General features: G+C 43.6%; 3 protein-coding genes across 3 annotated transcripts in view; 1 reads left to right on the forward strand and 2 right to left on the reverse strand.

Moving 5' to 3' along the window:
• Positions 1-17,445: 17,445 nt before the first annotated feature.
• LOC142076508 (butyrophilin subfamily 2 member A2-like) lies at positions 17,446-36,595 on the reverse strand. Its single transcript, XM_075138791.1, has 14 exons — positions 36,490-36,595; positions 35,436-35,777; positions 34,841-35,104; positions 33,935-34,195; positions 32,314-32,367; positions 32,145-32,165; positions 29,189-29,209; positions 28,318-28,335; positions 25,272-25,292; positions 24,401-24,418; positions 21,355-21,375; positions 20,738-20,758; positions 20,314-20,334; positions 17,446-17,972 (listed from the first exon to the last, which is right to left on the reverse strand). Exons 1-14 carry the CDS (start codon positions 36,593-36,595, stop codon positions 17,446-17,448), a joined length of 1,716 nt encoding a protein of 571 aa, XP_074994892.1.
• Positions 36,596-42,083: 5,488 nt separating this feature from the next.
• On the reverse strand, positions 42,084-53,799 carry LOC142076509 (butyrophilin subfamily 2 member A1-like). Its single transcript, XM_075138792.1, has 9 exons — positions 53,727-53,799; positions 51,407-51,757; positions 49,918-50,202; positions 48,516-48,614; positions 48,090-48,116; positions 44,162-44,188; positions 43,902-43,922; positions 43,692-43,718; positions 42,084-43,197 (listed from the first exon to the last, which is right to left on the reverse strand). The coding sequence occupies exons 1-9, from the start codon at positions 53,797-53,799 to the stop codon at positions 42,659-42,661; spliced, it is 1,449 nt and encodes a 482-aa protein (XP_074994893.1). The 3' UTR covers positions 42,084-42,658.
• An 8,076-nt stretch (positions 53,800-61,875) lies between these two features.
• LOC142076510 (butyrophilin subfamily 3 member A2-like) overlaps positions 61,876-71,609 on the forward strand; it is a 10,780-nt gene continuing 1,046 nt past the window's right edge. Inside the window, exons 1-8 of the mRNA XM_075138793.1 lie at positions 61,876-61,948; positions 63,657-64,013; positions 64,748-65,032; positions 66,491-66,589; positions 67,007-67,033; positions 68,973-68,999; positions 71,096-71,116; positions 71,299-71,325. Of these exons, the coding sequence (XP_074994894.1) occupies positions 61,876-61,948; positions 63,657-64,013; positions 64,748-65,032; positions 66,491-66,589; positions 67,007-67,033; positions 68,973-68,999; positions 71,096-71,116; positions 71,299-71,325 (916 nt within the window). The remainder of the gene's footprint in view (positions 61,949-63,656; positions 64,014-64,747; positions 65,033-66,490; positions 66,590-67,006; positions 67,034-68,972; positions 69,000-71,095; positions 71,117-71,298; positions 71,326-71,609) is intronic.

Below are 71,609 nucleotides of genomic sequence, written 5' to 3' on the forward strand. Positions count from 1 at the left end.
GCTGCAGGGGAATCTCTGCTTCAGTGAGTGGAACATCTCCTTCCCCTCCTTCTTCACTGACCTTGGTGTCTGCAGGGTTGTTTCTCACTCTCTCTCCCAGCTGCTGTTGCACAGCACTTTAAAAAATCTTTCTTAAATGTTATCACAGAGGCGCTACCAACCTCGCTGATGGGCTCAGCTTTGGCCAGCAGTGGGTCTATTTAGGAGCTGGCTGGAACTGCCTCTGTTGGACATGGGGGGCAACTTCTGGCATGTTCTCATAGAAGCCACCCCTGTAGCCCCCCCCCCCCGCTACCAAACGCTTGCCACATAAACCCAATACAGGCTCCTAGAATTAAGTGACTTAATGTGCAAGCTGAATATCACCTGTAATTCAGGGTGAGCTGAAGCCACCATTAAAAATGAAGTTAGCTGAATCCCACCGCTTTAGCTGAGTTTAAAACTCTCATGAATAAAAATTGCTTAAATAACTGAAAGAACAATCAGGGCACTGGCTTAATGCCATGAAATGTGTCAATTACTCAAAGTGACCAATACCTTGAAAAATGAGCAACCGTGAAGAGATATATTAAAGCAAAGGGAGGGGACCAACCTGTGAATGTGTTATCTTCTAACCTGCCTTTGAGGAGTGTGGTGCTTTGCAGTACTAGGCTTATATTGTCTCCCTCTTGTACTCTATGCATTCAGAGTAAATACTGTATCCTTTCAAGTCATGGCATAATCCATAATGGCTCATTTACAATGGTAATACTCTGTCTGTTAACCCAGGTGACCCAAGGTGTTCTGCATTTCGTAGATAACTGCCACTGAGCAAGAAAAGTGTGTGTACATTACGAGGTGTGTGTGTTCATTAAGAGAGGATGAGGGGACAAGATTGTTGGGGATAAGGTAGATTGCAGATGCAAGGTAATGGTGCAAAGACACAATTTTGGAAATGGGGCCATAAAAGTACGGTGGTACATGCCAGGACACAAAGGTCTGGATTTAACACAGCCATGGGAAATGCTATAACAGAAGGAAGACAATGGCTGGGGACAGTAAGTCATGACTGCACAGAGGAGGTGCAGTGCTGCCAATCTGTGGGATACATTGCTTCTCTGAAGTCTCCTGAGACAGGACCCTGGGAATGTTTCCAGGGATATCTCCAGGGTGGCAGAATGGGCAATCATCCCTCTCCATCACTTTTCCATGAAGCAGATTAAAAGGATCATTTAATAACTGCTTGCTAGCCCTGTCATCCTCCTCATCCCTTTGGGGGCCACAGTTTCCTGAGATCAGTTCTCCACTGTGGCAGCAGCTGAAAAATCAGCTCTTTTCCCAATGTACTTTTGCTGTGGGTCGACATGTTTCCATGCTTGTTGCAGTCCAAAGGATGGGGGTTGGGAATGGGAGAGCACTTACAAATTCATTGGCTACAGACAGCTAGTTCAAACTTTAGATGAGTACTTTTTAGAGAGAAAGGAAGCTTGGTCTTTACCTTCACTCACAGACACCTGAAACCCTGGTCTGTGAGTAAAAGGTGGTCATTAACTTTCACTATGAACTTCTAACTCATTTGTGTATCCAGACTCTTGGTTGCAATCTGGTTTAACTTCTCTGAAACTTTCTCTGCCAGCAAAGGTGATGTTGGAGAAAAAGCTAAGAATTTCAATGATGATTAAAAGTCTTAAAAAAAAACCACCAACCTTTATTTTTCTGCGTTTGTTTTCTTCAGTCATGAAGCCCAATTTCCCAATTTTTTTTAATAAAAGTGAATTTCTGTGGACAAATCAGGGGTAGACTGCAATAGTCAATTAACTACATCCATAGCAAATTTTCTCTAAAAATCTTCCAGTTAAAAACTGATTCACAAACCTGCTCCTATGGGCAGAAAGTGCTATTAATTGAATGATCTTACTCTTTATATAAAGGAGATGGATCTGAGAGGTGGAGATGGAAAATCTCAAAAGAATTTATTGAGATTACTTCTTAGCAACCTAGCTCAAAGGGGAGAGACAGCAACTCACCCTGGAAGGCTGTTTAGAGGGAAATTCAGCTTTGGATTATGACCCTTCAGCAATTGTCTGTGAGGGCATCTCTATTTGAGTGAGGTGTTTACCCTGTCACTGGAGTCAGTATGGATATTATAAGAATCCACCACAAAAAAAATGAGACTGCAGGTGTCTAATGAACAGGACCTAATTGGAGAAGTGCTACCCTGTGAGCTGCTCTGAAGTTGTGACCACAAAGCAATTAGATTTAATGTTGTAGTTGAAAAGCAAGTCAGGTAAGTTCAGCACATAGATATTCCATTTGAAGGAGGGGAACTATGTAAAAGTGAGTCATATGTCTTGAAAAAACCAAGCAAATAAACCATTAAAGGTACAGGGCAGAAAGGAAGGAGCCCACAAGCTGCCCAGAGACTCTAAGAGATACATTGCTTTGGAAGCTCTTGTAAAGTGTGTGCCTCAACTCAGACAGAAAGAAACCTTGTCTAAAAAAAGTCCCTGATTCAGTAGGAAAATTAAGAGCATGTCACACAGAAAAGATCAGCATAACAGAAATGGAAAATCAGAATAAGTGGAAAGTCCGCAAGGTCAAATATATATTAAAAATTTGACATCCAAAAAACCAGTAATATCAAGATAATCTTGCAAAGGATGTTCAAGAATATAGTGAAAATTCCATCAGCTGGGAATGGACTGGGGCAAATAACATGTCAGTAAGTCACTAGAATTATATGGTATCACACACAAGTCCTGAAGGAAATTGCAGAATTGCCAGCCAAGCGTCTACTTAATGACCATGCACTGGAGCACTGGTGGGCTGTCTATATAATTTCTGTTTATAAATAAGGCTCTGGATAGGGTATTGGAAACTACGGAGCCGTCTGACTCTCACCTCAATGAAGTTATAGAGGCTGTTTTAAAAACAAGAACTCTTGGCACAGGGACAAACGCAATCTGTTGGAGAAGAGTTACTCATCTCCTGTAAAAGGAAATCATACCTCTCTGCACTGCCCGGAGTTTCCTGAAGCTGTTAATAAGCATGTAGATAAAAGGAATCCAGTGGGTAGAATGCACCTGGCTTTAAAAAAAACCCAACACACCCAGCCTTTGACAAGGTTCACACCACAGTCTGGCATAGATTGTCTCAGAACTGGGGAAAAGGTCCTTCTAGGGCCTGAAAACTTCCCACCCCTTTTGGCAGTGATCCTACACTTTTCTGAGTCTTCCTTTTGCTGCCAAGGTACCTTGTTCTTCACCAGTTTTAACTTCAGGTGAGTTCTGACCTTCCTAATTTCATCTGTGCAAGCCCAGACAATGCTGCTTTATTCTCCTGGTTTGCCTGACCATTCTCCACCTGCCATGCGCTTCTTCATTTTGTTCAAACTGAGTCAGGAGTTCCCTGTTCAGCCTGCTGGGATGAATCATGCTCTGGAGATGCCTGTTGTTCTCCATCAGCTCCAGAGGGAAACAAGACACTTAGCTCTTCCACACAACACTTCACAGTAAGAAAGTAATAAAGGCGGGGACCTGGGGAAACTGGGCTTGTAGGTTTAGCACGGAAAGAAGGGGATATAAAATTCATCCCCCTTATCAGTGTCCTTTGTCCTTTGTTTCAAAGAACCAAGAAAAATTCCTTCTGCTATTTGAAAATCATCAAAAACATGGGCATGAGTTGACGATGACACACTTTTAGGTAGACAGTAGCTCAACAGTCAAGACATACACCTTGGACAGGGGAGATGAAGTTCAGTTCTCCCTCCAACCAACAAATTCAAAGTCATATTTTTGTGCTTGCCTTTTATAACATGCCTTTCACACAAAGTGTGGTATTGTTTGCTCTGGTTGAAGCCACATGTTCATTCAGCAACTAATCCATGTACCGGGGAAGACCATCATATGAAAGGATGCAATTGTGTTACCTTGTAGCTTGAGATTTCAACTGGGATGAACAGAGCCCTGTGTCATGGTTGTGACAACAAAGGTATGGCTTTTATTGGAGTAATATCTGTTTACCCAAGTCCCTGGTTAATAAACGACTCTATGACTGTGCAAGGTATAAAAGCAAAATAAGCAAATTAGTAATAATGTCAATGTATTTCTCAGTACAAAAGTCCAGTTCTCCCAAACCCAAGGAAAGCTTGTGATGGCTGTTTTCCTTCCTGCTGTCCAGGTAAGAAACCATCTTCAAGCTAAGAAATGCAAATGATCATATTTTCAGCAAGATATGAACAGATCTCTGGTCTGCAAGTACGATAATTTTATATGATTCTGCCTTATCTGAAATAGAACAAGGGAGAAATTCCGTCCTTTGTTCTGCTATACCAATGTTGCCTTGAAACAGTTTTGAGTTTATAGCACACAGAAAGAGATGTTGTCTTCTCTCAAAAGGCCATGCCTTCAGTAGAAAAGTGAAAAAATGAGGTTTTCCGCTAGCTGAGAGCATGTTTTGTATTAATGGTTGTCTTTAAACATCCAAAAGTCATAGCTATGCACATTTGCTCCTTGGCAACACTAATGGCATTATGCCTATTTAACGTACTGCCCTGAGTTGAATTGCTCCTGTTTTATCAATAATATTGACCATTAAAAAAAAATGCTCACAGAAAGAATTCTTTCTTTTTAGAAAAAGGAAAATGCTCACTATAATGCAAGAGTAAGATGTGGAAATGCTTCCTCACTATGTTAAGGTATCAGTATCAATCTCCAGAAATGGCCAGATCCGTCTCATGCGTGCTACCAGCTCTTAATGTAACTTTCCTGTCTGAAGATTCTTAAGTTTAAGTGAGGCTTCAGAATCAGTATGGCTGGAAACTGCAGACCATGGAGGGAAATATGTACCCAATTGTGAGCTGCAGAGATGTTTTGTGTCCTTGAAAGCTGTTATAGCAACAGAGCTGGTGTAGAGAAGAACCTCTGGCAAGGTTTTGCAATGCCCATGGGGAGTTTTTGGTTTTGGAGAAGTTGTCTGCTCATCATCATCAGGGAATCAGAGCTGGGTTTGGACTTCCCAGAACTCTGGAAAGAAGGTAAAGCACAAGTTGTTTCCTGACACCAGTGCCCACCTGGGACCAGGGATGGAGGATTCATCTTCCCTATTTTAGACATGCACAACGATGGGGAGTAATTTTGCTTTTCTTTACAGTGAATGGCAAGAAAAAAAGTACTTACACAATAGCATGCATCGCATTTTCTGAAACAGGTCCAGTGAAATCCACCCGAGGTCTTCGCAGAACCTGTTTCCTGAAGGGTCATATCATGCAAAAGTGGTTCCGTTGCTTCTGATCCCAGTCAGTGCCTGAAAACCTTATTGCTATTCCTGAGCTACTAAAACTTTCCAGCCTGTGCTGGCTTGTAGCCATGAGGCCAACTTGTTTTCTCTGCATATGTGATGTGGTAAACACAAACCAGCAAGATGTAACAGCTTTGAGTGGGGAACACAGAGTTTTCTGATTCAAAAGACTCAGGTAATCTAAAATAATTGTTTGGGTTTTTTTTTCTTTTCTTTTTTTTTTCTTTTCTTTATTTTTCCCTCTTTTTTCCATCTGCCAATAATTTGGGGAATGTAAGTATTAGGAATATGTATTCCATTTTATTCTTACTGTTTCACTGCTATCTTGTAGTTTAAATGCCATGGATAGCTATTCAAATATTTGTGAGATAAAAGCTCTCAGTGATAGTAATTCCTGTTTCTTTTTTCACCATGATGTGAGTATTTATGCATATTTGAAAAATTAATTGCCTTATAGCCTCCTTTTCTCTAGCTCATGCATGCAGGGGTCTGCTACTCTTAAATGAACTCTCTACCATGGAAAAACAGACGCCTGTGGGACCTCAACAAACCCTAGGAATGGGTGTGATATACTCATGCCTGAAAGAGCTGAGCTTTTTGTTAAACATCCTGTTCCATGAAACTGTGTCCTGAGTTAATGCCATTGTACTTTGAACAAATCACTTCCCTTCCCCCATCCTTGTCTCCCTGGAAAATTATTTATAAGTCTCCCTGGTGGACATTAGATAAAAGCAAACGTATGTAAAGATTTTCAAAAGTGCAACACTTTAGGGGAAAAGATATGCAACACCAGGATTGATTTGCAAGTAATTTAACTCACTGAATGGGTTCATATCCCGAGGCATTTAGGTGGTTTAAGTAGCATTAATGCTAATTGACTGGAAGTTAGCTCTGCTACACATAGTGAGTAGTCCTGTAAAGGCATAGCTTGTTTCTGGTCTCTGGTGGTGTAACATTTCAGATAACACTTTTTCAAAGTTACCTTTGTGTTCTTCCTAATAAGCTAAGCTAATGTCTAAACTTCCTGCTTTCACCTTCAGCTTTTCATTTAGGAAAGTCCTTTGAGGTCTTTGCCTGGCTGTTGTGCAGTTGTCTGCAGAGTCTAAATGTCTGCCTGAGCAGTCTGAACTCTGAACTCCTGAACAATGGCTTTCCTCTTCATGTGGCACACAATGATACCTATCCTGATTGTTCTGCAAATACTTCAGAAGATTAGTGGTAAGCAGAATTTATGCCATACAATTATAAAAAACAAGTAATCAGCAAATATTTTTGTTTTTTGATGTGCATATAGATGCATATAAATATACACAGCAAAAATTGTAGACTTCCAAATTCTGGAAAATATAGCTTAGTGTATGGAAGTTACCTGCCTCATTAAGCTCAGAAGTAAGTTTACTGATGAAGTCTATATGGAAGACTTCTACTACATTCCATATTCTATATTCCTTACCATAGGGTGAGATGTGTCACTTGAAGTACTTGCATTGATTAGGTGGACTTGATGAAGACACCTACCTAGACACTATTTCTGTTTGAGAAAGCCTAGAAAATTTCATGCATCATCAGAGGACAGGCATAGACAACCCAGGCCCTGAGGAAGACCTTTGGGAGTCCTCTGAAAAGAAGTATGCCCTAGACTAGCTCACATTGTAATGGGTAAAACTAAATTTAGTCAAGTAAGCGTCTAAGGTATCTAAGCTCCCTGACTCCCTTTGGTATGCTCCCCTTACAGCAAAAAGAGAAGGGATTTAGTTCCTAATGTTGTTATCTAGAGCCACCCCAAAAGTCTCAGGAGATCATAACTGGCCTCCAGCTGCCTTTTCATAAAGGCAAGAGTATTCCATATGTTCTGTTGCTGGCCCCCTATGGATATCTCACATTCCCTTGGGCATCTTGAATGGCAGGAGGTTTCTGTGGTACAGCTACTGAATTGTACTCTAGATCTCCAGTGTTTATAATTTCAACTTAACCTAACCGATTAGTTCAGATGGAGACACTTGCATGCAAGCACCTACTGGTAGAGATCTTAATCTTTGAGTTAAATCTCTGCCTAAGTGTAGGATTCGTTTGCCTGAGGACACGTCCGACACCATTTGAGTGAGATGCTCTGGGCTATGTAAGGCATCCATATGGAAATATTCACATAGATTTATATACATACATCTATGTATTTGTTAAAAATTGTTATTTATTTGTCATTAAATTACCCAAAGATATCCCTTTGTCCAGACAAACCCCAATCAAACCAAAAAGCCCTGAATCTGACTTTTAGTATATCCAGGAGTTGAACACATATGGCCAAATGGGAGGTGTCCACAGCTGGTGAGCACAGACCATGTTGGATTTCCCGTGCATCTGTAGTAAGAATGGGAAGAGTGTATGCAGTAAGCTTGACATAATTTCACCTAAAATTAAAATACCTAAGTACAGATGCCTATACATGCCTAAGTATAGAATAGAATAGAATAGAATAGAATAGAATAGAATAGAATAGAATAGAATAGAATAGAATAGAATAGAATAGAATAGAATAAAATAAAATAGAATAGATGTGGTGGATTGACCTTGGCTAGGTGCCAGGTGCCCGCCAAAGCCACTCCCCCTCTTCAGCAGGATGGCGGGGGGGAGAAAAATATAACAAAAGGCTTGTGGGTCAAGATAAGGACAGGGAAATCACTCACCAATTACCATCATGGGCAAAACAGACTTGACTTGGGGAATTAATTTAATTTATCACCAATCAAATCAGAGTAGGATAATGAGAAATAAAACCAAATCTTAAAACACCTTCCCCCCCCGCCTTGTTCCCAGGCTCAATTTCACTCCTGGCACTCCTGGTTTCTCTACCTCCTCCCCCGGAGTGGCGCAGGGGGATGGGGACTGGGGGTTGTGGTCAGTTCATCATGCATTGTCTCTGCTGCTCCTTCCTCCTCACACTCTTCCTCTGGTCCAGCATGGGGTTCCACCCATGGGAGACAGTCCTCCATGAACTTCTCCAACGTGGGTCCTTCTCCTTCCCAAGGGCTACAGTTCTTCACAAACTGCTCCAGCATAGGTCCTTTCCCTGGAGTGCAGTCCTTCAGGAATGGATTGACCCCAGGGTCCCCCACGGGGTCACAAGTCCTGCCAGCAAATCTGCTCCAGCATGGGCTCCTTTCTACAGGTCCTGCCAGGAGCCTGCTCTAGCATGGGCTCTCCATGGGGTCACAGCTTCTTTTGGGCACATCCACGTGCTCCAGCGTGGAGCCCTCCATGGGCTGGAGGTGGATATCTGCCCCACCGTGGACCTCCATGGGCTGCAGGGGGACAGTCTGTCTCACCATGGTCTTCACCATGGGCTGCAGGGGAATCTCTGCTTCAGTGAGTGGAACATCTCCTTCCCCTCCTTCTTCACTGATCTTGGTGTCTGCAGAGTTGTTTCTCTCACATTTTCTCACTCCTCTCTCCCAGCTGCTGTTGTGCAGCGTTTTTTTCCCCTTCTTAAATATGTTATCACAGAGGCACTACCACCATCACTGATTGGCTCAGCCTTGGCCAGCGGTGGATCTGTCTTGGAGCCTGGAATTCACTCTATCGGACATAGGGGAAGCTTCTAGCAGCTTCTCACAGAAGCCACCCCTGTAGCCCCCCCACTAACAAAACCTTGCCACACAAACTAAATAGAATAGAATAGAACGGAATAGAATAGAATAGATGTAAAGTAGAGTAGAGCAGAGTAGTTCCATTTGGAAGGGACCTACAACGATCATTTAGTCCAACTGCCTGACCGCTTCAGGGCTGACCAAAAGTAAAAGCATACTGTTAAGGGTATTGTCCAAATGCCTCTTCAACACTGACAGGCATGGAATATCGACCACCTCTCTAGGAAGCCTGTTCCAGTGTTTGCCACCTCTTGGTAAAGAAATGTTTCCTAATGTCAAATCTGAACCTCCCCTGATGCAGATTTGAACCATTCCCACATGTCCTGTCACTGAACACCAGGGAGAAGAGACCAGCACCTCCCTCTTCACTTCCCCTCCTTAGGAAGCTGTAGAGAGCAATGAGGTCACCCCTCAGCCTCCTTTTCTCCAAACTAGACAAACCCAGTGTCCTCAGCCACTCCTCATAGGAGCAGTATGTCATTGGAGATCTCATTTCGGCTGGACAGGGTGCTGGATCATCTTGTCTAGACCATGCTTTTGCCAAGAGAGGTTGCACCAGATGATCCCTGAGGTCCCGTCCAACCTGGTATTCTATGATCCTATGATTCTATGATTCATCAACAAAGATCTATTTACATCACACTAATGTAGATGTTCAGGGTCTTATTCAGTTATCCAAAGATAGATATCTGGTGCCACTTAAGATGGCCTAAGGTATCCAGTCTGGTCTCCGTGTAGTTCTTTGAAAGGTCTCCCATTTGTGCTGTATCATCTCCTGCAGCTCCATGTGGATGTTGTGGTTCTACTAGGATGCCTCCAGTGATACCAGATGCCTAAGCTTAGGAAATGTGTTCTAGTTCCCAGTGCACGTGTAGCCCTCTGCATACGCAGACCCAAGCTCAGGTGTCTGAATTTGGAGGTAATCTCACCTAAGTGCATGCGTCTTTCTGGTGAACAGTTCATGTGCCACTATCCTGGATGTATCACAAAGTACGTGCTCTGGCTCCTTGTCTAAGGTGTTCACTGCAGAAATAGTGGAAGCTCTGTTTAAAAATGCTTCTCTTTTGAAACCATTTCCCACACTGAGTCAGCACGAACTCATACTATGTGCATATCTGTTTTTCTCAGGTCAGTTTACAGTTCATTCCCCTAACAATGTTGTCATCCAAGCTGTTGGAGAAGATGCCATCCTGCCTTGCTACATCTCTGCCCCTAGCATCCCTGTCAGCCTCACTGTCCAATGGATCCTTGTTAGAGCTCTGAAGAGAATAGAAATTATTTCCTTCAATGGAAGACGTGAGGTGGAAAGGCAGGGGAAGAGCTACGAGGGTCGAACTGCATTTTTCACATCCCAGGTGAGGAGGGGAAACCTCTCCTTGAAACTTAGCAACATCAAAGTCTCTGACAAAGGGAAATACACCTGCAAGGTTGCCTATTCCAATTGGTACAGGGAGACCTACGTGGAACTGGATGTGACAGGTCAGTGCCTGGGTATCATTGCTTGTAAGAAAGATGAAAGTAGTCTCTGCATGCCATGATAAGGTGAATTCCAGACAGATCCATTATCTTCCAAGATGCTTCTTTTCACTCCAACAGGGATGGGAAAATGAGTTGACTGGAACATTATTTCAGGCAGTAGACTAAGTGCCCATGTGAAATGCAACCAGATTTTGAAAATTGATCAAACAAATACGATAAAGAAAATATTCCAGGTAGGATGGTTGGGCAGCTAAGCTATGAACCAGGTAATCCCCAGCTCCTTGTATCTCCGTCTTAGGAATGCACATGGAGAAGAACTTACCAAAAGAATAATTTGTTCCTAAGGAAGGGCAAAGCCAAATGGGGTTTATGAACATCAGCACCCGGGTGAGCTGTGCAGTGGGCGATTCATCTGACATTTCACACTTTGTGATCAGTGGAGATGCAACCAATAAAATCACCAGAGACAAAGAAGGATTCCTTTTATCCTAAACAAGGGTGAGATTTGGCTACAGTTTAAGCAAAATTTAAGCAAACAGCGTCCAGGCTCCCATGGTAGCTGACAGAAGTCTAGTCTATACAGACAGTTGAGCCTTAAGTTCTGTTCAGAGCACACCTAAGAGTCATTTCAGTTGTCCGTAGATAAAGGTCTGCCTCTAAGGCCACTTCAGGTGTTTTATGGGATGCAGACTTGTTCAGGGGCTGGTGACTATGACACTGTACTTGTTATGCTCCATAAAAGTGCTTATCTCTGTCTTTCCACTGAATCCTGATCTCCTAAGCATATAAATACATTTTCTCTGTGTCTTGGCAGCTCCATACAGAAGCCTGCCTTTGAGATCTCCTGTTACTGGAGTAATTGGAAGAGATATTCTCTTGCCCTGCCTGTTCTCCACTAATTTTACTGGAAATTTTGTAGTGCAGTGGAATTTGCTTCGCTCTTCAGAATTAATCCACAAAGTTTTCTGTAATGGGAGAATCAAGTCAGAAATAAGAGGTGGGAGGTATAACGGCCGAACAGAACTGTCTCCTGTTGAACTGAATCATGGGAACTTGTCTCTAGTGCTGAAAAATGTCACGTACGCTGACAAAGGAGAATATGTCTGCAGCCTGGACTCTGAGAGCTGGCGTGATGAAACTGTGGTGGAGCTGGATGTGACAGGTCAGTGAAATGTTTTCTGAGTTCATGTGAACTGTGTCTTGCCTGAGTGTGGGACCCTTGAAGGACGAGACACAAGGCAAACAACACTAGAACCGCTGGGAGCAGAACAGTTAGAAAAAAGAATTAATTTTGTACTGGTCTGGGACATAACACCTTCAGCTACTCAGTGCCTACAAACATCCATGAAGGCTGATTTGCAGAGTAGGTTTACATGTCATCGCTGCATTCACCTGCTACTCATTACTGAACTGTTTTTGGTCTGATCAGCCTTGTCTCACTGTATAGCTCAGTGGATCAGGCTCAGTATTTCTGCACTTAGCTCCGCTGCAGAGTATAGACATGCCTTGTGCCTGTTTTTTGAGCCCGCTCATTGTCCCTATCTTGTCAAACACAGACATTTCTAAAGGCTACAGCCCAGAAGCCTCCAGCTTTTGGAGGTCACTTAGGGAAGAAAGTCCTCTCCCCAGACTAAGTGCCTCAGATGCCCTCTCCAGCCTTTTTGAACAGCTCGTCTAAATGTTGCTGTCTTCAAACAGGCCAGTTCCACATCCTTCCTCCGAACAACCCAATCATCAGCTTCATTGGGGAAGATGTCATTCTGCCTTGCCGATTGTCACTCACTGTTTTTCCCAAGAGCATCACGGTTCAGTGGGTTGCTCTACAGCCTTTCAGGACACCGAAGGAGATGTCCTATAATGAAGCAGTCAAAGATAGCTGGCTAGAGGAGCGAAGCTGGGGAGGCACAGAGCTCTTCCTCAGCCAGTGGAGCACAGGCAACTTGTCCCTGAAACTGAAGAACGTCCAGGTCCCTGACAAAGGGAAATACATTTGCAGTGTAACAGCAGGAACATGGCATGATCAGGTGGCCATTGAACTGGAAGTGACAGGTCAGTGTCATCTCTTCTTTCATCAGGAGTGCAAGGGTTGGTAGAGAGGCCCACGGCTGATGGACTGGCAGTGGGAAGGGATTTTGAGGGGGAAAAGGTATCACTCAAAGATGCTGCTTACCAAGTTAGACACTTTAAGGCAAGTGTGTTGCTATGACATGGCTGAGAGAACAATTATCTCTGCACATTCAGAGCTACATTGGCCTTGGTTACACACTGGTTAAGAATGATAGCTGCAAATAGGATGAGGATACCAACATGGAGGAGTAGGAAAGCCAGGGTACTTAACTACATATACTATACCAGTCTTGTAGTAAGAGCATGCCCACAGGCAGTTTCCATGAACCAGCTGTCAGGAAGTGTAAATTTAGTTAAACAACTTTGTTACCTGAAGGAATATAACTACATGGTATTGGCCAAGATACAAAACCACATATTGGATTGGCAAGGGAGACAACTGAGGTCTCTTTGACTAGAATCCAAGTCCTGACAATAATCAAAGCCCTGCAAGGTGACATTGCCACTTCTCTTGTGGTAATGTGTTTGTACTGTCAGAACCTGAGAGTTTTCTAAGCATGAAATAAATTCATTCCCCATACAGCTTCATGTATTCCTCAGGATCACTGTGGCTTGACATGTCTCATTTTATATTTTGTGTGCAGTTGCTATTCCAAGCATTCTCACTTCCACATATGTTGTTGGAGCTGTTGGAAATGATGTGCTCTTGGACTGCAGGCTGCCAGCCACTGGCGTTCTAGCAAATATTTCTACTGAATGGTTTTTTTCCAGACCCTCAGAACTGATACAGATCATCTCCTACAATAGAAGCACTGGGAAAAAGATTCAAAACAAAAGGTACTGGGATCAAAAAGAGCTTCTTCAATGGGTACCAAGCAGAGGGGTCTTTTCTTTACTGCTAAAAGACATCCAAGTCTCTGATGCTGGAATTTATATCTGTCTGGTGTCTTCTGGGAAAAGACGACATGAGGAAGCCTTTGAACTGGATGTGATATGAAGTTGTCTTGTTTATTTCTCATTGCTTAGTTCTTCCATTTCAAATAAACTTTCATGTTCCTCATCTGCAGAAAATAGAAGATGTAAAGGCTGTTGCTTGCTTCTGCCTGATCTCTAGCTAGCCACAGAGCCAACAGTTAACTTTCCTGTTTGTTTTGCATGGAAAACAAACCTCCTTTGAAATACCAAGTTATTTGCTATAGCTTAATACCTTCAGAGGCAGCTCAGTTAAGATCAACACCTTGCTGTTCTAAGTGTTGATTTCAATTTGGTACATCCTGTTTTTCTTTTCCAAGCAGATACCACTTTATCCCTGCCCGTGACAGGTGGGATTGGAAATAGACAGTCTTCAAGGTCCCTTCCAACTCAAACCATTCTATGTTCTATATGTTCTGTGTTCTATGTTCTAAGATGAGATATCTTCAGCTTTCCTAGATTTGAATGCACAGAAGAAGCACTCTCAAGTTAGGATATGTAAGTAAATCAGTTTTGAGGGTCATTGCCACCTTCCTTATGGTTACAGGAAAGGCCCATTGAACAGTAAAAAAACCTCTGAAAAGTAGAGAACAGCCAAGACCACAAGTAAATATCCACCAAGAGAAGAAGAGTGTTGAGGAAGAGGAGAAAAGGTTTTCTTTAGGGATGCCTGCAGTGTGAATCAAACTAGAAATTCTCTGCACAAGCTCACTTGTTGATACCCTGAGCTGAGTAAAATGTATCCATATCAACATTAAACAATATCTGAGCACAGTCAACATGAGAGTTCACTGAAAGGTCTGTTTAGATTAACTTTGTGGGTGGTGACTGCTTTAAGTCATTCATTATTTTGCTTACATGCTATTGGGACAATGGACAGAGCTGAAGTGGTCTGCAAAGTCATGGGAACCCATGTTAACAGGGCTACGTAGCTCTTGTGCACAGGTATGATTTGTGGCTTCTCCATTTCCAGTGTCTCTGTTCACTCAGTGCCCTTGTTTTGGCTGGGACATGCTCAGCATATAAATCTGGGGAAGAAGAAGGAAGGGGGGGACGTTGGGAGTGATGGCGTTTGTCTTCCCAAGTTACCGTTACACTTGATGGAGCCCTGCTTTCCTGGAGATGGCTGAACACCTGTCTGCCGATGGGAAGTAATGAATTCATTCCTTATTTTGCTTTGCTTGTGTGTGGCTTTTGTTTTGCCTATTAAACTCTTTATCTCAACCCATGAGTTTTCTCACTTTTACCCTTCCAATTCTCTCTCCCATCCCTCTGTGGAGGAGTGAGCAAGTGGCTGTGTGGTGCTGAACTACCTACTGGAGTTAAACCATGACACTCAGCTACCTCATTAATATTTTTTATTGAAACATCTGGATATAACAGGGAGGGACAGAATGTTTTTTTAATATGCTTCTGAAGAGAGAGGAGCCTTTCCAAGGGACAATTGATAGTGTTAGGCTATTCGCTTGTTCTGAATGACCCCTGGAAATCTATGTGTAGATTTCAGGAACATATAACATTAAGGAGCTGAGGAAGATTGGTTTTATCAGGCTATGATGAGGCTGCTATCTCCCTCTGTTATCTCAGGCTGCTGTGTCCCTCTTTGGGATGAGATAAGGCACCATATGTGATCTCAAACACAAGAATTTAATGCCTCAGTTTAGGCAGATAAAGTCAGTCAGGAATCACTCCCTACTCTCAGTTGACTGTGTTGAGCATGAGCAGAATTTAGCTGCCTAACCTACAGGCATTTCAGATGTCCTAGAGAGCTGGAAATGCCTGTTCAGGCCTGACATATGATACAGGACCAATGGAGACCTCTCCACTTCTGGCATGGCAGCTGCAGGCCAGCCAGATGTACAACAGCACCTACAAAATCACCGAATACTTCATGGGGGCTTACTAGAAGGGCAGTTCAGAGGACTCAGATTTGCTACTAGTTCAGTACAGCCCCTGAGCAATCTGGTCTGTCTTTGTGTGGGGGACTGGAGCAGAGTGCTCCAGAGATCTCTGCTAAGCTCATTTACTCTGTGACTCCATGAATTAGGTAGCTTTGTTTTTACCAGAATCTGGCCTACTGTATTTGCTGTTTCTGAGATGGATTAAGATACATTGTCATGGGAAGAAGAGCAGTGTAACCTGTCACTACAGACGACTACATCACTGGAGAAGTGGCAGGCTGCCATTGTAAATCTTATTTGTAAAAAAGGATTCTAGAAAGGATCTTGGAAACTACAGCTGTGTCTGACTCCCATCCCTAATAATATCATGGAGTTTATGATAAAAAATAAGAAGTTGGAGGCATTCTCATAACTAGAGAGTTGAGTGAAGACTCAGCCTAGCTAGGCTATCAGGTTGCTTTTCCTCTGTTATGCCATGGGTTTTGAGTGATTTGTCTGTTGGTTCAAGGGCATTAGCATGTTCTGTGTTCCTTAGATAATAATCTCCATATTGGTCATCTGGATTTTAAGTCCAATGGGTATTTTGTGTGTCAAAGCTCAGTTCTGCTCAGGAGGAACAAAACTACAAACTTACTTCAGCTAAAAACAGATTTGCAGGAAAAAATGCCAGAGGGACCCAAAAGGACATGGGTCTTCCATGAGTCTTGTGTCACCTCTGCCAGTCTCAGATATATTGACAGGTCTGAACTGGCACTAGACATCTATGTTTAGGCAACTTAATTGCAACTTAGAACTCCATTAACTATAATTAAACATAGATACCTAGTTCATATGTGGACACCTATATTCAGATCTTTGTCTCAGACTGAATCTCACGTGATGAAAAGACTGTAGACTTGTATCATGAGACATTTGTGTAACAAGACAGTGGAGATGTAATATTAATGCGATTCAAATCCTGGTTAAAAATTGACTCAAAATTTACCAGTGACGCTCATTAGAAGATGAGATGGGTATTGAATCAGACTCCACTGAGGTCTACGCCTTCTGAATGTAGCTATAACCCTGAGATCACTGATGCAAAAACGAAGGAATAAATTATCTTCCACCCCCATGATGCACAGGACAAAAGCTGGTAAGCTTAAATTCCATGGAAAAAAGGACTGTTCACAGAAAATAACCATGACAGCCTGGAAACAAGGATTCTTCAGCATCCGCTGTCATTTCTGTCTCAGAAGGTCTCCAGCTGCCACTTCAGAAAGGTGTACGTCTCCCACAAGCCTTGTGCTGTATGACCAGCCCCATGTGTTGGATGCCCTAAAGAATCTTAAAGAGAAATGGGTGTCTATATTCAGGCAACTAAATAGCATTTTACCTGGCAAAAGGTTAGGATTCAGAAGATCCTGAGGAGCAGACGGCTCTGTCAGGGCTATTTATGCACTAGAAGAGCATATTACTCTACCACAAGGGTTCAAAGCCTGACAGAGAGATGTAGCACTGCGTTAAGTCAATTTATGTTGCCTCTCAGACTCTTCTTCAAGCACAGATGGCATGTTCTCCACCCAAGAAGTGAAGTGTAGACACATTACTGTATTTTAAATAAACATTACTATGTTTTAAAACTTTTTTTTTCTTTTCCTCCAAGATTCTGAGAATTCCATCCTTTACGGGGTGCTGTGCATTTGTTGGGGTGTGTGTATTTGAATGCATGATGTGAAATTGGGTGTTGTGCGTAAGTACAAAGTACACAGTGCAGCAGTCCAGAACAAAACGCCAGAGAAAGATGATCAATGAAATGCATTGTAAGGACTGAAATTATTTTCAGAAAAAAGACTCTACAGAAATTGTTCTTGAGATAATCATATCATTTATCAAATCATGGCATGGGTCAGCTCACTTCTGCATGCATGCTGCAAATATTGAACAAAATGCATACAGAAAAGGCTGGGGGAAAAGAAAATATTTTAAGCTAAGGTATTAAACTATGCATAATACAGAATGTGATCAAGAATGTGTAATACATAACTTGCAATTAAGAATTAAATTTGTCTAAGAAAATAATATGATCTTGCATGTCACAACAAAATTACCATATTAAAAAAACCTTATTCCTCTCTAACTAAGCAAATTCCCATGGTTGATTCTTTGTGTGAATTTTTAAAGAATGGATAAACTTCTTCTGAGAATGCACAGTCTTTAAATGTGAACATCACAGACATGTCAGTAACATTGAAAAAAGTCAAAATTTTCTCTTCACAATTAAGGTACACTCCGACTTTCATGGGATTTTTCTGCACCGCTAACCGTGTCCATGGATCAATTCTTGCCCAGTAATCTTTAAAACTTAAGCCCAGAGCCCAGAATCCTTCTTTAGGTGACAGAGATATTATTCCTTTCCTTGGAGCGGATTTTCTGGCTACTCCCAGGTCCCAGTCATCGCTTTTTTCAACGTCCACCTCCCAGTAATGCTTCCCAGAGGAGAAACCTTCTGAGCCCAGCACACAGACAGATGAATCAAAACTCCCTTCATTTTGAGTGACTTTCTGGGCCTGTGATTTATGCGTAAAACTCTTCTTGTCCTCAGCAATAGACAAGTTTGGATGGGCTGTGTCCCCATCAACCTTGATGTCATCTACAACAAATAGATATTTAGGGCTTTATAAACACTCCTCTAAAGCAAATATGCAAGAAAAGAAGGAAACTGTACTGTACTGCATTTCATTCTGAAAATCTCCCTACAACTAGTCTAGAAAGATCTCTAAGCATGGAGTGAAGAAGGACTGCACTCAGACATATAAATTATGCTTTGACTTTCAAATATTTCATTGCCAAGTGAAATATCTCTGTATCAGTGGAATAAAAAGCATTTGTAGACTCACAATCCAGTCCATGCTCAGCACCACTTCTGTAGTATTCACAGATTTCAAGCCATTGAGTACAGATATAAGTAAATACATTATTTTACCTGCATTGCGACGAGCCCTTCTGAATTCTGAAAGCAAATAAGGGGAAAAAAAGAAAAAAAAGAAAAAAAAAGGTAAGAAAAACCAAACTACGAACATTGACTGAAAAAATTTTCCAACTCCAAGTTGGGAAATCTCAGACTGAGTCTAAGGTTAAACTATGCAGGGCAACGGATACTCAAATTCCCTCTTGCTCTCTCAAGCTCTGTGATTATTTGTGAGGTCTGAAGAAGGATCTGAAGCTGGGCTGAGTTTCCTGCTTGGGAACTACTTTCTCTCTCAGGTCCCAATTTGCTGCCTTGCCAGCGTTTTACATGGATGTCCCACCAGCCACACTCCACATTTCAAACCATGTGAGATTCCTGGTAAGCACTCCAGCATTTCCAGGGACACGGGAAGAGACAGTCCTCTTTGTGACTGTCAGGGAAATAAATTTCCGCCACATTTCGTGAATTTCTCAGGCAGGGGTGGATACAAAGGAACAGGTTGGGTGAATTTTCCCTAATTCTCTGAAGGGAGGAGGGAGCGCACTTTCCGATGAGTTTCTGGTTCCATGCAACCGTGACAGCTTTGTGCAATAGTGGCTGGGCAGGAAGGATAGTGGAGAGGCAGGCAGAGAGTCTACTATACAAACCAAGCTGCTGAGAAGTCAGATCAGACAAGTCAATATTAAATATTTGCCAGGGCAGAATCAGCTGACCTTGTGCTTTTATGTGTGAGAGATGAAAATACGACCCAGCAGGGTAGGATCATGAAGTCCTGAGATGTGAGCTTAAGGGATTAGCTCAAAGGGAGGCACCTGTATATGAAAAATGTCAAGTTTTGGATGAATGTCTGAGCACGTGAACAGACAGGTGTGAGATGTGCACCTGAAACTGCATGCAGGAAAGGCTTTGAAGCCCCAGGAGTTCAAGTTACAATCTCTAAATTCATTGTCCTGTCCCTTCCTCTCTTCAGACTTTCCCTTTTGCTAGGTTTAAGGGACTTAAGAGACAATAAAGACTTTACCAATTTCTTTCCTCTAATCCACTGCAAACAAGGTAAATGCAGAGAAAGAAAATGTTACTATGGATTAGACATCAGTACTTGGTAGCACTACAGGATGACTCTGGATATAGATAACTCTATTAATACCAAAGTTCAGCTGCATCCTGAAATGCCATATTTTAACCCACTATCTGAAGTCACCATAGGTTTCCATGCAATAAGATCTACATGACATTCACAGTCATTCCTAAACGGGCTCTTGTTCTTCCTATGCATACAAGGAGGACCTTTTCCAACTAGAAAGGCTGAAAGGCACAAGTGATATGAGGTAATCTTTTACACATCAGAGGGCAACAGATAGAAAAGTATAGCCAGGTCATTAAAGTGGAGGTGACTAAAGAACGTGAGAAGAATACAGCATTTATAACGAGGACCATTTGAGCTATTGTGAGTTATTCCCATGGATTAGGTTTGGCTTCATAATGGAAACAGCTTCCTGAAGATTCAGGTGACATATTTCCATGGAACTTGGACAGCAAAGTATTTACAACTTTCAATGACAATAGACATGAAAGCATGTAGGCAACCAGAAAGACTCACATCCTTTGCACGCAGTTTCTCTGCCAAGTCACCGAGGGTAGCAAGAGAAGAAGACACCAAATCAGGGCAAGAACAACAACTTACAAACCAGTCCACTCTGGGAATTCTGCCCAAGGAGGCGACAAAAAAACTGGCATGGTGGATGAGTCATCTTCCTTGGAACTGCATCTCACACGCTGCTGACTCTGGCAGGGAGCTCTTCAATGCCCCATCATCACCCACTTTCCCACCAGGCCCCAGGGCTGGTTGGTGGCCCAGCCTCTCCAGCCCCATCACGGCCTTCCCTCAGCATACCCTTCCTTCATTCTTCTACCATCACCAAAGCCTCCACTAGCCAGAACACCACAAGCAACACCCTATGAAGACCCCTAAACCTCACAAGTAGCTGGCACGCACAGCCTCCAGGGAGACAGTGACACTCACCAATCTCCTGCTTCTGGTTCTCTGCAAGAGAGGGGGAACACCTTGCTTAGCACCCTGACTCAAAGGAACACGGGAGCACCCCAGTCACAAGAACATCCCACCAGCCCTTCCAAATGCATGCTGGGTGAGCAGAACAGCCAAGGACCCCAGGAATAGTCACCCTGGCAAAGTCAACTCTCCATTATTGAGCTCACACCAGGGGCAGGCAAGTACTCTAACCCAGAACATCCACACTTACAAATCTGCCGCCAAAAGCCAGTCCATTCTGGCATTGCCCTCCCCAGGGAGGGATGAAAAACTCTGGCACGGCGGATGGCTCATGCTCTTGTGGGGTGAGGAGTGACTTGTCCTCCACTGTCCCACCCTGGCACTGCATCCCATGATCGGCTTGCACACATGGCCCCAGGGAGACAGCGACACTCACCAATCTCCTTCTTCTGGTTCTCTGCAATAAGAGAGGGGGAAGGGAGAACACCTTGCTTAGTACCCCGATGACTCCAAGGAAGACAGGGCGAAAAGCCTGGGTCTCATTTGGCAAGGCAGACTCATCCCCCATCAGCACCCGCCCCCAGCCAGGGCTCCCCCAAGCACAGAGCCATGGTGTCAGCACACTGCACACAGTTCCCCTTCTCAGCACCCCTTCCTGCCCCACCTTGTGGCTGGAGCTCCTCTGCAAATGAGAGGTGTGGAGAAGGGGGAGCAATCAGGGCTACCCAGGCTAGGAGCTGCCAGCAGTGGGGACAGGGGCTCCCTTGGCTCTGGGCACAGCTACATCCAGCCCCTCTGCTAGGTTGAGACCCACTGTGGTCCCACCCACTCCTCATGTTTCATGTCAATGCCCCCGCCTTGCACACACAACCTGCATGGCTGCCACCTCCGGTAGCATCACAACCACATGCCCTCATTGGCATGTCAGGTGCTGAGAGACACGGCGCCTCCCCGTCGACCAGCAAGCCAGAAGCTGGAGTTCCCCCACCATAAGCTCCCTGTGCCTTCTTTCTGGCTCACACGGGGAATTAAGCCTGGCAGTTTCCTACTCACCAATCTCCTTCTTCTGGTTCTCTGCAATGAGAGGGGGAAGGGAGAACACCTTGCTTAGTACCCCGATGACTCCAAGGAAGACAGGGCGAAAAGCCTGGGTCTCATTTGGCAAGGCAGACTCATCCCCCATCAGCACCCGCCCCCAGCCAGGGCTCCCCCAAGCACAGAGCCATGGTGTCAGCACACTGCACACAGTTCCCCTTCTCAGCACCCCTTCCTGCCCCACCTTGTGGCTGGAGCTCCTCTGCAAATGAGAGGTGTGGAGAAGGGGGAGCAATCAAGGCTGCCCAGGCAGGAGCTGCTGCCAGCAGTGGGGACAGGGGCTCCCTTGGCTCTGGGCACGGCTACATCCAGCCCCTCTGCTAGGTTGAGACCCACTGTGGTCCCACCCACTCCTCATGTTTCATGTCAATGCCCCCGCCTTGCACACACAACCTGCATGGCTGCCACCTCCGGTAGCATCACAACCACATGCCCTCATTGGCATGTCAGGTGCTGAGAGACACGGCACCTCCCCGTCGACCAGCAAGCCAGAAACTGGAGTTCCCCCACCACAACCTCCCTGCCCTCCCTTTCTGGCTCACAAAGGGAATTAAGTCTGGCAGGTTGTGGCGGTGCATTCCTCACACCCCCCCCCGGGCCGCTCCACGATCTCAGAAACTCCCGTTAAACCTTGGCTTTGGTGTAATGAGTCAGGCGGTGAAGCGTCCCTTTACCGTATCAGGAACTCTTGCATAGCAGAGGTTGGGGAATGTACTGACCGTACCAGAAACTTCCACTGCCTTGCCCAAGTGGAGGACGAGAGCGGGGATAATTGTCATCCCTTGATACCCTTAACTGAGTCGTAGCTCAAGTGGAATGATACCATTGTTACTGAAACCTTGAGAGTTTTGACGGATGACTAAAGTCAATCATCTTGCGACCCTATAAGCAGTGGTCCGAAGTGAAGCCCTTTGAGCTCTGCTGGACCGCAGTGGGCTGCGCTCAGCATCTCCCTCTGGGTGGAACGCTTCTCAGAGTTCGTGAACTCTCAAGTCTGTGATATTCGGAGGACCGTCGCCGACTGGCACGGGACCTGGGCTGCAACACTCCTTGGCCAAAACACTCCTCAAGGCTCTACCCTTCGCCCGTTGAGAAATGCCAAGACATTTGATGTGAGTATTTCACTGAACTAGAGGGGAATTTTTAACAGGTATACCTTTGTATATTTATCTATTTTTTGTGTCTCTGTGTGTGCGTGTGTGAATTGATGGAGGTACCCCCTAGCAAATATGGTCTGCTAAAACCTTACGATCTATCTTAAGATTGGGAATGAACCTTAGACTACTGCTAAATACATATAATCCTTTAGATATGAACCGTTGACCACGTCTGGGTCTAGGGGTGGATCCAGCCGGCTCTTCTCTGAACCTCGTGGCTCAACGGGAGGGTCTCCCTTAATGTTTTCATCCTCGGCCTCTGTATAAATCATTCCAACTCATTTCTAACACGATAGCCTCGTTTCGGCTAAGATAGAGATAATTTTCTTCCTAGTAGCTGGTATAGTGCTGTGTTTTGGATTTAGTATGAGAATAAGGTTGATAACACACTGGTGTTTTAGTTGTTGCTAAGTAGTGTTTACCCTAGCCAAGGACTTTTCAGCTTCCCGTGTTCTTTTCCTTTGTGTGCTTCATCCACGTAGTAAGTGATAGAGTGAACCTTGCCATCGAACTCTGTTAAGTTGCGCTTTTATAAATTCCTGTCAAAATCACTTTCTGCTAATACCTTCAACAGTGATTTTTTAAGTGGCCTTTAAACCATTCATTTGTGACACAGTTTTCTACTTGCCATCCCTTTCCCCGGGGATGGATTCTCTCTCTTGGGCCACCACTTCTCCCCTTGACTGCATAGCAAAGAACACAGAGCCTTCACAATGGAGCCCAGTCAGCAACAGGGCCCCCCAGTCACGAGAACATCCCACCAGCCCTGCCAAATGCACACTGGGCTAGGAGAACAGCCAGGGACCCCAGGAATAGGACTACCCTGGCACAGTCAACTCTTCACTAATGAGCTCGCACCACGGGCAGGCAAGGACACTGAACCCAAACATCCACACCTACCATTTTGCCTCTGAAAGGATGCTGAATGGCAAAGACACCATAAACAGTAACTCCACAGCAGCTATTGGGCAACCTCCCCCACAAAAAGGAAGAGTCAAAACCAAGCCCACAACTGGCCATGGGGCACTGCCTTGGCAAAGCCCAAGCCAGGGAGCACCAGCTGCCATGTTGAGCCTTGGGCACTGGCAGGGTCTCTTGACGTGGCACTCGGGGAGCAGTTGGCACTGCTGGAGCATCCCTCCTCGCCCGCCCCAAGGCCTCTGTCCCAGCAGGGAAGGCATGTGAGCAAGCAGAAAGACTCACCATTCCTTGCACGCAGTTCCTCTGCCGAGTCACCGTGGTCACAGGAGAAGAAGACATCAAGTCAGGGCAAGACCCACAAGGTCCTTGCAAGCCAGGCCACTCTGGAACTGTCCACCCCAGGGAGGGATGAAAAACTCCTCTGGTGTGGTGGATGGTTCACCCTCCTTGGAGCTACTCATCACGTGGCTCTGACTGGGATTGTTGCCACCAACCACAAACACCCACTTCCCTACCAGAACCCAGGGCTGTGCAGGGACCTAGGCTCTCCAGCCCATCAGCCACACCGTGGTCTTCCCTCAACATCTCCTTCCCTCATGCTCCTGCCTGCACCAGAGCCTCCACCAGCCTGGCCACCACCAGCCATCTGCCATGGCAACCCCAAACCTCACTTGTTGCAAGGGCCATGGCTGCCACTAGGGGCCCTTTCCCCGGGGATATTTGGTGGAAGAAAGCAGAGGGAAAGCAGGGAGAGATTGCCTCCAACCCAGCTATCTCTTAGGATTCCTGACACCAGTCACGCTCACACTGCAGGCTCTCCTGACTATCTCGTGGCGTCAGAGGTGACTTGCCCTCCGCTGTTCCACCCTGGCACCACAGCCATGATCTGCTTGCAGGTACGGCCCCCAGGAGACAGTGACACTCACCAATTTCCTTCACGTTTTCTGTAAGAAGAGAGGGGGAAGAATGAACACCTTGCTTAGCACCAGAACTCCAAGGAAGACAGGGGGCAAAATCATCCACCAGGGACCATGGGAGTGGCAGGAGGAGCCAAGTCCTCGTGTCTTGTAGCATCATTGCCATTGGGACCTGTAAGGAAGTCTTGCCCCATGAGTCCTCAACCAGAAGCAAAGGAGGACAGGAGCACAGCACACCCCGCTTTCAGAGAGCATGCATACTGGCCTCCTGGGACGCTTTGGAGCCAGACCCAGCCCACGCTCCCTGCCTGGCTGCCCGTGCTGCACCACTCCCACCGTAGCCCTTCTCAGCACAGCATGGGAAGTCTTCAGCGAGGCAGAATTCATCTTTGCAAACACCCGCCCCCAGCCAGGGCTCCCCTGGGCACTGAGCCATGGCAGCAGTGCCCTGCTTGTACTCACCCTTCTCTGCATCACGTGCTGCCCTGTGTTGCAACTGGAGCACCTCTGCAAATGAGGGATAGGGAGAAGAGAGAGCAATCAAGGCTGCCCAGGCAGGAGCTGCTGTCAGCAGTGGGGACAGGGGCTCCCTTGGCTCTGGGCACAGCTACATCCAGCCCCTCTGCTAGGTTGAGACCCACTGTGGTCCCACCCACTCCTCATGCTTCATGTCAATACCCCTGCCTGGCACACACAACCTGCATGGCTGCCACCTCCGGTAGCATCACAACCACATGCCCTCATTGGCATGTCAGGTGCTGAGAGACACGGCGCCTCCCCGTCGACCAGCAAACCAGAAGCTGGAGTTCCCCCACCATAAGCTCCCTGTGCCTTCTTTCTGGCTCACACGGGGAATTAAGCCTGGCAGTTTCCTACTCACCAATCTCCTTCTTCTGGTTCTCTGCAATGAGAGGGGGAAGGGAGAACACCTTGCTTAGTACCCCGACGACTCCAAGGAAGACAGGGCGAAAAGCCTGGGTCTCATTTGGCAAGGCAGACTCATCCCCCATCAGCACCCGCCCCCAGCCAGGGCTCCCCCAAGCACAGAGCCATGGTGTCAGCACACTGCACACAGTTCCCCTTCTCAGCACCCCTTCCTGCCCCACCTTGTGGCTGGAGCTCCTCTGCAAATGAGGGGTAGGGAGAAGAGAGAGCAATCAAGGCTGCCCAGGCAGGAGCTGCTGCCAGCAGTGGGGACAGGGGCTCCCTTGGCTCTGGGCACGGCTACATCCAGCCCCTCTGCTAGGTTGAGACCCACTGTGGTCCCACCCACTCCTCATGTTTCATGTCAATGCCCCCGCCTTGCACACACAACCTGCATGGCTGCCACCTCCGGTAGCATCACAACCACATGCCCTCATTGGCATGTCAGGTGCTGAGAGACACGGCACCTCCCCGTCGACCAGCAAGCCAGAAACTGGAGTTCCCCCACCACAACCTCCCTGCCCTCCCTTTCTGGCTCACAAAGGGAATTAAGTCTGGCAGGTTGTGGCGGTGCATTCCTCACACCCCCCCCCGGGCCGCTCCACGATCTCAGAAACTCCCGTTAAACCTTGGCTTTGGTGTAATGAGTCAGGCGGTGAAGCGTCCCTTTACCGTATCAGGAACTCTTGCATAGCAGAGGTTGGGGAATGTACTGACCGTACCAGAAACTTCCACTGCCTTGCCCAAGTGGAGGACGAGAGCGGGGATAATTGTCATCCCTTGATACCCTTAACTGAGTCGTAGCTCAAGTGGAATGATACCATTGTTACTGAAACCTTGAGAGTTTTGACGGATGACTAAAGTCAATCATCTTGCGACCCTATAAGCAGTGGTCCGAAGTGAAGCCCTTTGAGCTCTGCTGGACCGCAGTGGGCTGCGCTCAGCATCTCCCTCTGGGTGGAACGCTTCTCAGAGTTCGTGAACTCTCAAGTCTGTGATATTCGGAGGACCGTCGCCGACTGGCACGGGACCTGGGCTGCAACACTCCTTGGCCAAAACACTCCTCAAGGCTCTACCCTTCGCCCGTTGAGAAATGCCAAGACATTTGATGTGAGTATTTCACTGAACTAGAGGGGAATTTTTAACAGGTATACCTTTGTATATTTATCTATTTTTTGTGTCTCTGTGTGTGCGTGTGTGAATTGATGGAGGTACCCCCTAGCAAATATGGTCTGCTAAAACCTTACGATCTATCTTAAGATTGGGAATGAACCTTAGACTACTGCTAAATACATATAATCCTTTAGATATGAACCGTTGACCACGTCTGGGTCTAGGGGTGGATCCAGCCGGCTCTTCTCTGAACCTCGTGGCTCAACGGGAGGGTCTCCCTTAATGTTTTCATCCTCGGCCTCTGTATAAATCATTCCAACTCATTTCTAACACGATAGCCTCGTTTCGGCTAAGATAGAGATAATTTTCTTCCTAGTAGCTGGTATAGTGCTGTGTTTTGGATTTAGTATGAGAATAAGGTTGATAACACACTGGTGTTTTAGTTGTTGCTAAGTAGTGTTTACCCTAGCCAAGGACTTTTCAGCTTCCCGTGTTCTTTTCCTTTGTGTGCTTCATCCACGTAGTAAGTGATAGAGTGAACCTTGCCATCGAACTCTGTTAAGTTGCGCTTTTATAAATTCCTGTCAAAATCACTTTCTGCTAATACCTTCAACAGTGATTTTTTAAGTGGCCTTTAAACCATTCATTTGTGACACAGTTTTCTACTTGCCATCCCTTTCCCCGGGGCTGGATTCTCTCTCTTGGGCCACCACTTCTCCCCTTGACTGCATAGCAAAGAACACAGAGCCTTCACAATGGAGCCCAGTCAGCAACAGGGCCCCCCAGTCACGAGAACATCCCACCAGCCCTGCCAAATGCACACTGGGCTAGGAGAACAGCCAGGGACCCCAGGAATAGGACTACCCTGGCACAGTCAACTCTTCACTAATGAGCTCGCACCACGGGCAGGCAAGGACACTGAACCCAAACATCCACACCTACCATTTTGCCTCTGAAAGGATGCTGAATGGCAAAGACACCATAAACAGTAACTCCACAGCAGCTATTGGGCAACCTCCCCCACAAAAAGGAAGAGTCAAAACCAAGCCCACAACTGGCCATGGGGCACTGCCTTGGCAAAGCCCAAGCCAGGGAGCACCAGCTGCCATGTTGAGCCTTGGGCACTGGCAGGGTCTCTTGACGTGGCACTCGGGGAGCAGTTGGCACTGCTGGAGCATCCCTCCTCGCCCGCCCCAAGGCCTCTGTCCCAGCAGGGAAGGCATGTGAGCAAGCAGAAAGACTCACCATTCCTTGCACGCAGTTCCTCTGCCGAGTCACCGTGGTCACAGGAGAAGAAGACATCAAGTCAGGGCAAGACCCACAAGGTCCTTGCAAGCCAGGCCACTCTGGAACTGTCCACCCCAGGGAGGGATGAAAAACTCCTCTGGTGTGGTGGATGGTTCACCCTCCTTGGAGCTACTCATCACGTGGCTCTGACTGGGATTGTTGCCACCAACCACAAACACCCACTTCCCTACCAGAACCCAGGGCTGTGCAGGGACCTAGGCTCTCCAGCCCATCAGCCACACCGTGGTCTTCCCTCAACATCTCCTTCCCTCATGCTCCTGCCTGCACCAGAGCCTCCACCAGCCTGGCCACCACCAGCCATCTGCCATGGCAACCCCAAACCTCACTTGTTGCAAGGGCCATGGCTGCCACTAGGGGCCCTTTCCCCGGGGATATTTGGTGGAAGAAAGCAGAGGGAAAGCAGGGAGAGATTGCCTCCAACCCAGCTATCTCTTAGGATTCCTGACACCAGTCACGCTCACACTGCAGGCTCTCCTGACTATCTCGTGGCGTCAGAGGTGACTTGCCCTCCGCTGTTCCACCCTGGCACCACAGCCATGATCTGCTTGCAGGTACGGCCCCCAGGAGACAGTGACACTCACCAATTTCCTTCACGTTTTCTGTAAGAAGAGAGGGGGAAGAATGAACACCTTGCTTAGCACCAGAACTCCAAGGAAGACAGGGGGCAAAATCATCCACCAGGGACCATGGGAGTGGCAGGAGGAGCCAAGTCCTCGTGTCTTGTAGCATCATTGCCATTGGGACCTGTAAGGAAGTCTTGCCCCATGAGTCCTCAACCAGAAGCAAAGGAGGACAGGAGCACAGCACACCCCGCTTTCAGAGAGCATGCATACTGGCCTCCTGGGACGCTTTGGAGCCAGACCCAGCCCACGCTCCCTGCCTGGCTGCCCGTGCTGCACCACTCCCACCGTAGCCCTTCTCAGCACAGCATGGGAAGTCTTCAGCGAGGCAGAATTCATCTTTGCAAACACCCGCCCCCAGCCAGGGCTCCCCTGGGCACTGAGCCATGGCAGCAGTGCCCTGCTTGTACTCACCCTTCTCTGCATCACGTGCTGCCCTGTGTTGCAACTGGAGCACCTCTGCAAATGAGGGATAGGGAGAAGAGAGAGCAATCAAGGCTGCCCAGGCAGGAGCTGCTGTCAGCAGTGGGGACAGGGGCTCCCTTGGCTCTGGGCACAGCTACATCCAGCCCCTCTGCTAGGTTGAGACCCACTGTGGTCCCACCCACTCCTCATGCTTCATGTCAATACCCCTGCCTGGCACACACAACCTGCATGGCTGCCACCTCCGGTAGCATCACAACCACATGCCCTCATTGGCATGTCAGGTGCTGAGAGACACGGCGCCTCCCCGTCGACCAGCAAACCAGAAGCTGGAGTTCCCCCACCATAAGCTCCCTGTGCCTTCTTTCTGGCTCACACGGGGAATTAAGCCTGGCAGTTTCCTACTCACCAATCTCCTTCTTCTGGTTCTCTGCAATGAGAGGGGGAAGGGAGAACACCTTGCTTAGTACCCCGACGACTCCAAGGAAGACAGGGCGAAAAGCCTGGGTCTCATTTGGCAAGGCAGACTCATCCCCCATCAGCACCCGCCCCCAGCCAGGGCTCCCCCAAGCACAGAGCCATGGTGTCAGCACACTGCACACAGTTCCCCTTCTCAGCACCCCTTCCTGCCCCACCTTGTGGCTGGAGCTCCTCTGCAAATGAGAGGTGTGGAGAAGGGGGAGCAATCAGGGCTACCCAGGCTAGTGGCTGCCAGCAGTGGGGACAGGGGCTCCCTTGGCTCTGGGCACAGCTACATCCAGCCCCTCTGCTAGGTTGAGACCCACTGTGGTCCCACCCACTCCTCATGCTTCATGTCAATACCCCTGCCTTGCACACACAACCTGCATGGCTGCCACCTCCAGTGGCATCACAACCACATGCCCTCATTGGCATGTCAGGTGCTGAGAGACACGGCACCTCCCCGTCGACCAGCAAGCCAGAAACTGGAGTTCCCCCACCACAACCTCCCTGCCCTCCCTTTCTGGCTCACAAAGGGAATTAAGCCTGGCAGGTTGTGGCGGTGCATTCCCCACACCCCCCCCCGGGCCGCTCCACGATCTCAGAAACTCCCGTTAAACCTTGGCTTTGGTGTAATGAGTCAGGCGGTGAAGCGTCCCTTTACCATATCAGGAACTCTTGCATAGCAGAGGTTGGGGAATGTACTGACCGTACCAGAAACTTCCACTGCCTTGCCCAAGTGGAGGACGAGAGCGGGGATAATCGTCATCCCTTGATACCCTTAACTGAGTCGTAGCTCAAGTGGAATGATACCATTGTTACTGAAACCTTGAGAGTTTTGACGGATGACTAAAGTCAATCATCTTGCGACCCTATAAGCAGTGGTCCGAAGTGAAGCCCTTTGAGCTCTGCTGGACCGCAGTGGGCTGCGCTCAGCATCTCCCTCTGGGTGGAACGCTTCTCAGAGTTCGTGAACTCTCAAGTCTGTGATATTCGGAGGACCGTCGCCGACTGGCACGGGACCTGGGCTGCAACACTCCTTGGCCAAAACACTCCTCAAGGCTCTACCCTTCGCCCGTTGAGAAATGCCAAGACATTTGATGTGAGTATTTCACTGAACTAGAGGGGAATTTTTAACAGGTATACCTTTGTATATTTATCTATTTTTTGTGTCTCTGTGTGTGCGTGTGTGAATTGATGGAGGTACCCCCTAGCAAATATGGTCTGCTAAAACCTTACGATCTATCTTAAGATTGGGAATGAACCTTAGACTACTGCTAAATACATATAATCCTTTAGATATGAACCGTTGACCACGTCTGGGTCTAGGGGTGGATCCAGCCGGCTCTTCTCTGAACCTCGTGGCTCAACGGGAGGGTCTCCCTTAATGTTTTCATCCTCGGCCTCTGTATAAATCATTCCAACTCATTTCTAACACGATAGCCTCGTTTCGGCTAAGATAGAGATAATTTTCTTCCTAGTAGCTGGTATAGTGCTGTGTTTTGGATTTAGTATGAGAATAAGGTTGATAACACACTGGTGTTTTAGTTGTTGCTAAGTAGTGTTTACCCTAGCCAAGGACTTTTCAGCTTCCCGTGTTCTTTTCCTTTGTGTGCTTCATCCGCGTAGTAAGTGATAGAGTGAACCTTGCCATCGAACTCTGTTAAGTTGCGCTTTTATAAATTCCTGTCAAAATCACTTTCTGCTAATACCTTCAACAGTGATTTTTTAAGTGGCCTTTAAACCATTCATTTGTGACACAGTTTTCTACTTGCCATCCCTTTCCCCGGGGATGGATTCTCTCTCTTGGGCCACCACTTCTCCCCTTGACTGCATAGCAAAGAACACAGAGCCTTCACAATGGAGCCCAGTCAGCAACAGGGCCCCCCAGTCACGAGAACATCCCACCAGCCCTGCCAAATGCACACTGGGCTAGGAGAACAGCCAGGGACCCCAGGAATAGGACTACCCTGGCACAGTCAACTCTTCACTAATGAGCTCGCACCACGGGCAGGCAAGGACACTGAACCCAAACATCCACACCTACCATTTTGCCTCTGAAAGGATGCTGAATGGCAAAGACACCATAAACAGTAACTCCACAGCAGCTATTGGGCAACCTCCCCCACAAAAAGGAAGAGTCAAAACCAAGCCCACAACTGGCCATGGGGCACTGCCTTGGCAAAGCCCAAGCCAGGGAGCACCAGCTGCCATGTTGAGCCTTGGGCACTGGCAGGGTCTCTTGACGTGGCACTCGGGGAGCAGTTGGCACTGCTGGAGCATCCCTCCTCGCCCGTCCCAAGGCCTCTGTCCCAGCAGGGAAGGCATGTGAGCAAGCAGAAAGACTCACCATTCCTTGCACGCAGTTCCTCTGCCGAGTCACCGTGGTCACAGGAGAAGAAGACATCAAGTCAGGGCAAGACCCACAAGGTCCTTGCAAGCCAGGCCACTCTGGAACTGTCCACCCCAGGGAGGGATGAAAAACTCCTCTGGTGTGGTGGATGGTTCACACTCCTTGGAGCTACTCATCACGTGGCTCTGACTGGGATTGTTGCCACCAACCACAAACACCCACTTCCCTACCAGAACCCAGGGCTGCGCAGGGACCTAGGCTCTCCAGCCCATCAGCCACACCGTGGTCTTCCCTCAACATCTCCTTCCCTCATGCTCCTGCCTGCACCAAAGCCTCCACCAGCGTGGCCACCACCAGCCATCCGCCATGGCAACCCCAAACCTCACTTATTGCAAGGGGCACTAGAGGCCCTTTCACCCCTGTCAAATGCATGCTGGTCTAGGACAACAGCCGAGAACCCAGGAATAGGACCACCCTGGCACTGTTAAGTCTCCACTAATGAGCTTGCACCATGGGCAGGCAAGGACACTAAACCCTAAACAACCACACTTACCAATCTGCTTCTGAAGGTATGCTGAAAGACAAAGACACCATAAATAGTAATTCTACAGTAACTGTTGGGACACCCCCTACAAAATGGAAGAGTCAAAAGCCAGCCCACAACTGGCCCTGGGGATGGTTCTTCACTGCCAAGAAGGACGGGTAATGGGGAAATAGCTTACCTGGTAAAAGGACGAGTAGAAGGAAGTAGATAATCCAGGACAAGTTACTGTTTTCTGAAAAATGGAGAAAAAGCAATAAAAAAAGTGCATCAATTTTCTTGCAGTATAGCACACACATACACAGAGTGGCCACAGGGCCATATAATCTGCACTATTTGGACATGGTTGACAGAAAAGCACTTTCATCCAAAAATCATTCTTCTGGAAATATGATGAGGAACACAAGAAGTCTTAAAGAAAGCTGAAAAGAGACACTGATAGTTGCATTTTAAATTCACTGCCTTGTGTTCAGGAATTTTCCACATACACACACTCAAAACCAGGTTTGAGATAAAATGGGAAGTATGATTTTTTTTCCTTGGGAAGTTTTTTGTTATTTTTAGTCTTTGCAATTAGTCTCTATTTTTATTCAAGAGGCCGCTATCTCTGAAGTGAGCAATATTGTTCAAAGTGATACCATGAAAATACAAGTTGACCTTCAAAGCTTTCACTAAGAAGAAATTTCAGAGGAAAGCTCAGGCTTAGCCTTGCTGCTCAACACCACCTTTCAGGCAGAATAACCCTCTAATAGCCTAATGCCAAAGTTTTTCCTTACTGGTACAAACCTCAGCAGCTGACAGTCTGAAGATCTGCCAGAAAAACTTCTTTGCCAGCATCGAAAAATCGAGGTTCATGCTGGGGAACAGGCTAGTGTGCACTTAGCTCAGGAGCCCACTGTATATCTGGCTTTCCTGGGGTCAGCAGATGCTCTTCCCATTTCAGCCACAGTCCTGACAGTGGGATGCCGTGACTGCAGATTCATTGACTTCTTCAAGGTATTGAGCAATAGACTCCTCTAAGGCAAAATTTCATTCCCTAACTATTGTACCCGTTAGTCCTTATAGTATGAAATTGTATCAACTTTCTTTAGATATATGTAGTTATCATTGTATACTGAATAGGCATGCTAAAGGAAGCATGACTGAAGCCCGGTTCATTGCAAGGAGGAGGACAGCCCCACCTGGAGATAAGGACCTTTGTTTCTCAGAATCTTAAAGCTGTCCACGAAGGATAAAGGATACCCCTGCACTGCCGAGATAACGCCGGCATCCCAGCCCCTCTAACAGCTCTATGAAGCCCTCCCATTATCTGGTGTCATAGATAAGTAACTGTAGCAAAACTGACTCCAGGGACATCTACATCAATAAAGAAGCAGGTGGATGATGACACCATGGAATTATCATTGCTTTGCAAACAGTAGTGTGTGTGTGTTAAGTAGTAATTAGTCAAATCATATTGTAACTGAACGCTTGAAAGGTATAAGAACCACGTGTAAAACCACATTCAGGTTTCCCAATTTGGCTGGGATACCTCATGCACATGAATGAAAGAATTACTCTTGCAATTTTATACTTTGTGTCCTAGCCTCTCTCCTCGGTCAGCACAGACCAGTTGCGAATTTTCGTGAATCCCAGATGGATTCAACTATTGAGTGTTGTGGGAAACTAAGTGAAATAATTCACAGCATTAGGCCCAGCCTTCTCATTAGTGGAGGATGATGCAGTATCTGAGTGAAAAGAGAGTAGCTTTGCTTGCTCGGAGAATGCCAAAGTACATTATATAAGTCTTAATTGCTGCATACCTGACTGTTGAGAAATCTGTGGACTCCATTCCCTATCAGTGGTCACAAAAGAAGGTGGTGGTTGTCCACAGGGTATCTCAATGGAGCTTTCTATTGCAAAAATATTGTCCATTTCCTGTAGAATGCTTGTCTGGGCCAGTGAAGATAGATCTTCTCCTTGGTGATTAACCCACATCACTTTTGGCTTTTCATAGGAACCTTTTATTCTGCCCTTGTATGTACAAATGCTTGACTGTGGCATAATAATTTCATTCATGGAACCTGTAACAGAGGCAATTTAACACCACTGCATCTGGCACAACACAGAAATACCAAGTACGCCATGAATGAGATCTCACAGAATCCCTGCATTTTTGTTGTTGCTTCATCTCTAATCAAAACCATCTGGCTTTTGAGCATTTCATTTTTAATAATTCCACACTTGAAAGAATCGTATGAGCTTTCTGTGTGTAAGAGTGAAACTGCTGAAATAAATGAAAACAGACAGGACTCTGTACAAGAAGCTCTTCCCAAACCGTACGTGATACAGCCTGTTGCTTCAGGTGAGAAGATAAAAAACAGAAGTGATGCTAAAGAGATAACGATACTCAGGTTCAGACTGTTAAGGGAAAGCTATGAGCCCCTTAAGCTATGGGTGAACTCGGCCCAAAGAGGCAGAGTAGTGAGCAGATCACTCTCAGCATTTTCCTGGGTCATCATTTCATGGTGTTCCCCTGAAGATGCAACAAGGCCAACCCAAACCTCCATCGTCCAACAGCAAGGATTTCTCCTGAAGGGTTAGATTCTTCAGGATGCTTGGGGCTTCAGGAAAGGTGCCAAGACCTGTCCAATTTCATCTCTTCTAGCAATAATGGATGGGTCTGATTCCCTCAACAAAGCAGATGCAGGTGTAAAAATGTGACCTACCTGATCGGCTTATCTTGGATTTGATGAGTTTGATTACACACACCACATCTACATTATCACAAGGCACTGTGATGGTGCTTTGCACCATGAAATGGTCTCTCTCACTCCAGGTTACATTGGTCTTGGCCTCAACATTTACTGTGTCTCCTCCATAGTTCATCCAAATGACTTCAGGCTTTGGGTACCATTGTTTTGACTTACACGCGTAGCGACACATACTCTCCTCTTGCAGATCCCTGTCCAAAGTTGGCTTATCCCCAATTGCTGTAACAGAGTTAGTGCAATTAGGATGAAACAAAGTTAGAGTTACTGCAAAACAACAACAACAACAACAACAAAAAACCCCAACAAAACCCCAGTATGTTGCTCTAAATATTCATAGCTCATAAAAAGAACCACACCTGGTCAGATCAAAAGGGCCATTTACCTTCATTACAGATGAGCAGGTGTGGTCCTCCATGCATAAATGAGAGAGAATGGGAGTGACTGCCTGGTCTGGTTCTCCCATAGTTTGCTTGGAAACTTTTCCAGGGTCCCATCTCAGAAGGCTTGAGAAAAGCAATGTATTCCACAGAAGTGCAACGCTGTTGCTTACCTGTAACATCAAGGTGAGTCGTAGCCTCCTGTGTGACAACGCTGCTGTTCACAGCACAAACGTATGCCCCCTCATCGGCTACTTGCACTTGCCGGATGACCAGAAGAAATGCTCTTCTTTGCCAGCGTCCCACAATCCTCCATTGTTCTTCATCCTGGCACTGCTCCACCACCCCACCCAGGCTGGAGGAAGAGCACAGTGGAGCATCCCTCCCCTTTTCCATTTTGTACCAAAGCACACTCATGTTAGAAGGGACACTGTCTGTCAGCTGGCAGGACAGAGTCACTTGGTCTCCAACAAGGACAACCGACGGTTCGATGCTGATGGTGATAGGCACTTCACCTGCAAGGATGAGGTAGGAGCAAACGCATTGGTTTTCCCCACATCTTTCTATAGAGACAAGAAAGCCACATGTGTTAGCTGCATCCAAAACAGAAAGTTGAGCTCTAGGTTAGAGTCTCATAGTCCCTTACAATAGTGAGGACAGGGTCTTGAGTCATTGCCACCACCTCTTCCAGGCACAGACATGCTTTACAGTTACCAAATTTCCTGGTTTTATATACGTCAGTTGTGTTACATACTCACGGAGCATACTCATGGGTATTGTGTGCAGCAATTTATTCAGGAAGACAATGGGTACACTGGTGTGAGGACGGCAAACCAAGCTCACTGAGGTAGAAGCAAGTTACCACACATGAGGTAGAAGGATCTGTGCAATGATCAGCACACTCGGCAAATTTACAACCAGCAAAGCAATCTGCACAGGCTCTTGCTCTCTACAGGCACTGGCTTTGTGAACCAGGAGAGACTGAACATGCCTCCCTCATGTAAGATAATTACTACACCTATGCCACTTCACTGAAATAGCTGACACTCCAGAGAGGGACTGGGGTGTCTCACATCATCAAGATGGCTGATGTGAGACTTGGACTTGGAGGTGTCAGACACCACATAGGATCTACAGTGCCTTTATTCCTTTAGGGACTATGAACAGAAGTGTAAGCGTGGTGTCCTAGGATAACTGGCTAGCTGGATACAGGACAGAGTTTCTTACCTGTAAGCCACTTTCCAATTAAAACACATGTTGGAAGAGCAAAGAACAGGACTAATACGAATTTCCTTTCTGAGCACTTATTCCATAAATCCTCCAAAAATGTCATGTGGGTCAAGTCAAATTCCTTCTATTCCCCTGGGAAATGGATGATGCACTGTGAAAATGAGAAAGAGTTTCCGAGAGGAATGAAAGAGAGGGGAATGAGTCTTGCTAAAGACAGAAACACAAAGGCAGCACCTGGCTCTGCCTGCTGTGTTCAGATCCTGTGGAACTGTATCATGTTTGTGGGGTCACCCACAGCTCCTGGCTCCTATCTTTGAGGGAACTCTGCCCATTCCTGTTCCCTGACAGTCCCTATTCTCGGGCACAGGAACATCTGACTTCAAACTGATTTGGATGGCAGGCCAGAAGTCCAGGATGCCCACTGCCAGCCCTGTATGCATGTTACTAGGCTTTCATGTAATGAATGGGCTGCATCACATGCTCTTGTTGGATGTGTCTAGGAAACTGGACCGTACTTCATACTTCCCTGCCTACTTTGATTCTGCAGCAGTGTGTTGCTTGGTGCAGGAGCCTCTGGGTAAGAACACGATCCTGGACGAGGATGTGACAGAGAAAATCCTGCTTTTGCTTCATTACAGATGAGCAGGTGCGGTCCTCCATGCATAAATGAGAGAGAATGGGAGTGACTGCCTGGTCTGGTTCTCCCATAGGTTGCTTGGAAACTTTTCCAGGGTCCCATCTCAGAAGGCTTGAGAAAAGCAATGTATTCCTCAGAAGTGCAACGCTGCAGCTCATCTGTGCCCAGTTAATTGTGACTTTACTCTCTTCTGTCTTTTACAGTCCTCACACAACCTGGCTAAATCAATCAGCACACCCTATTCCCTATCTCTATGTCTGCCTTATCTTGCACCTGCAATCTGTCTTAACTCCCAATAAACTTGTACTCTGTCCTCTCTTAGCAGAAAATGTTGGTGAACTACTGAAGGGCAGAAAAAGAGCTGTTCGGTAGGGCAATAAAACTGGAGGAATTGTTATTGCTGTAAGGAAGCACCTGGGAAGTACACCATGACTTGCAAGGGTCTAGCATTTACTCTAAATGCACAGAGTATAAGAGGGAGGCAATGCAAGCACAGTGCAGGAAAACACCACACATCACACTAATCACCTGAAAGGCAGGTTAGAGGACAATAAGGCATCCCCAAGGAAGCCCCCTGCCTTTGCTTCACTGAACCCCAGAGTCATGCTGAGCTGCTTGGCACAAAAGCTCAGCTACATATGAAAATGCACAATTACCCACATTCTGAGTACCGATTGGCACTTACAACCTCTGTTCATAATAGTCTATTTGAAGGACAGAGTATTAACATTTATGTCTCAACCATTCAACATTTTGAATGAATGAAAACAGCAAAACGTATATCTGGCTGACACTGTTTCATATATGTTTGTGGTCTTCTTTCACAATCCTTAATTCCCTGCTATGCTAAATATTTATACCTATATTACAAAGAACATTTTAATAGATATTTACCATTCCAAAACAGAGAATGTTACATTTTCAATGAACCACATCAGAAGTACATTATATATCAACAAAGTATTAGTTCAATGAGATATAGTAATTAAAACTACAGTACAAATCTCAGAACAGCACCTGCTTAACTAACATAAATACTGAGAGGTTTAGTTATTAAAATATTCCTTCCTAAATAATTCTAAGATATCCTCCACTGTATTTCTTCTCATTCATTAATCCTCAGATATCACTTGTGAAGTGGTAAATAGAATAAACCTGCCCCAAAAGACATCTAGAATATATTCTTTTGCTATTTTCATTGTGTGTCCTTTCTAGCATTAAAAAAAGTCTTGTGCTCTTACCTGGTGGAAGGAGTGTCTTGGCTAGAGATTTTTAAAAATACAGGAAGGAACGAGTTGACTCAAGTTACCTCTGAAATAGGAGGAGCAATTCTGCACTAATGGCATAATGATAAGCAATGCCTTTCACCTGTTGGTGAAAAATAAAACCAAGTAGTCTGATAGAAGATGATAAGTAAATATCAGAGACTTATTTTCTGGATGTATTGGGGTCTGTGGCTAGGTTTTGGTAGCAGGGGGGCTGCAGGGGTGGACTCTGTAAGAAAAAGTGAGGGACTGCCCCCATGTTGGTGTTGCGAATGAGTGATTTAGGTCGCTTAAAGAATCACCATCAAAGGTATTAGCAAAAGTGGTTTTAATATCATGTTGTAAAAATGTGACTTAACAAAGTTCGATGGCAACTCGAACACTCTATTAATTACTGCATGGAAGAAACGGACAAAGGAAAATTGAGTTACACTCAAGTTGGAATGATCCACAGAGAGACTGAGGATGCAAAAGAGTAAGGAGGACTCTCCCATTGAGTCACAAGGTTCAGAGTGGACCCCCCTTGCTTTCTAAACTCCTTCTCAGAGAGGAGTCTAGGTGCAGCTACGCCCAAACCTAGTCTCAGACTTGGTCAACGGTTTATGTCTAAGGGATTATACATGCAAAATTTATGTAATGTTTCACTAGCATCAATTCAGCATGCAATCAAAGTTACCAAGACAAAATCAAAGTTACCATACTACAAGGTTATGTGCGATATTGGTCGCTTACCAAAGATATGCCATTGGTAAAAGGTCTCTCTGCCTTGAGGAGCAACCTTCAGAGGTGTCCCAGCTCAAGGGGAGACCACCGCCATGCAGCCACACTGCCTAGCAGGGAGAGCTCAAAGAAGGCTTGCCTAGGCTGTCATATTTATGGAATAAAGTGGTTGGCTTGTAGTCAAATTACATGCGATGGGAAAGGTACGCATGAGACTCCTTGTACTTTGATAAATGAGTTTTGGAAAAGGCGCCTGCTATTCATCTGTTAATCGTATGATCAGTGTTCCAAACTCATATGCACTCTATTTCTTTGTGGATTTTCAGAGAACAGATTGGAACTAGAGGAGTTCATGGCCCGGCTACGGCTCAGGCTTTTACCTCTTCTGGAGCCTGTTTGGTTAAGGTGTTGAGTGCATCTGTCACAGTCGGACACAGTTGATTCAAGCCAGCTGCAGAATGGACCCACCCCAGAGCAAAGCTGAGCCAATTAGTGAAGCTGGTGGCACGTCTTAGAAGACATGTTTATGATGGGGCAAAATGCAGCACAACAGTAAGGAAAAAATGTGAGAGAAACAACCCTGCTGACACCAAGGTCAGAGAAGGAGGAGGAGGAGGTGCTCCAGGTGCCAGAGCAGAAATTCAACTGCAGCCTGTGCAGAGGACCACAGTGGAGCAGGTACCCACACTGCAGGCCCTGGAGATCCCTATACTGCAGCAAGTGGGTATTCCCTGAAGGAAACTGCAGCCTGTGGACAGCCCATGTGGGAGCAGGTTTATCCTGAAGGACTGCAGCCCACAGAGAGCCCATGCTGGAGCAGGGGAAAAGTGTGAGGAGAAAGGTCTGGCAGAAAGGAAGCGTTATAGACTGACCATGACACCCCATTCTCCATCCCTCTGCGCCACTCCAGGGTGGGGGTGGTAGAGGAGTCAGGAGTAAAGGAGTGAAGTTGAGCCTTGGAAAAAGGAGCATGGGGTGAAGGTGTTTTAGATTTTGTCTCTGTTTCTCACTATCCAAACCTATTCTAACTAGCAGTAAATTAAATTAATTTTCCCCAAGCTGAGTCTGTTTTTCTCATGGTGGTATCAGACTTGACCATCTGGAGAAAGATGCTGAAAGGATGAAAAAGACCAGGAGTTGGGTTCTTCCATGGATTTTTGAGACTCCTTTGACTAGCAATTGTATAAAGACCCATGCATGGAGGGAGGCATCCTGTTACTGTTTTCCATGAGTCTGCTCCATGCCATCCACCCAGATCAAAGAGTTTGTGGGGTATAAGAGTTTTGCTACACACTACAGGCTGCCCTTTTCTCATAGTCAGCTGTCTGGTCTTCCCAATCATGCAGAAGTTTGCCTACATCCTGCCATCACACTGATAATGACATGGTATGCCATGGATTAAAACCACTCTGTATTCCCTAAGCTCATTTCAGTGTTTAAATCTGTTGATCACACTTCTATTCTTGGACCAACCTTTTGCACCCTGTTCAGGAAGGGAATACATCCATTGGACATCTGAATCCCATTGGGCGGGCTCCTTGCTGCTCCACTGGAAAATCAGGATGCACTGGGCAAAGGTAATAACCTTAAGGCGACCAACTCAGCTGGAGATTTCTACTGGACAGACACTTACACTGAATAAAGCCTAAGTTAAAGGCACCTAACCCAAAGCAACTCTATATCACTCTACATTCTGAACGGTATCCCTTCATTTATATAACAACCCCTTTTGGTCTTCTGAAAAGTTCATAAAAGTCACCCCTTTTTCCTCATAATTCTCTCCTGCTCCAGCATGGCTACAGGCCTTCAGGATCAATCTGCTCTAGCATGGGTCCTCCACGGGCTGTAGTTCCTGTCAGGAGAACCCACTCCAGGGTGGGGTATCCACAAGCTGCAGTCCTTCAAGATCAACCTGCCCCAGCGTGGGCTCTCCATGGACCGGCAGCTCCTTCAGGGAATATCCACCTGCTCCAGGATTGGGTTCTCCGTGGGCTGCAGTGAATACCTGCTTCAGCGTGATGTCTCCACAGACTGCAGGGAAATACCTGGTCCATCATGGATTCTTCCAAAATTTCAATGGGCTGCAGGGGAGTCTCTGCTCTGGAGCCCAGAACCCTCTTCTTATAGAGGCTACCTCTGCAGGTTCCCTGCCTCCAGCTACCAAAACTTTGCCATGTAAACCCAATACAATTTCTAACTGGAATTTGACCATTTTGACACAAGTAGCTCTGAATATTTTTCATAACAAATAGTTCAGAGACTGAAAAAAAGTTTTACTCTCCCCTCAACCTGTCAAAGTTTAACGAAGACAGGTGTGAAAACATGAAATAAAATGAAAAGAAAGTGCAGATGGTATGAAGACCAGTTTACGTACAATTTATTATAAAGGTTTTGTGTAAAGTTTTCATGTTTGATGAGACCTTCAGGCATTTAGTCACATGCTTTTTCTCCATTCTCCATAGTAGATTTTTTCCACAGACACTTAACTTGGCTCCTTTTGATTCATTAGGTCTCTAAACTAGCTGGAGTTGATGTGGGAAACATGAAACTCAAAGTAAAACAGTGTAGGTTTCTTTCAGAACCAGCTTTGAGTGTTACTTCTGACAGGACTTACTGGCAGCAAAAAGGGTCAGGTTCAAATTCAAGGTGGATGGCAATCCAACAAAACCCTTTGGTTTAACCTCCACTTGGAAAGTTATATTACACTTTCAGGTGCTTGGAGAACAGAACACAATCTTGACAAATGGTGTTTAAATGTAAACAGAAACACAGAAATCTAACTTAGCTTAAAGGGGGGAGCCATAACTCCTTTTTTAGCTGTAGCAGTAACAACTGATAATCTTTCCCTGGGGAGGCAGCTACTGGACCAAGGGGTTGCTGTCTCCATCCAGTTGTCATAAATGCCCAAGTTTCCACGGATGAGGCGTAAAAAACACATTGAAATGGGAAAAAAAAATCCTTGTCACCCAACAATGTTCTAATTAAAAAGACAACAGAGAATATATCCAGGCCTCTACAAGGGCAGAAGACGAAATTCCCTAATAATCATGATGATTTGAATGGATTAAATAAATAGTCAAATGTTTCTGATATTCCTTTTTTACTTCAAGCATTGATCTTCTTCATACCTGTTCTTCTTAGGTCATTCAGAAAGAACAGTTAAGGAAGTTTTCTCTTTGTCCTGGATTACTTATATAGTGCATTTTTTTTGTGATGGTTTATACACACCTTGGAATACACACACAGCTTTGAGAATATTCTCCACCAAAAAGCAACCATTAAAGGCTTTCTCTGTTCTCTTAGTTGAGAACAAATAATATTAAAAAGTTCTTTTGGTTCAAAATGCATTTTTTTTCTACTTTGAGACACTGTAATTTTCTCTCATTACTTTTCCCTTTTTTTCAGGTTTTCTTGTTTTGTTCCCCAGTCCTATTTTCTTTATTTTATAATTACTGATGTCCTAAGCCATTCTAGTCTCTCCTCTCAACCCTGACCTCTTGGCAGAGAACTTAATTCTTCAACGCATTTGATTCAAACTTCCTTTTTACAGTGTCTTCAAAGGGACAGGGATTAAGACTGGCTGGATAAGAGGTGTGAGTGTCCCTTCCCTTTTGGATAGAAATGGGTAAAACATGTCTGCAGGTTCCTTTCCAAGCCTTAGAGGCATTCTCACCAGGACACCCATCTGCTCTGCTTCATAAAAGTTCACTTGCCCTTCTTCCAAGTCCAGAAGCACACCAATCACTGAATTACTCATCTGCTGCTTCTCAATCCTGCGGTGTCCTTCGCTAGAGAAAATCTCTCCCTGGGACCTGTGTACAGCCCAGTAGTCCTCCCCAGGAAGGAGCCCTTCCTCCTCCTGTCTCCCTTTCTCCCTCACCACTCCCAGCACCCAGTCCTGCTGCTGGTCCACCTCCACCTCCCAGTAGCGTTTCCCAGCTGCAAACCCTTCCGTCCCCACCAGGACAGGGACTGTGGAGGGAGCGTTTGGGCCAGCAGGTTCAGACGCGTTGCTCTCCACATCTGGAGCCGCTGGCACCTGGAGCTCCAGGACTCGGCAGTCAGGATTCACAGTAATGGGAACTGGAGGTGAAAATGAGAATCATCCAATGAGCAGAGTGGCTCAGGGACCTCTCTCTGCATGGGGCTATGCGTTGAAGCATTCGAGGGTCTGAGCGGTCCTGCTGCGATTCAACAAAGAATTTAAACATTCCCCAGAACAGGGCATGCAACCACTGATGAACCGAGAGGCACCTTGGAGCTGTCACAGCTATGTCCTCTCTCGGTGCGCAAGTCCACACGCTTTACAATAAATCTCTCTTTCTCTTTTCCATACGGCCATCTGCCCTCTCCGGAACTGTGTCCACACCCCACCCCAGACTTTGACACCTTTCAGCAACTCCTTTTCTCGGTCTTCCCAACTGCCACATCCCGGCCTCATTTCCTGTTAACCAAGCCAGGCATACTCCTGTGACTCCAGCTCAGTTGGTGTATCTCTAAAATCATGGCATTGTCATTTCAGGGTGGCTTGGACAGATGGCCACTGCATTTTCACACCCTTCCTCCTGCCAGCTTACCTGCGTGGCTTCTGGCTTCCCAGAAATCTACAGAAAGAAAATGGATATTACTGTATTATGTTTTTATGGGGCAGTTAGGTACTTCAGACTGAAATACTGAGAAGTCTGCTAGTGTGCAATTCTGTGCATTTTGTGACTCTGCATCAGTGATGACCTTCCTCCTCTGAACCCACCAATTCTTGTAATTACTAGCATTTTAAAATCACTTACCCAGCTCTGCTTTCAGTCGACCTGAAAGGGAAAGATATTCCAGTCACCAATATTTGTTTGCTTTTCCATTTTGTTCCAGTTTTTCAAAATAGGACAACCCCCAACCATGGAATAGGAGAATATTGCTCCATAGGTTGATATTTCATTATATTACTTGGCTTCAAATCTGGGGATAACGTAGGCATACTAACCTGAATACTTGTTTTATTGTTTCTAAACTTGACAAGAATGTCAGATTTACATAAAATGTGTTTTCTTACCAAAGCGTTTTTTGAGTTTGGATTTTGCTGAAAAGGAATAGCATAAATGAGTGATGTAAAAACTCAAGGCAAAAATGAAAAAACATTTGTGAGAAAGACGTTAGAATTACATCCCCAGTTGTTACTTATGGGAACAGTGTGCACACTTATGTGGGAGTTTTCTGACATTAAATTTGCAGGATAAAAGTAGTTACAGTTTTTTCTTAGTAATGTGAGAAAAGGGGAAGGAGAGAATGAGAAAGCTAAGCTAAGAGTTTGGGTTCTGCAAAATTTGCAGTTGTGTTCAGGTGAAACGTGGTGCTGTTGATGTGATGTTGACCACATTTAGTGGTGGACTTGGTAGTGTTAGGTTAACAGTTGGACTTGATCTTAAGGGCCTTTTCCAACCTAAATGATTCTATGAAACCACAAGGGAGGGAAAAAACCTAATGCAAAGCCCTGAGAGATGTAAGTGGATCGTCATGAGGCTCTAAGGCACAATGCATCCTGCATGTGTAGGTAGAGAAATAAATACCATTGGCCTCTTTGCTGTGTAATCACCTCTAATAAGATTTCTGAGAAGTCACATTAAATAAAAGTAAGCTAATTAAACAGAGTAGCTTATTTTCACTAAGGCTGGATGGTATCCATTCTTAATGAATATTTTAGGAAAATGAGATTTACCTGCTCGATTTTTTGTTTTCTCTCCTTCTGAAAAGTTCAGCACATAGAATAAAAGAAATAATAGTAACAGGTACTTATTGGATATAAATTGGAAGTGGACTTAGTTACTTAGTGGACTTTTGTACTGCATTCCATAAAGCCTTAAACTTGTGTCATTTCTGTGGGAAACACATCCTTCCAATACACTTCCTACTAGATTGTTTTACAGCTAAGCACACACACACAAATTCTACAATACTTAAAGCCTTTCTTTTCTGAAAAAATAAAAAAGAAAAGTAAATATCTCAGACTATGCCTGGAGTTTTTCACATGAAAATTATTCAATTCAGCTGAGCCTTTCATTTCATTTTAAATGCTTAACCACATTAAACAGTGCCATCAAACCCAGTAATCAGACCAGACCAGACAAACACACCAACCCAGAAAAAAACCCAAAGTGGACATAACTTTAGCACAAAGACAATTAAACACAATTAATAACAAAAGCATCTTACCTAACATTGACTTCAGTTGGCTTTTTTCTAGAAAAGACAGTACACAGATATTAGTGTAAGCTCTTTGATAAAGTGGCTTAACGTACTCAACAATACCAATATACGAGCCACATAACCATATAGCAAGTGCATCCTTGGATTACATGGTCAACTGCTTTGAGTTAAGTACATGTAAAGCCAATTCAACAATTTAACCTATGAATGTATGACATTATTTCAACTTTGTTATATTTAGATAACTCATTCAGTTATTATTTAAAAACTCATTAAGCAGGGTGGGAACAAGACTTATTTTTATTGCTGCTAGAGGTCTTCTTTCAAAGTCTGTTTACATCATGCCTTAACTGACCACATTTAAGAGGGATATTCAGATGCATAGGCACCTAGTGCATCTCAGATGACCTGGGGTACCCCAAGTGGCATGTAGGTGTCTCTCTAAAAGATCTCTGGTCTCCTGTAGAAGCTCTGTTAGTTCACATTGTGTCTGTCAGATATAATCAAATATCAATGAGGTATCTGCTTCCTTCCAGGATGGCAGCTAGGTGTCCTGGTTTCGGCTGGGGTAGAGTTAAATTTCTTCCTAGTGCTGTGTTTTGGATTTAGTATGAGAAGAATGTTGATAACACACTGATGTTTTTAGTTGCTGCTAAGTACTCTGGCTAGCAGGGCAAGTCAAGGACATGCTCTGGAAGAGGCTGGGGAGGGAGCATAGCCAGGACAGCTAGCCCAGCTGACCAACAGGGTATTCCATACCATGTGACGTCATGTTCAGTATACGAATGGTAGGCGTGTTCCAGGAAGTAGCAATCGCTACTTGGTTATCGGTCAGGGTGGGTGGTGAGCAATTGCATTGTGCATCACTCATTTTGTATTCTATCATTATCATTATCATTATTTTTTTTTCCCCTTTTCTGTTCTATTAAACTGTCTTTATCTCAGCCCACGAGTTCTTCTCACTCTTAGCTGTCTGATTCTCTCCCCCTCCCACTGGGGGCGGGGGGAGTGAGTGAGTGGCTGCGTGGTGTTTGGCTGCCTGCTGGGTTAAACCATGACACTAGGAAATAAGTGGGATGACCAAGGACATCACAAATGGTCCAAGACACCTGTATGTACACAAGTGGATTGAGCCGTAGGCATCCAAGCTCCCAGTGGAGATCCATAAATAAAGTTGACAGGGTTTACAGGATCACTCAGCTGACTAAAGGTAGTTCTGAATAATCTTGAAAAAGGCAGAAGAGTGGTCACTATGAAGAGAAGGATTGCTAGAAGCTTGCTAAGAGCTTTCCATCCAACAGCACAGATTTGGGTTGAGTTTTCAAAAAGGTCACTGCTGGTCCATGTAAACATTTACAGTCTTCACTAGAGAATAGACCTTATGTGGGATATGATGTCTGGTTGTCACTGTTTCCTTAATATTGAAAAGGGCTGCCACTCCTGCAATTACTATATTGATAATCAATATTTGAATATTGTTTCCCTGAATTTACGTGTTTGAGATCTCTGAACATCTTAGCATCATTTCAAATGCAAAGGACTTTTACCTTCTTCCATTTCCATCTTCACTTTTACTGAAAAATAAAGAAAATGAATCATAATGTTGATTATTCTTGTAAACTTGTATAACAGTGTACTTTATGTACAAACAGAAATAAGTGGGATTAAAACTTTAATTTAATCAACCTAATAAACTTCCCAAGGCTTCTTGTTAGTCCAAAGAATTCTTATTTTTTATACCAAGACAAGTCTGATTTCTAATGGAGTTCACAAAAAATGAGGTAGCATTCTGAGACACCCAATCCTTCCTATGTGAGTCTTGTCCCAACCATAGCCTAACTGAGGTTCAGAGACCATGAATAAATTCCTTCTGGTCCCATGGACATGTGTATCCTCAACTGCCAAACTTGGTCAGGGAACAGACCCAGATGTGCCTCAGGGAATAAAATCATCATGCAATTCATTTGTTAGAGTAATCCCTGCTATGGTTATGGCATGGGTCAATTAGCACTCTCCCAAACAATAAGCAGGTATTGTCTAGGTGACAACATGAGCCGAGGGCCATTGCTGGTACATGGTTTGACTGTGGATACTCTGTCCTGGTAGGCAGGAATGTTCAGCACAATCCACATGAGCTATGCCATGCTCCCCTACCTCATGGCAGTGGGGTTGGCCTAGATGATCTTTAAAGGTCCGTTCCAACCCAAACCGTTCTATGATTTTATGTCAACTGGTCTATTTTATTTTCAAGTACACATAGGCGGTGAGTACCAAAGAGATGTATTCAAAGAGGAAGTTGCTTTCAGAGTCTTGAGATGGCCTTGGGTTGGATCCTTGAATTGCTCTTGACTGTTTGGTTAATTCATTTAGTTATTCCTCTTCTAAAGAATCTGAGGAATGCCTCTGATCAATTAATTAACTCTTGAGCAGTTGCAAACAAAGCTTGAATATGTATGACATGGTAGAGATGTCAGTACAGTACATGACTAGAGGTTAGACTAGATTACATACTAGATTACATACAGCAATGTATAACTAGATTACATACAGTAATGACTAGAGGTTAATGAAAGAAGGAAACAGACTCTGTTTATAAAGCACAAATGAAAAAAACTCATACGGGAACTTAATACATTGTGCGGTGCAAAAATAAAATTAAAAACTACAAAACATTTGGATGCAACTAGAACTGCTAATTAGTTCTGTAATTTAATATAAATAAACCTTCCAACTTACAAATTGTCATAATCTTCATATTCATCTTCCTCATTACTTACCTGAGGTAACTGTTTTCTTGTGATTACCTGGTTAAAAAAAGAGCAAAAACCCCTTTTTTTGCATGTTTTTGTAAAGTAATACTGACAGAAATCAGTTCTCTGATTTGTCATTTCAACTCTAGTGTCATTAGCAACACTGGAGTTATCTCCCCAATGATTATAGAAAGGAAACTACACGCGTAGTTTAGCTCACAGAGCTGCTCTTGTCAGACCTAAAGCCATCTGAGATAAGGACATGCAATTTGCATTCCCCCTTGTTCAGACTGTGTACTTTCCCACCCCTTTTTTGTTCCATTTCCTGAATTCGATCATAAAACAATCACTGGTGATTTTGCTTGTGAGCTTTTGTTACAGTCATGGATTTCAATATGAACTCTTGTAATATTTCTATATATTGACTGAAGTAACATACAAAGAAATACTTACTTCTCAGCTTAGAAAATACAGCAGAAATTAAGACCATGCTAAGACATAAAATTACCAGGAAGATAATCAGCCATTTTGAAATGGAGGGAAAGAAAATATCTGCAAAAATGACCAAAAGGAGTTATAATCTGTTAAACATAAAAACAATTATAAGTTAGGATGCAGTCAATACATCTGAGGAGATGGTGAATTTATATTTTACTGGAATTTTTCTAGCAATGTTGCTGAAGAAGAGATCTAGCCCTCCCCAGCAGGACTAATCCAGGAAGACTCTTTCTCTGGATATCAGGTTCAGAATTATGAAGGAGATGTCTGAGATAGGTAGACAGGTTTCCACAGTTCATGAGTCACGCGAAAGGTAGCAATACCAGCTCTCAGGTTTTTTTCACGGATGTGTTGCATTTCATACTAAACTGAACAGGTGATGGAATGAAGGAAGAAACCATCACCACTGGACAAGAGAGACACATTCACTCCTGTTTAATTTGATTCAGTGAATATCTGATTCATTCTGCCAAGTATAGTGCGTAAACCAAGAAGGAGAATAATATTTAAGACACCCCCACGTTGGCTGTTTCCTATTTTCTCTTTCCACGTACCTCCACACTCAATGTTCTAGGATTTCTTGATACCACCCCCAAAGGGACTTCCTTCACGCACTTCTTCAAGAGCTTTATGCTGCACTCTAGTTCCCATTCCAGACCTAGGTATTGGCTTTGTGGTGCTGAAGTTCTTTTTGTGGTCCAGCCCTATGAGGCTTGCTTCAGACTACCTGATGCTTGTCTATATATCCAGCAAACAGAAAAGTGTACTACAGAGTACAGGGAGGCATGACATTATCCACACCACAATTACACAGTAATGCACATATTAAAAAGAGGGAAGATAAAAACATAGAATAAAAACATTTGTGAGATGTTGAAATTACCACTTTAACTCTTGTGACTGTAACTATTGTTTTCAGCTATGCTCTGTGAAACCCACCAGCACATGTCTTATTAAACGGCCTGGTAACCTGTTTCTGGATAATGAAAGCCTTTAGAGTGTTCAACCGTCACTAAGGAAATACGTCATTTTCGTATGTGCATGCAGTTGTATTCTTAATTCATTTTAATTCATCTCCAACAAGTTGACTGCCTTAAATTTGAAAAGGGAACACAGAAAGTCTTGATATTACCTGACCCCTTTTTAAAAGGAGAAACTGGTTCACTAGGTACTGTCAAAGGCTGTGCAGTCAATAGAAGTAAAGGTGGAAGAAGACTGCAGCTCTCGTGAACTTTTTTCCAACACTGATTCTGGGAATACGTCTTCAGGCCAGCTCATGACATAAAAATGGAACCCATGCCATTTAGACAGTCTGCCTTTTTAATCTTACAGGCAGGTCAATACAGAGCTTACCCACCTGAGATCAGGACTCGAGACTCGCTCATTGTATTTAGCAGATTGTTGACTATCCTGCAGGAGACTTCCGTGTCAGAGCCAGGTTTTAGGTTCATGGAAGTTATGACACTATATAGGCCTGCAGGCATCATTGTCATCTTTGTGGTCGATAGTTCCTTCCGGACCTGTCCATGGCCATCCAGCCAAATCACCTCAGGTTTAGGAAACCATCCAGCTGCATGGCAGGTGAGGCCAATGCCCTGCTTCTTGTGACTCCTCAGGAAAATGGAAGGCACATCACCTTTAGCTGAGAAAAAGCATATGTATTCTCCATTTCAACCAGTACTGAGAATGGGAAATTTTCTGGTTTATCTTGAATAAAAAATATATTTTTTGTATGTATTTGTATGGAAGTACATAGAAAGACTTCTCTGAATTTAAACTGTGACAGAGACTGGGGCCCTGAAGTTTCTTAAAGGTCAGTAATTCAGAGTCTATCAGATTGAGAATAAGGAACAATATAATGGAGATTACAGCAAACAGAGCCAGCTGGGGATGGCTATTCTGGAATGAAGTTGCCAGTGGAATTTCCCAGAATTTTGTAAAAAAAAAGAAAAAAAATCCATATAATTATGACAATTAATCGATTACAGGAAGCCTATGAACAACTAGTGCAATCTGTCCATGAAAACAGAATGTATTAGTGTCTCAGGCTAATCATGTCAAGTAAAACTCTTACTGACATGGTACAGATCTGGTCTACAGTTCAGAAAAAATGTATGTTTATACTCAGGATCTCAGAAGACTAAATTACAGTGTTACTTAGATGTTAAACCTCTGCTTCATCTGGAGTTTTAAAGCTAAGAAGACACCTTCAGAAGAATCTGGCTACAATATAAGATGTCACAATACCTATCTAGGGGAAACTGGTTCCTGTGTGGCAGGGAAAGCATGGAGGAACTCATGTCCACTTCCAAGCCAACCACATTAACTGAAGCTACCTGTGAAGATGGTATCTATTAAAGTATTGAAATAGAAATAGGAGCATGAAGGCCTGCCTACTGCTTTGTTCTCCTGCTGTAGGCAAGCAGCAAGGTAAGCAGTGAGGTACTGGGATGGGACCAATTGATTATGCTGACCATAGAGAAACTCTGGACAATCAGCTCAGTAATGGTTATTGCACAGTGGACATCTAAATTTAACTTTACATTGATCAGTTGAATAATTGCAGGGTTCCCTGAACTTTGTGACTGTGTTTTCATTGAGTACGAATGGAGATTGTACTTTCAAGTCACATGTGTTTGGGTACCTAAATAAAGGTGTGTCAAACTACCTTAAGTATTGATTATAGCCATTAATTTAGAGAAAACAATCAAACACATCCCCCCACGAAGACATTTTATGTATCAAATTATAATAAATTTATATTGTAATTCCCTGAGTCAGTGATGGATATACATGTTTCTGTTCAGGTCCATCTTTGAATAAAAAGAGAGAGAATTGCCACTGACCTGCCACTTGCAGTTCAACCAACACATCATGGTACGTGTCATTGAAAGAGACCACACAAGTGTATGGTCCTTTGTCAGAGCTCCTGACATTCTTCAAGTGCAGAGACATGTTGCCAGCTCTAAATTCACTGTGGAAGAATTCTGTTCTGCCTTGATATCTCTCATCTTGTTTCTCCTTTTTATTGTTTCCATCATATCTGTTCACCGTTATTTTTTGAGACTGTTCATGAAATATCCACTGGACAGAGAATACCTCAGGAATGTTATCTGCTACCACATGGCAGGGTAGAACAACCCCTTCTCCAATGACTCCAATGATGGAACTATTAGAAGGAGAGCTAATGAATTGACCTGTGTAAAGATAAAACAGCAGTTGTTTCTGTTTGTACATATCACCTTTTTTTGTGGTATTACATCAGGCAACCAACAGAACCAATATCACTGTCAATAGGAGAGAAATCCAGAAGAAAACTGAAAAATAATATGGCATACTACTTAGATGAGTAATGTTCATATTATGTGAGGCTCATGGAGTTTATCTTTCAGCATTTTGAAACTAACTTACACAAGTTTGTGGCCATTAAGTAATGGCTATTGAGTAATCATGTAAAATGGGTGGGCACTACAAAAGGTCAAATACAGGATGTAGGATCTATCTAACAAAAAAGTAAAGGTGGGATTCAATTGCCCAAATGCTGGTACCCAGTATCATTTGAAATGTCGTACAGTATGCAAGACATCCCTATGGTGCTGGCAGATGTGGCGTACGACCTGCAGCAGATCTGCACTCATGTGAAGGAGCTGCTGGAGAACAGACCAGAACATGCAGTGCCTAGAAGGACACTCGCCATTTATGTGTTGGCACCTGAATCACATGTACAACGATTTATTTGGTCATCTACATTTGAGCTAGACGTCCCAGCTTCCCTTTGCAATGAATGGGGAGAAACAGGCAGCTTCAGAGATAAGCCTTAGTTAAAGGGCCCATGGCTCTCTGTTCCAGATCTTTTCTTTGAAGTGAACTCTAGGGTTACTATACTGAAGTTAGATGTGCAGCTTTCATATTTCTAAAGATACATGAGATGAATCCCACCCACAATATGTACCTTTGAAAGGGAGAAAAAGGGAACACCAGGACATTTTGTAGCAGTCATTCTCATTTCAGTTCCAAGGAGGATACCAGAAAGGAAAAAAGGCTCTTGGAAATAACAAAATAGATAGCCACAAATGTGGATTTGCAAAGAAGTCATACCACAGCAACTTGACTTTATTCTATGGCAAGTTAAAAATCTACCATGAAACATCAAGGAAATATTTGATATTAAATATAATGTCACTTCATATGCTGTACGGGATTGCACCTGATCAAGCTGCAAGGGCCCCAGTCTATGCTGATGTCCTGTCACATCTGCCAGCTCCATTTAACAGGAAATCTCAGATACACTAAAGCATTTGCAATGGCACTAGATGTCTGTGGTTTGGCACCTGAATAACTCACAGGGAGTGGGATTAAGGTCCAGAACTGGGAACCTACAAAGAGATGCCGAGGCTTCTTAATCATCAAGAGGACTAAAAGCAAAACTTCCATCTTTGAAAAAACTGAGAGAGAGCCTTGCCACTGATCTGGCCCTTCCAGTTCCATCATTGACTTGACTACCTTCCTACTATAGTCAATGGAGATCCAGCCAATAGTCTGTTCAGTTCATTCTACAATAGACAGTGAGTCTATTCATTGGGTAGGATAGAGTTCCTTGAACATCCATCTTTGAGGCTCTGAGGTACTCTAGACACAGGATTGGCAAATGTGACACAGGCTACATGGTAGGTCTCTTCTATTTTGGAACAAGAAGCAATGAGAAGATCCTACAGCATCTAAAATACCAGTAGATGCCAATGCATGAGCAACTGAATCTTATCCTAGATGCTGAGCTTGCATGAAGACACCTGCTTCTAGGAAGCTAAACGTAGGCAGCTAAATCTGCGAGTCAAATCCAAAACCTTGGGCACAATTCAGTTGGCTACACCTAGATGTCTAGTGCTGAGTTACCCTAGAACTTCCCAGCTAGCCTCCATTCACCAATCTAGAGAGTTATAAGTCTCCTGCAGCCCTATCATATCTTCCAGACTACGCAGATGTCTCAGGTACCTTAACACATACCAAATTGCACCAGGGTCTTATTTGGTTTTAATTTGGTGGTTTATGTCATCCAAGTTAAAAAGAAGAAAGATGTGTACTCATTATTTTTGACTTTTACATTTCTGTGAATAGGCAGAAATAAGCTGTTTCATTAAAATATATTAAAAATAAAGCTATCTTTACCTGTAATTAGGCATGATCTGCATTGAAAAGTCAGTATGTGAATAGCTGTCAGCCACCAAAAGAGGGAACCCATCAATATCCACGCTTCCTAATCATCCACAGGACCAAAAGCAAAACTTCCAGATGAAATTCCTGTGTGACTCCTTTGGCCTCTTCACATGTTCAATGTAAAATAACAAGTGTAAATGCAGAGATGAAATAATAGGGAAAAATATCAATGAACTAACAGATAATGGGTTTGATGCTGTCAAAGGCAGAGAGGATTGCAGGACATCTTTTCTTTCCTCATCTTAACAAATTTAACTATATAAATGGTGCAAAAGAAATATGCTCTTTGCCTCTTTTATTCAGCTGTCTATATTTACCTTTGTCTTCCAGAAACTCTTTATTACATTCACTGGTAATTTTTTCCTTTCAGTGAGGAGTTTAAAGCATTTCATTTTGTCTTCTGATGTTAACAGACTACTCTTTTTTTTTTTCTTTTCCTTTCTTATAGTAAAAAAACCCCAACCAACCTCATGGGTAAATTCCAAGGACCAATGTTACTATATTGATCTCCCTGTTGACTTACATCAGCATTTTAAAGAGAAACCTGTTATTTAATAAATGTGACTCTCTCCAAATTCCTCCCAAGATCTTTGCTTTCAGCTCACTGCTGAACTAATCCATACTCACAGCATACTCACAGTAAAGATATGTAACTCAAATAGACTAGTGAGCTGAAAGGGCACAACACAACTTAATTATAGATATAATTCAGCTTCTGATTTCCTCCCCTTTTCTGTATTTTTTCTCACATCTCCAATCATTGATAAAATCAAGTGCTGTCAGAGAGAGGTATTCCCATCTGAAAATGGCAATAATGCATCTATAGCAGGCAGGTTCATTCCTGTCAGTGCAACCGATTAAATCCACACCAGTTAATTCAAGTATCGTAGTAAATGCAATGGGTTTTCTTTATGGATTTACCAAAAGTATAATTTCTTACCTGAATTGTAAGAACCTTAAGACTTCTCTATGGCATATGGTTGTGGTGAACCTTTGTCCTCATATCTTTATTACCACTGAAGCTTGTGATTACATTTTCCACATCCAATAGGGCTAGAGAGTACTGGGCAGTATGACTGGGGAAAAGGTAGCAAGACCAAAATAGCTCCTTGCTTCTCAATTCTTCTCTCTATACTCCTCGCTGGAACAAGGTAGGGATGTTCCTCCTCATCCTCCTGTGCAAAATCATTCTCTGTTCAACCAGCGTTTAGCCAGAAAGCACTGCAGTAAAACTTACAAGTATGTCATGAACAACTTAGCAGGGTACATCTTTTCTATCACACACTCAAGTGTTTCCCTCTGTTTGCAAATATATCTGGATCTTGGTCGTGTTGGGATTTTTTTCCATGTTTTTCTTTTTATGTCCTGTTGAAGATCAGAAAACAATTTCGGCCAACTTTCCTCTCATTTTTATCCTTCAGTTCTTCTGACTCCTGGCCATCCTGTGAACAAGCATTTAGTGCTCTCAGGAGACTGCTGTCTCTCTTTCTATATCCAGATTCTACCAAAAATTCTTGAAAACGGGATGTCCCAGAGCTTTTATGTGTGGCAGTATAATAGTATGCTTTGGTTTCTGAGTTTTTTGGATTGTTTTTTTTTGGGGGGGGTGTCCTGTTTTTCTTTCTTTAAGCCATGGAAATACAGAACCTACTGTTGACTGAAAATGCCAGCCAAAATGCTGATAAGGTGTTTTACCTTTTTTTTTTATTTCTTGAAACAAAGGCATGATTGTGAAAACAAAGATTACAAAGGCAAACTGTGCTCATTTCTTTCACACTTCTAACTTTTGAGGCTAATTTGATCAATTTTATCCAAATTTGATTGAGCAGTGGTGTTTCTCAGAGCTATGTAGTTTCTGTAATGTCTGTGCAACTCTGTGCAAAGAGTTGTCTAGGGAAAGTCAAGTATTTGTGCTATTCCAAGACAATTAATCTATGTAGTGGGGCTACAGTCATAATCTATTTCTCTGAAGTAACTGCAGAGCTGGAATTCTTGAGCCAGCTGAAATGCTGTCTGGGAAAATAAAATAAAATAAAATAAAATAAAATAAAATAAAATAAAATAAAATAAAATACCATAGCATAGCATAGCATACCATACCCTACCCTACCCTAACCTCCTAGGAACCTCCACTGGCACATTTGATACAAAGAGAAAGAGTGTCTCCACTTTTTCTTTTTTCACCAGGACCTCTGGTATTGGTGCATTTGTGTTAAATCCTACAAATCACATAGCAAAGGAGACTTTTGAAGGAGCATGAAACAGTTTTGCAAGATGGTCTTTCCAGAGACAAAACTGAAGAAAGCATGGAGGAAATTGCTTGAAAATGGTCAGGAACTTAGAAAGAGGTATTGCTTTCACTGGTTGTACTGTAAGAAAAAGCTGTAAATGGTAACTTTTTTTCCTAAAAAATAACTCCTCTGCTGCGGAAAAGAAAGTACTGTTTTACTGTCTCGTTAACTGAAGGGATTGGTTATTTGCTAATTATTGTGCAGTTGCAGTTTTCTTACAAAACCAGACCGTTCATATTTTCAGAAGCATGGCTAGATTAGGCTCATATTAGATAATACCAAAAGAGCACTGGGGGGAGCACAGCTGGCCAATGGGGTATTCTATACCATGTGACATCATGCTCAGTATAAAAACCGGGGGGGGGAACAGGGCTCGCCCCTCGTTCGTGACACGCGGTCGGCGGTTGGTGAGCAGTTGCATTGTGCATCGCCTGCTTTGTGTATTCTGTTATTGTTGTTGTTCTCATTGTTATTATTACTGTTCTACTTTGTTTTATTTCAATTATTAAACTGTTTTTATCTCAACCCGGGAGTTTTCCTACTTGTGCCCTCCCGATTCTCTCCCCCATCCCACCGGATGGGGGGGTGAGCGAGCAGCTGCGTGGGATTTATTTGCTGGCTAGGGTTAAACCATGACAGTCCTTTTGGCGCCAAACATGGGGCAGTGAAGGGTTGAGATAACGACAGATTAATTAGAGCATATTAAGGAATTTATATCTGTTAACATATTAATTTGTTCTGCACCATGATCCTGTTTTTGCTGTACCTGTTAAAGATTGGAGTTGGGTTTTGTAGTCTGCTGTGCTCTGCAGTGATTAATGATGTTTTGCCTGGGAGATTTGTTACTAAAACGCTGGCATTGGGGGTTATTTGGTATTTGGGATTCGTAATGAAGCCGTTACTGTATTTTGGGTACCACCTCATGGAGATCATTAGCAATTATACCTTTTCCTCTGAGAGATTTTTTATGGAGGAAATAGAGAATGGCACGCTTGCTACCTTCCTCTATGATGTCGTCTCCTTTCTTAAAATAACTTGTCAGTACCTTGAACATCCCTGGGTAGTTAAGATACATCTATTGGTGCTCCTTGGGAATATTGTTGTGGTTTTATCCAAGGTTAGTAAGCAATTTAAGAATGTCCTCCAGAGATCTGCCCCAAGGCTGGATAGTTATGAGTGGCAGGGCGAGTGGGATAGCATGGGCAAATGCCTAGGACGGTTGGCCCATGACACTTCAGGTCATCAAGGAAGAGATGCAACATACAGATGGGCTCGTGACTGAGGGGTAGACTTGACCATGGATGTTATTGCACAGGTTATCCATGAATGTGAAACATGCGCTGCAATCAAGCAAACCAAGCGAGTAAAGCCTCTTTGGTATGGGGGACGATGGTTGAAATATAAATATGTGGAGGCCTGGCAGATTGGTTATATCACACTCCCACAAACCCGACAGGGCAAGCGCTATGTGCTCACCGTGGTGGAAGTAACCACAGGATGGCTGGGAACATATCCTGTGCCCCATGCCACCGCCCGGAACACCATCCTGGGCCTTGAAAAGCAAGTCCTATGGCGACATGGCACCCCAGAAAGAATTGAGTCAGACAACGGGACTCACTTCCGAAACACCCTCATAGACACCTGGGCCAAAGAGCATGGCATTGAGTGGGTCTATCACATCCCCTACCATGCACCAGCCTCCGGGAAAATCGAACGATACAACGGGCTGCTAAAGACAACACTGAGGGCAATGGGTGGTGGGACATTCAAGCATTGGGACACACATTTAGCAAAAGCCACCTGGTTAGTCAACACTAGGGGATCTGTCACTCGAGCTGGCCCTGCCCAATCCAAACCCTTACGTACTGTGGAGGGGGATAAAGTCCCTGTCGTGCATATGAGAAATATGCTGGGGAAGACGGTCTGGGTTGCTCCTGCCTCTGGCAAGGGAAAACCCATCCGCGGGATTGCTTTTGCTCAAGGACCTGGGTGCACTTGGGGGGTGATGCGAAAGGATGGGCAAGTCCGGTGTGTACCTCAAGGGGATTTGATTCTGGGTGAAAATAGCCAATGAACTGGATTGTATGATGTTAGTTACTATATAATACTGTATGTCATCACTTCTATGGTTACCGTATGCCATGTTAACAGTATTATAGTAAGAATCACCCAGATTAATGTAGAATGAACTCCGATGAAACCGAGCAAAGTGCAATGATGATAGAACCGGACGAGTGCCCAGAACTGGCCTCCGCATGCAAGAGCCCAACACCACACACCACCTCTCCTGCCCTGAAAGACTGTTACGACAGATGGAACCCAAAGTCATGGACTAAATGAACTCAACGGACATTTTAGAGGGATGGCCCATGGACTTAGGGAATGATATCTCTGTGTGTGTATATATCAAAGGGCAGGAAAAGTACTGGTGACTAATTGGAATGTATTGGAAAATGAGAGACCTGGGCATGATGTAGATGGTATAGAATAAGGGGTGGATATTGTCCTGCTTCCGGCTGGGACAGAGTTAACTTTCTTCCCAGTAGCTTGGGGGTGTGCTGTGTTTTGGGTTTAGTGAGAAAGGAGCGTTGATGGCCCATTGATGCTTTGGCTGTTGCTGGGTGGTGCTTGCACTGGGGAAGGGGAGCACAGCTGGTGTGGTGGACCCAGCTGGCCAATGGGGTATTCTATACCATGTGACATCATGCTCAGTATAAAAACCAGGTGTGGGGGGGAGCTCGGCCCCCGTTTGTGACACGCGGTCGGCGGTCAGTGAGCAGTTGCATTGTGCATTGCCTGCTTTGTATAGTCTGTTATTGTTGTTGTTCTCATTGTTATTATTACTGTTCTACTTAGTTTTATTTCAATTATTAAACTGTTTTTATCTCAACCCGGGAGATTTCCTACTTGTGCCCTCCCGATTCTCTCCCCCATCCCACCAGAGGAGGGGGTAAGCGAGCAGCTGCGTGGGGTTTATTTGCTGGCTGGGGTTAAACCACGACACTAATACATAAATAAAGCTGGTGTAATTGAATCATAAGGTCTTGCACTTTAAAGTTCTAAATTGCACAATTTCTAAATTTCTGTGGTTTCCTACTTGGTGTCTGTCTTGTATACTCGTATTTCTAACTTCAAATCATCTAAGTGGGTAATGGGCTCATGCAACACCCTATTTTGGTTTCTCTACCTCCCATTCATGCCGTTTTCTCAGTTTTATTTAATTGTCGGAAAGCCATACTAGAAAATGAGTTGCACTGCACGGGTACAAAAGGATTTGAAACATAATCCTCTTGCTGTACTTTGGATCTAGGTGTGTAGGAAAATCAAGCCATTGGATATCTTCCACTATAGGTTGTTGGTATCCGCAGGTATTGGCTGGAATATTGCACCCAAGGACAAAAAATTGCTCATGGTGAAAGTTCAGGTTTTAATACTTAGAAGCTTTAGTGAAGAAATTAGTAGAGTCTATTCCCTCTATAGATATGGAAAAAGAAAGTACAAATGCTCAGGTAATAAAAGCCAAAGGTTCCTTCCTTCCATAATCCATGCTGAATTTAAAATGGATACTTTGGATCTTGCTATTCAGGTAAGGAATTAAAATCTGGCTGAAACAGGATTGCAAATGATTAGGTTTTTGAAGGGGTTTGCATTAACGTTAGGTGGGTGGTTTGCTATTTACAGCCCCCAGGGAATGATTCCAGTTTGGAATTAAAGAGGCTTCTTTCTTGCCTGGATCAGTGGGAATACGTTACTGTCATTTGAGGGTGCCATTCTAACGAATTTAAGTTTCTTTTTATTTACTTTTTATTTACTGCCTTAATGTAACGAATAAAACAGTCTGCTTGCATAAGAGTGGATAATGCCTAAATCTGATCTATTATTTTGATTTTGAATCAGATGCTACCTGCTAGCAACCTTTATTAAAGAGATTAGTCACTGCAATAAATTGTTATTTACTAGGTTGCTTGAAGGAGATAGTTTCCTGAAACTGTTGTGGTGGATGGGGTTGGTTTGAGGACTGCAACGTGCCGATTCTGAAACATTTCCACTTATGAAAGCAAATTTATTTGCTCTTTTTGTGTCAGAAATATAGATTTGTTATGTGTTTGTCTGGTAGGCATATATCAATATGACTTATTATATATGCGGTGACACAGATAATCTTAATTAATGAAATATAACTCAGGTATAAATTTATTCTGTAGATAATCAAGATAAAGGATACAGATTTTTACATTCATGTATGTGCAAGCAATAAATCTTTGCTAAATTTTCCAGCTGGTGAATGGTGCAAATCCATGGCATTTATTTTCTGTCTTTCCCTTTTTAAAAATATTTTTTGGCCTGTGTCTGAGACCCCTAGCTTTATTTGGAGGAGTGTAAAACAGAAATAGATCGAAAGCAAGACAAACAGGCTCTGTACCTTTGCTGCAGTTTTTAATCCTTTTTATTCTTCCTTCATTCACTCTAGATCTTGGAGAAGCTAGCTTTGCGTTTGGGTGAATAGTTAATCATTCAACAGAAATAGCAATGAATGAGTGCAGATTACAACAATGGGCTTGGCGTTCTGCGATTGCAATCCCTAGCTTCATTTTCGACTCTACTGCTTCATGCTTCTCTTTTGCTAGGAAAGCAAAGGTACACATGGGTTAGCCTTCACAAGGAAGCGAGCACCAAGCAGACTTTGTGTATGAACAGAAATGCCTCTGGGCTCTAAGGAAACCAGTCCCTTCTGATGTTGAGTTTGATAATACAAGTAGTCTAGGTTAGTCTAATTTTTTTCAGAGTTCATATGAAAAGCTCTGGGTGGAGGCAAGTACTTAGGTTTTATACCAAAACACTATTGAAACATTGGGTGAGATTCTGTGCACCTAAATTTAGACCCCTAGAATCTGCATACCAGCGTATCCTCTCTGACTTTCTTTACAGCAATCAATAGGTTGCTTCATCTTACCTACGTATTTCTCTCCAAGTATCCGAACTTACTTACTTAACTCATATACAGCAGGTGAATTCCAGCTATTGCTGCTTTTACTGACTGTATGGGCCTGGAATAATCATTTGACAGCCAATGTGTGCTACTTAGGTCAGGAATTTCCCAGGTTGAATCCATGATTTCAAATGGCACATGCATCTGCTAATGTTAGAAGTATGTAAGCATTTTATTCAAAACAGGAATGATGTAGAAATTGATTTTTTGTCTTCTGGCATTTTTGAAGATCCTTTCTAGAAATCCTAGCTTCTTCCTCCAACTAAAAACAAGCAAGTATGAGTAAGAGAAACAACAAATGGAATCTCAGTGCACAGTAGATGCTTTCTAGCAGGACTTGGAAATGAATGAGCTTTTTGAAGAGTTCTGTCTGTCTCATAGTCTCACCTGCCTGAATTTAGACACATCCTATTGGATTTAGATTTAGCCTCACATCATCTAGAAAAATGCTGCTATCCTGGCTAGAACTTTCCTGAACACTCTCTCATGGACACTTGGGGACCAGGCCTGTGAAATGTTCTTAAGGTCCAATATAGTGTTCTTCCTAGTCTCTCAGAAATAACTCTCTAAGACATAAGTCTTAGAATCACAACTTAATTGACTTCCATTAAAAACAGCTTATTCTGTCACCTTCCTAATTTCACTCGAAGGTACCTAAACACCTCGAGGATTTGTCCTTGTGTCACTCCGTATACAGCGATATATAGGGAAATGTATGGCTCTAGTTTGATTCTCTCTTCCCATTTTCTGTTCTGTGCTTGAAAAGATTACAGGAATCCAGTAAGATTTGCTTATTGATGTCTTACAAAACTGCAAGGCGATGGGTTCCAGATATCAGCAGGCGACAACTCTTCACATCATTATTTTTCTACAGATAATTAATTCAGTCACAGGTAAATCTAGGTTTTGTTCTAATCCCAATTTGATTTAAAATGATATCTAATTTCCAGAGCTAGTGGATAGATCTAGAAGTAAAAAAAAAAAAAAAATGTAGATTTTATGGGTTTTTTTTGGCACTGCATATTTTATTTGCAACATATTCATAGCAATACCTATTTTTCTTATATATATAGCAGACGCTCACTATTCCCTCCACTCATTGTCTGAAGCCAGAATCAAACAGTAGCATTATATGAAATCTTAATATGCTTCAATCATGCAGATGGCACAAGGCCTAGGCAATACTAAAGCCTCACTTAAACCTTCAACATGGGATTATAAATAGATTCACAGACCCCTGATGACTGTTCTTCAGGGAGCTTCCTTTCCCATTTTTGAAGTCATTTTTCAGCTTGGCTGACCCTGTCACTTTATCATGCTGAGAAAGCCTATGTTCCTTTTTGTATCTCCCACTTTAGAGTAGTGAACTGAATGGGAAAGTAAGCTCTGTAAAAGGCCATTAGTATTTTTGCTGTTAAACCTAAACACTAAGCTTGTCCTTTTTCACTAATGACCATTTTGCAACAAGTAGCCTGCAGTTGAAATGAAATGTACTTACTGTGGTGTGTTTCATCATTGAATGTACCCGTCCTAGTGAAAAGATTATGGACGTCTGAAATTGGGTAGGCAAAATCCTGCCTTTGTGAGTTCCAGCTTTATAAAATAAGCTAGCTTTTCTGCATGATAGACATGCCATTTCTATGCCTGAAACAGTCTACAGACTGAGCTCAGTATTCTCAGCAGCATCTCCCTGAGGTTACGCTATGTTCTTAGGTTAAGTGGTAATGGTGAAGGATGGCAGAGGATGGCAGGGGTCTTCAGTTACAAAACTGTGTTTGTATATGCTCATATGGACCCACAGAGATGTGATCTGATTACTGTCACAGGATATCTTCCTCTCCAATCCTCTTGTCCCATCAATCTATGCCTGGTAAACTAGCCTTTACAATGGGAGATTATGGAACTTGCTCTTGAGATAACATCCTGGTCCAGAGCATTTTCTGATTTATTGATTTTTACCAGAGCAGAATAGCTCCTTTTTCTTGCATTCACATACCTGTATGTATTCCAGTTTCCTATAGGAAGTGCTAATGAGAACATTTGTGACAGTACTGAGTCCAGCTCTGGAGTCCTCAGCACAAGAAAGACAAAGACCTGTTGGAGCAGGTCCAGAGGAGGGCCACGAAAATGATCAGAGGGATGGAACACCTCTTCTGTGAGGAAAGGCTGAGAGAGTTGGGGTTGTTCAGCCTGGAGAAGAGAAGGCTTCAGGGAGACCTTTTTGTGGCCTTTCAATACTTAAAGGTGGCTTATAAGAAAGATGGGGACAGATTTTTTAGGGCCTGTTGTGATAGGGCAAGGGGTAATGGTTTTAAACTAAAAGAGGGTAGATTTAGACTAGATAGAAGGAAGAAAATTTTTACAATGAGGATGGTGAAACACTGGAACAGGTTGCCCAGAGAGGTGGTAGATGCCCCATCCCTGGGAACATTCAGGGTCAGCTTGGACAGGGCTCTGAGCAACCTGATCTAGTTGAAGATGTCCCTGCTCATTGCAGGGGGGGTTGGACTAGATGACCTTTAAAGGTCCCTTCCAACCCAAACTATTCTATGATTCTATGATTCTATGACAGGTAAGATTTACATCTATATCTTCTTGCAGGCCAGTATAAAATTATTCCTCCTGACAAGCCTGTCACTGGAGTCATTGGAAAAGGAGTCATCCTGCCCTGTCAGCTGAAAGTTAAGATAAAACCTGAGAGACTTTCTGTTCAGTGGATATTTACTGGAAACTCAAAAAAAATGGATGTCACCATTTATGATGGAAAAAATACACACAATCCAGTTCATGAGGACAAGACATACCAGGGCAGGACAAATTTTTTTCCATCTGAATTTAATAAGGGAAACGTGTCTCTTCACCTGAAAAATGTCATGCTCTCGGATAAAGGGAAATACACCTGCAGTGTCTTTTTTGAGAATTGGTATGATGAAATGGTGGTTGACCTGGAGGTGGCAGGTGAGTGGAATGGCAGGCATTTGCTACTTCTTCCTCAGTCCAGTTGTATAACATCAGAAAGGTCTATGGGGTACCAATGGGTTGAATTCATCTCACTTGCTCTTAGCTGTGTGAAAGACCAGCCTCTGCTATAGCTTAGGCTACCTCTATTGCCAGCAGACTCTGAGTAACCATAGCTGTCTTTTTGCCAAGCCTTACAGAGGAACTGTAGGCAGCATCTTAGCGTTAAAACATTTAAAGGTAGGAGAGAGATGGATCCTATGGTAAAACAAGCTTGTTTTTGCAAAGGTGAAGCAACTGAATCCTCACTGAAACTGCATTTGGCACTGCAACCCGTTTCTTGTGCTCTTGCCCTAACATCATCTCATTTTCTGTCCAATATTCCAATTTTCATCTATTCATGGTGTCCAACGTTGTTTTACCAACAAATTTCCAGTCAGTGCCATGCTACTTTATTTTAATTCCAATTGTTCGTGGAGGTAAAAAAATCAGTCCAAAGATCTGTCTCTATCAGGACTGTAAAAGGGAGATTACATACGTAAAATGTCCCATTTTAATGTAACACAGGAAGAGCTATTTACTAGCAATTTAATGAGAACTAAAATTTCAAATCTGATGAATTTACACACTGTGTTTATAGATAAATCTGGGGAAGACATTCCTACCATGTACTGTTTAGTGAGAGAATATCTTGTTTCCTGTTTGTTGGAGCTTGTTTGTTTGCTGCTCTATAGCTCAAGGTGATGAGTCTTCTGTTTTCCTGGATGGTCATGTGGGTCAGGGCATCGGCCTCACCTGCAAGTCACAGGGATGGTTTCCAGAGCCCAAAGCAGTTTGGCTGAACAGTAAGGGACAGACACGGAAGGAGGAAGTGACCACCCAAAGCACAAAGACTTCTTCAGGATTCTTTGATATTGTAAGTTCCATGAATCTCGAACCAGGATCTGACAAGGAAGTCTCCTGCAGAGTAGTCAATGACCTACTCAACACAATGTGTGAATCCCGAGTCCTGATTTCAGGTGAGTGACCTCCAGGATCAATTGCTGTCAGGACCAGTTGGTAGGCTGCTGTCCGTTGTCTCTCCATTGACCCTGGAGTGATCCTGGACACCCAGCCCAAACACAAACGACTAGTGTTTAGATGGATAACATGATAAGAAGTCCACCTTTATGTGTTAGATTACTTGTTACATTCAAGATACATCTTAGCTATAAATACTAATGCAGAGCTCTTGTTAGCTGCCACCTGAGAGCACTGTGCCAGTTTGGAGAGGGAAGGATTTAAAAGTGCCAATGGGGAGAACAAAGGTCCTACAATGCTGCCAGGGTACCCAGCACAATGACCTGAGACAGCTGGAATATACTGATAGGAAATGCTGAATGTCTGCACCCATCCCCTTCTCTCTCCCTAACGCCACCATGATTACTCTGAGCTTCAGCATGTGCCTCCCTTTAGATGATTCCTGATGTGGAAAGTAGGCAATTTTATTTCAAAAAGGGAAGAGGGGGATCCTTTTTTCCCATCTGAAATGCCACTGAAGACAGTTCTTTGCTGAAAACTTCATCTTGTGGTTGAACAGCAAATACTGTCCTCAGAGATGGGCTGCTCAGCACATATCCCTCATAAAGAGGTAGCTTCTCCAAATGTAGAATCATAGAATCATTAAGGTTGGAAAAGACCTCTAAGATCATCGAGTCCAACCATCAACTCCACACCATGATGACCACTAAACCATGTCCCTAAGCGCCTCATCTACACGTCTTTTAAATACTTCCAGGGATGGTGGCTCAACCACGTCCCTGGGCAGCCTGTTCCAAGGCCTGACCACTCTTTCAGTAAAGAAATTTTTTCTTGTAGAGCGCGATGAGGTCTCCCCTCAGCCTCCTCTTCTCCAGACTAAACAGCCCCAGTTCCCTCAGCCGCTCCCCATCAGACTTGTGCTCCAGGCCCTTCCCCAGCTTCGTTGCCCTCTTCTGGACATGCTCCAGCACCTCCATGTCCTTCTTGTAGTGAGGGGCCCAGAACTGAACACAGTATTCGAGGTGCGGCCTCACCAGTGCCGAGTACAGGGGCACGATCACCTCCCTGCTCCTGCTGGCCACACTATTCCTGATACAGGCCAGGATGCCACTGGCCTTCTTGGCCACCTGGGCACACTGCTGGCTCATGTTCAGCCGGCTGCCTCTACCCATGGCAGTCTGAGTCTGAATGAGTCTGTGTAGTGTATGAGCACAGTTTGATTGCCTGTACGTAGGCATCTAATACTATCTCTGATGGCCTGGAATAGCTGGCAGCGCAGCACATGGATGTTTTGGGATTCAGGGGAGACCCACAACCTTCAGGGGTGGCAGGAGGAGGCCGTAAAGGATACATTACAGCAAATAAAATGGCACTAGATGCATATGCTTTGGCCACTGGAGCCTCTCTTAGCTGTTTCAGAAACATTCAGTGAAGGTGACACCATTTATATTTTACAGATGTCTTCTTTCCTTCCACTTCACCTTGGATGACGGCCTTCCTTGTAATTTTATTTCTTAATATATCTGTTACTGCTGCTATAGGTTATAAACTAAACCGTAAGTATTTCCACCTACAACAGTTGATATGGAAGTTTTCACCTACAATGCAAAACACAGTTAATGACATAAAACGTAAATAACATTTTGACATCAGATTCAGAAAGAAACATAAAGGAATGAGAGGGAGACAGAAAAAATTAACAGATGTATAGTTAAAAGTAGAGTATGGGTGGGGGCTGCATGTGTGTGAATGCACAGAACATCTTTTACAGGAGGTCACTACTATGAGATGCCATTGTGTATGATCACAGATATTTACAGGCACAGAATATGATTTTAGCTTTTAGAATAGTGGATTCTTGAAAAAAATTCTCATTTTAAAATGAGAAATTTTGAAATCATGCTTCAATATTCTCAATAGACACCTTGTTTAAAAATTGAAAAAAATTCTAAAAGTTTCTTTGTTTTTTCCAGGTAGTTTTAGACAATCTCGTAAAGAAGGTGAGTCATGAAGAAGCTAAATATAAACCCATATGACCGTATTTTAGGAGAAAAGTTCATGTTTCTGTACCAGCAACAGTCTCGGAAGCAGTTTTATAGGTGTGATAATAACACAGGCATGATCAATATTTAAGCATTTCAATTTTGCAGAGCACAAAGGTAATGTGGGGGTATTTGGACACTGCTCAGCTCTGACTACTGCCACTGCTGCTTAAGTGCTTTGCTTCTTTCACTCATAGGCAGATCTCGTTGTGAGCACAGTTAAATTGGGGTAGCCTCCTGCTGCATAGACTCCAATACAACAATACAGTCAATGGCTTCTGTTGTTCCAGAGCTCACTCAACTGTTCCTCAGGACAAGAATAAAAAAAAAAAATATACTGAAATGTCAACATCAGCTGAGGAATCCAATACAAAGGTGTTTTATCTGTCTACCTATGTGCATGTGGAAGTTCTCCTTGCCTCTAGCACTTCTCCAGATGTGAGGTTATAGAGGGGCTTTGTCAGTAAATGGTTGGTGTTTCAGTAGCTCTTTTTTCTTCAGGTATTTCTAAAGTCTTCTGGTATTGAAATAAATCTCTGTTAAAATGACTTAGTTTTTCTATAGAACTGATGCGTTCAACTTTCAACTACCATTCCATAATAATATACCATTATATATGACTGGTATAATTTTTTTTTTTTTTTTTGAGATATGGAATAATTAATATTGCAATTTTTTTTTTCCCCAGTAAGACTGAGGAAGAGCATAGTAACAGGTAAATGCTCCTTGAAAACTGTGAGGATATCTTGAAAACATAAAATCAAAGGCATTGTTCTAGGGCATTTTGATTTCTTGGACATGAATCTCTAAAGTAGCAGTCCTTATCGGCATAAAGGATTCAATGACAATTGGTCACATTGTCCTTTATAATTAAAAAGTATTGACCCCTCCATAGGTAGCCTGAAGTAGAGTAAATCACTCAGGGCAATCCTCTGATGCAAGATGGTGAACAGACTGATACACAGTGATCTAGTACGATTGCACTAATATATTGAGGTATAACCTTACCAATGCTGTAGTTGCTCTGAAAATGCCGTTATTCTATGCCAGGTTTATTTTCCATTTTTTGCATGGCTGGATCACAGTAATCCATGTATTCTGATCTTTTGCCTCCTCTGTTTTAAGCTGCTAATAATTCCCAAGATTATTAGAGAAAAATAAAATTAAATACCAAGCCTTGAGCTGTTTACTCTTAAATTGCACCCCATGGCTTTGACTCTGATCCTCTCATCCAGACAGTGTAGCCTGAAGAAACAATTCCTGTTGCAATTTCTGCAAATTCTGTGTGTGGTCAGCATATATTTCTTCTCAAATAATGATGACAGTAAACAAGACATAGTCTAGAGGAGCTCAGTTACCTCATTTTGGCCTTTCAACTTACCAGTGAGATTCAATTTATTTAAGTTTCTAAAATAATAGAAGTCAAGACCTGAGGGTCTTGTCTTCATAGTCAGCTAAGAGAAACAGGAACATTGAGAGAGAGATCAGATTTAAACTGTTTGAGAAAGCTATTATTGAGAAGGAGATTGGAGGGGGTGGTGGGGTGGGCTTCCTACATTGACTATAAGGGATCTACAAAGCAACTAGATGGGATGAGACATTCATCTTGTAGATACATAAAAGAGGTCGGATGAAGATCGTCTAACCTCTCTAGCTAGTTAAGGTCTCCTCCAAATTTCTGTGCTAATTTACCTGTTTGTTTATTTGACTTCATAATTCTCTGTGTAACTCAACCTTCTTTACCTCATCAAATAGATTAAGTTGATCATGGGTGGTCCTATGTTAATATACTATTGCAGTAAAAGAAACCAAAAGTATTCAAGAAAACATTGTAATTAAACTTTTAAAATCTGATACTGAAACTTATACATTAATAATAATGTAAAATTTCTTTCAGAAAAAGAACGTTTGAAGACAGAAGTAGGTAAGAATATAGTTTTCTTGTTCCTTTTAGTACTTCTGGGGTACATGCTATTTACAGCCCCAAAAAAGCAAACAAAATGTAGATTTTTATATGAATTACTTCTGGATATGTCTGTTCCCTTTAACAAACATTTTTATGACCTGTTTTCATGTTTGATTATAAATTAAAATATGATCAATTTCCCAATAACTTGTTGGAGCTTTAGTAATCGAGGACAATGAAATAATTTTAAAAGTTCATCTCATCATTTTTAACTTCTAAATTAAACCAGCTGGCCAGCCAGTAATGTTTTTTTTCCCTTCCCCCTTCCTTTTTTTGTTTTGTTTGTTGATCAACTTAGAATCACAGAAGAAAACAAACAATGGAGGTAAATATAGTTCTACAATTAAAACAATGTTAATCAACTCTTACAAGTAGGTATGTATGAGAGAATGAAAATAAGCTACTTCATAAACTAGCATAGCAGCTTGCCTTTATTCAAATGATTGTCACTTTTATTTCATTTTTAGTCACCGCTAAAATATATTATTTAGTGTGGCTCTGTTTCTAAGAGACTTGTGATACTTTTCTGCTTCTGAGTAACCTCTCTGCCTGGAGTCTTGCTGACTGTACTGAGATTTCTTGAAGCTCTGACTTACTGCTCCTGTTCTTTTTCAGTTTCTAGTCATATTATTCAAACAGCTGTAGCAAAGCCAAAAAGGTACAGCTCAGACTCTGTATCCTGAGAAATACTGGCTTGGATGTTTAGCTACATACAAATAAGTACTAAGGAAAATATTATGTCATGCCTCCCCCTCTCTTCCTGCTTCATCCCTCAACTGAGATACCCACCTGGAGAGGTCACATATAGCAAAGACCCTCCCAGAGGTCAACTCCTTTTGGATCAGTAGGCCTCTTGAACCCCAGGCAGGAGACTTTAGGGCATCTCAAATAACATGAGGCAGCTTGTGCCTATGAATAGACAGTAGACAACTTATGCCACCATAAGGAGGATACTATCAGTGCCATCTATATTGATCAGCAATATCGCTAATTGCATCTAGAGAACTCAAAAATAGACACCTGCATTTGGTCACTTGAGCCTGTATACCGAACTATTTTGACTATGTTCATTTGGGTTGAAATTCAGCTGTTTGTACTAGGATATCTAGATTCTGCTGAGATGCCATGAGTTTCCTGCCCAGGGCACACCATTTCAGACAGCACTGGAGGTGTATAATGAAGGGAAGAGGGGCAAGAAAAAAAAAAAAAGAGTGCCATAATTCTAGAGCATAGAAACAGTGCAGTATAGTTGTGTTAATTTACACCTGACTTTTATCCACAACATACGCTTTTAAGAATTTAAGTTAACAAGTTTTCACATGGCAAATTTTAAAGGAAAAAATCATTTCAGTATTTGCACAGCTATAGAATTATTTCCTTCAGATCTCACCTCTTAATTTTTATCTCCTCAAGTTTTTATTTCACTTATTATTCTTTTACAGTAATGTTTGAAAATAGACAACGCCTCGGTAAGAAAACATCTTGTATAAATCTTACATTTTTATAAACCTCATAAAAAAAAAAAACAAGTGTTCAGATGAGCCTGACTTATGCCATCTGTGAGGGTGAAGCCAACGTAAATGTCTCCTCACAGTGAGGTTCAGTTTTCTTCTTCAAGAGATTTGCCACACAGCTTGCTTTAAGACCTCTCTGGACTATGAATAATCCTCCTTGCCAGAAGCTTTTCTTACCTAAAAATTACACCAAAGCTACATGCACCTATGTTGCATCATGTGTTTTTTCCTTACAAATCACATCCACCTGAATGATTACAATGACAGCAAAGAAATTAATTTTTTTCCACACAGCCCAACTGGCTGACTTAATGTCCTCTAAAATGCTTATTAAATGTTAACAAGTGCAGACCTTCCCTAGAGCCCCAGTTTGTGTCCCTCATCTTGCAACAAAGTCTCAAAAATTTAAATCACACCAATTAAAAAAAGTCCTCATACTGACTCATGGCATTGCTTGATCTTCTATTGTTTGGGATTGTCCAACTTTGAAAAAACCCTCACAAAATAAGTGTTAATAACTAGAACATCTTTCCCTTTCAGAGCGACTCAAAGCTGACCTGGGTAAGCAGTTTAAAAATTTGATTTTTTGATATATGTACTGGTGCATTAGGTAAAGTCAACCCTGGGGCAGAATCACAGTAATGACAATAATTGCACATCAATAGACAGAAATACTGTAGGTTGACAAGCATCTAACTGCGTAATAGATTCATAAAACACTACTCTCTGTTTCCTTTCTGTAGATTTCTGGGAAGCCAGAAGCCACGCAGGTAAGCTGGCAGGAGGAAGGGTGTGAAAATGCAGTGGCCATCTGTCCAAGCCACCCTGAAATGACAATGCCATGATTTTAGAGATACACCAACTGAGCTGGAGTCACAGGAGTATGCCTGGCTTGGTTAACAGGAAATGAGGCCGGGATGTGGCAGTTGGGAAGACCGAGAAAAGGAGTTGCTGAAAGGTGTCAAAGTCTGGGGTGGGGTGTGGACACAGTTCCGGAGAGGGCAGATGGCCGTATGGAAAAGAGAAAGAGAGATTTATTGTAAAGCGTGTGGAC

Source organism: Calonectris borealis, unplaced genomic scaffold (genome assembly GCF_964195595.1).
Source record: "Calonectris borealis unplaced genomic scaffold, bCalBor7.hap1.2 HAP1_SCAFFOLD_59, whole genome shotgun sequence".
In the NCBI taxonomy this organism is placed as follows: domain Eukaryota; kingdom Metazoa; phylum Chordata; class Aves; order Procellariiformes; family Procellariidae; genus Calonectris; species Calonectris borealis.

Bases quoted from the DNA above. Each gene is read 5' to 3' on its own strand.
- LOC142076508 (XM_075138791.1), bottom strand. From the start codon at position 36,595: ATGACATTTTTGGAGGATTTATGGAATAAGTGCTCAGAAAGGAAATTC. The intron at 35,105-35,435 runs GTAAGCAACAGC...ACTCTGTTACAG, and splicing joins GACTCACCTTGATGTTACAG to CAATTGGGGATAAGCCAACT. The intron at 32,368-33,934 runs GTATGCAGCAAT...TCCATTTTTCAG, and splicing joins ACAGATTTCTCAACAGTCAG to AAAACAGTAACTTGTCCTGG.
- LOC142076509 (XM_075138792.1), bottom strand. From the start codon at position 53,799: ATGGGTTCCCTCTTTTGGTGGCTGACAGCTATTCACATACTGACTTTT. The intron at 43,923-44,161 runs GTAAGAAAACAC...TTTCCCTTTCAG, and splicing joins CAAACTCAAAAAACGCTTTG to GTCGACTGAAAGCAGAGCTG. The intron at 43,198-43,691 runs GTAAGCTGGCAG...TTTCACCTCCAG, and splicing joins GGAAGCCAGAAGCCACGCAG to TTCCCATTACTGTGAATCCT.